We start from the raw sequence: 60948 nt of genomic DNA, 5'->3' as shown, positions 1-60948 counted from the left end.
TTCTTCTAAGAAATTATGATTAAACAGAATCTTCCTCACTAGTGATTTAAACTGCAATTTAAATAATTAAAATTGAGTCCTTCAGAGAAGCTATTTAAATCAAAGCAACCCTGCCTGAGAGTAAGCCTCATTGACCTCAGTAGGACTTCTGAGTAGACATATACAGTGCTTTGCATAAGTATTCACTCCCCTTTGACTTTTCCATATTTTGTTGTGTTGTAACCTGGATTTAATTAGAATTTCTTGTCACTGCTCTACATAAAATAGTCCATAATGTCAAAGTGGGGAAAAATCTACATATTTTACAAAATGATTTACAAATAAAAAACTGAAGAGTCTGGATTGCATAAGTATTCACCCCCTTTGCTGTGACACCCCTAAATAAGCTGTGGTGCAACCAACTGCCTTCAGAAGTCATATAATTCATTGAATGGAGTCCACCTGTGTGCAATTAAAGTGTCACATGATCTCAGATTAAATACACCTATTTCTGGAAGGCCCCAGAGTTTGTTGGAGAGCATATCTAAACAGACAGCATCATGAAGACCAAGGACCTATCAAAACAAGTCTGGGATAAAGTTCTGGAGATGCAGCAATCAGGGTTGGGTTATTAAAAAATATCTCAAACTATGAAATCCCCTGAAGCACTGTTAAATCCATTATTACAAAGTGGAAACAATATGGCACAACCGTGACTCTGCCTAGAGAAGGCCATCTGCCAAAACTCAGTGAGCTGGTAAGGAGTCAGAGAAGCAACAAAGAAGCCAATGGTAACTCTGAAGGAGCTGGAGAGATCCACAGCAGTGATGGGAGGAACTGTCCCTGGGACAACTATCTCCTGGATGCTCCACCAAGCTGGGCTTTATGGAAGCGAGGGAGAAGAAAGCCTTTGCTGGGAAAAACCCATATCAAATCCCGTTTGGATTTTGCCAAAAGGCATGTAGGAGACACAGCAAACACGTAGGGAAAGGTTCTCTGGGCTGATGGGACCAAAATTGAGCTTTTTGGCCTTACTGCAAAACCCTATGTGTGGCACAAAGCCAGCAGTGCTCATCGCCCTGAGAATACCATCCCCACAGTGAAGCATGGTGGTGGCAGCATCATGCTGTGGGGATGCTTTTCATGGGCAGGGCCTGGGAAACTGGTCAGGATTGAGGGCAAGATGGATGGAGCCAAAGACAGGACAATTCTAGAGGAAAACCTGCTTCAGACTGCAAGGGACCTGGGACTGGGGCAGAGATTCACCTTCCAGCAGGACAATTAGCTTAAACACACAGCCAAAGTTACACTGGAGTGGTTTAAAAATAAGAACCTGAATATCTTAGAATGGCTCAGTCAAAGCCCTGACCACAATCCAACTGAGATCTTTGGCAAGACTTGAACATGGCTGTTCACAAATGGTCCCCATCCAACCTGACAGAGCTTGAGCAATTTTGCCAAGAAGAATGGACAAAATTGCAGGATCCAGATGCGCAAAGCTGGTAGCGACTTACCCCCAAAGACTCACAGCTGTAATTACTGCCAAAGGTGCTTCTTCCAAGTATTGACTCAAGGGGGTGAATACTTATGCAACCAACAAATGGCAGTTTGTTTTTGTTTAATTAACTTTGATGCCACAATAAAAAATATTTTGCACCTTCAAAGTGTCGAGTATGTTGTGTAAATCAAATGGTAAAAATGGCAATTAAATCCATTTTAATTCCATGTAACACAAGAAAATGTGGAAAAGTCAAAGGGGGGTGAATACTTATGCAAGGCGCTGTATAGGATTGCATCCTTAGAGAGCAATCGTATGTTCCCTAGAAAGCACCTGAGGGAGATAGGATTTTTCAGTTTCCGAGGTACGAGCTTGTAGAGAGTGCTATGAGCCCATAGCTGGGAACCTGCGCACCCCACCTCCTCCCCCACCCCCTCATAGCAGGGGTGGAGAGAACCACACTGCCACCACCTCTGTGCTCATAACGGAGCACAGAGGGGTGAAAATGGGGCATTCCAGGGGATGGGAGGAGACCTCAGAGGCTGTTTTAGACAGCTTCCTGTGTGGTTTCCAGGCCTGTTGCTACCCCCTCCCCGAAGCTGCATTTAAGACGTGCAAAAACACATGTCTAAGGCAAAGTGCAGGGCAGCTGCAACACGGAGGGAATCCTCCATGCTGCTTCCACCCTGCATTGGGAGTGTTTCCATGACAACAGAAGGAGAAGCAAATGGAGGAGTACCAGAGTTTTTTAAAAAAGGAATCAGCTTTGCTGTGCTTTGGTCCATGCAGGGCTCCATGAGCGAGTGCTCTGCACCAGTAAAAATTGCATCACAGAACATACTTCCTGGTGGGGGCAGGGGCTGGATGAACGGCATCTGACTGACAGGGGCTGCTCAACCAATAAGAGGCTTCCCCCTCCCCCCTTTCCCCTGAAGCTCCAGATGCACCTGCATTTCAGGAGCAAGCTTCACTTAGCACAATGGGAGTTACTTCCAAGTAGACACACATGCTTGTGCTGGGAAAGGGGGGGGAACACAGGGATAGGCACCAGCGCCTTTTCTAACCCGATGCTGCACAGGATCTCTATATCAAAGGTGTGAAGTAGTTACTTCCTAAGGCAATAAACCAAATAATGGAGAATTGGAGCCTCAAGATCGCGTGTTAGAGCATTTAGGGAATTTCTGCTTTAAACTGTGCCATTTTAATTGAGGGGGATCTCTGTAAGGTCTGATGTGGGCATTCAGGGGACAAGCCTCATTGAGCACAATGGGAGTTACTTCTGAGAAGACACTCATTGGTTTGTGCTGGGAAACATGGGACAGGAAACACCCCTTGACTGAGGTCATGGTGAAAGGCACATGCCTGGGCAGGGCTAGCATACCCGAGGTAAAGGCGGGGGTTAGGGCACACAACAACTATACCACCAAGAACCCGACTTGAGGAAAAGAATCAGACTTTAAGCAGTCTCAGGAAATCCGGTTTCTCTCTGATAAGCTCCGGGGTGGCTGCGGGATGGGCACAACATCATGTATCCCTAACGACCTCAATACGCAGCCAGCTTGGAGTAAACAGCTGGTGGAGACATCCCCCTGGATACACAGTTGCCTCTGACTTCAGGGGAGTTTGGAGGTGCTTGTCTATCTCTATAGGATTGCACCCTTAGAAAACGTATTTATACAGACACTGGAGAGAAAATTGGATGAACAGTAATGAGACCTTTAACTATTCACACCATCAAGAATTTTAGATGATACTCAAAAAAGAAAAATAAGAACAAAAGAAGGACAATTGTTTACATTGAATTTTAATGCAATTAAGCAATATTAGCACACACACCAAGAAGATGAAGGGGGGAAAGTCAAGCAATACAGTCTCATACAATGAACTGGATAGAATACAGTTTTTCAAACAAAGTACTATGGCATGTACATGTTTCAAAGCACAGGTCTACAAGGAACATTTCTAATATAGTTGCTTGATCCTTGATTCAGTTTCTTGGTGATGATGGTGTCTGTAAACATGTGGATGCACTCTCCAAAAACAACTTGCAAAATGTCTTGTGTTTCTTGATCCACTGCTGGTCTTATGTTCAGTATTGGAGGAAAGGGACCATCAATGTCATCATGGAGGAAAGGGACCATCAATGTCATCATGGTAAGGACCGTCAAGAGTTTGACTGCTGAGCAGTACTTCTCCATTAGTTTGACAAATGTGTAGTACACCACATGCCACAACTGCGTCAGAGATAAGGTCCTCCTCAACACCTAGAACAGTTTTCAGACAGCTCCAGCTTGCCTTCAGCCTACCAAAGGCATGTTCTACTGTGATGTGGCAGTAGCTTAAATAATTAATACTCTCCCCTTTCTGTTCTTGCACCTGAAAATGCCGGTATCAACCATGGCTTCAAAAGGGAAGCCTGATCTGCTATGATCGTAAGTTTGATTTGCCATCCCTCAATTAAAACAGCCTTTCCAGATAAGAATGTACTTTTCTTTATGCACTTGTGTAGAAGAGATGTATCAGTATGCGTACATCATGGGCTCGCCCAGATATTCCTGCAAATATATCAAGAAACAGTCCTTTGCTGTCCACAAATACTTGACTTACGATTGAGTAGTAACCTTTTCTGCTGATGTAGCCTTCCCCAGATCTTGGCACAGCTAACATGTAAATATGGGTAAAGGCAAGAGACCCGATGGAGTTAGGTATGCCATGTTTCAAAAATCCCTCATTAACAGACTCTTCATCTCCAAGTCTAATGATGTCATCTATATACATTTCAACAATAGCCCTGACTATCTCATGCAATATCTCACTTGCAGTTAACTCTCTAGCCCCAAATAATTCACTCAGAGCTGCATACTTATGGTTGTGTGCTAGTTTCCACATAGCAATGGCAACTCTCTTTTTCCACAGGCACTGCCATTTATATGTGTTTCTTCTTTCAATAATTGGTTTCAGGTCATTTACTATTGAGAGGAAAGTTCTCTTGCTCAGTCTGAATCTGCTTCTCCTCTTCCACCTGTCCATAGTTTAATCATCACACTCTCCCACCACTTCCTTTTTCTCCCCATTGCCCAGACCAATCTGTCTTGCTACTCAAGTGATTCAGATAAATCATTGTTAACTGGGAGGTTTTGTTTTAGTAACCTGGATATGTTGGATATTGCTACCTGCTGTCTATAACATTTCTTAACATTTCTTGATGTTGACTAAGTAAATTTTGGTCACTGTTAAAAGATTAGGGTTGCAATCCTTACTTGGAGGTAAGCCCATTTGAACTCAATTGCACTTATATCAGAGTAGATATGTATAGCAGTGCACTTTTGAGCAATGTGTCTCAGAGAAAGCATTACATTATGTTGCATTGTGCGCCATTTAAAATCAGATATGCTGTGTAATCCAGTTCAATAACTGATTTTATTAGAAATGATTTTTATGAAACATTGTAACTTAGCTTAATAGCCATCCTCAAAAAGTAAAGTATGCCTGCACTTTATATAGCGCAAAGGCCTTTGAAAAAACTTTTGAAGTTCCTTCATTAGCATTAGGTTAAAGGCAGGAACCTATGACTCTCCAGATGCTGGACTACAAGTCCCATTATCCCCAGCCAGAACAGCCAATGGGTGGAGTAATGGGAATTGTAGTCCAACAACCTCTGGAAAGTCACAGGTTCCCCATCCCTGGGTTAGGGTATTGTGAAGACTATGACTTGCTATCAAGAATAGTGTGCATGTGTTTGTGTTTTAAAAGATGTGTTACCTATTCAGCATCTACCTAGATAATGAAAAAAAAACAGAAAAATATCTTTGAAATCAGTTTATTGTGTTTTATTTCTTTATAGTGGACATACTGAAAGTTTTTAGTTTAATATAAACAGAGAGCAAACAAATAAATTGCCTTAAGAATACTATTAATTATCAGAACAAGGTGAATGCAGTCAATAAAAGTCTGCCTATAGTAACAAACACAACAATAACAATAGGCAGTTATGAGAAAATCATTCTAGGTATTAGTAATTCAATATGCATGATAAGTTATTCAGTTAGTTTTTAAGAAGCTCATATAAATGAAAGAAATTTGTTCAGTTACATTTTAATTAGGGCTGTGCATGGACCCCCCGCTTCGCTTCCGACCAATTCAGACTCAATCCACTTTGCTTCGGATTCAGATCCAAAGCAAGATTCAGATATCCAAATCATTTGGATTTGATTTTTCCCATTGACTTGCACTGGAAAACAGAAATGGACAAGTTTTTAGTTTTCATGATAAATGCATGACATTTGGGGACCTGTCAGCCCCCGTGAGGTGATCCCACCTGCCAAATTTCAGACAGTTTGGCTCAGTAGTTCTTGTGGTAGGCACAGATAAGACGTGCTGTTCTCAGAAACTCAAACCAAAGGTCATAAAGGGATAATCAGAGAAGTTAAGTCTTTAAGCGGTGATTAAGAGGAGGTCACTATCCCTAATCTCTGCTGTAGGTTTCTTAAAAGTGCCCCTTTCCTACTCAGCTTCACAGTGGATGACCTCAGGCTCTGTTTGGCTGAATGGAATACAATACACATTACCTGGGAAAACAGGCTGGCAGGCTATGCTGTTTTCCACACAAACTCTCAAAGCAAAGAGCTATAACTTTTCATTGGTTGCACAGAAGTGCATGAAATCTTGGGCAGTGGGCAGCCCCAATGCCAAGACCCCGAAGATGCCACATATCAGGCTTGCTTTGCCATACAGTGCAGTATTATTTAAATAACAGATGTTATGTGTGTAGTGCTTTGTCCACTGTATTTTGAAATGTGTATGTGTGTAGTGCTTTGCTTGACCACAACACAAGCACACACAGGCAGACACACAAGAGCAAAGGAAAAGCTAGTACAGTACGTACAAGGAAAGAAAAGACTTTTTTTTCGGGAATAGAGAGTTCAAAAATGGGAAGAGAAGGAATACAGGAATTTTCCAGCTATAATCTAGCTGGAAAACGATGAAGAAAGAGTTGAATTGAGAGCGGCAGGGAGGGGGGAGGGGAAGCCAAAGAACAAGGCAAGGAAACTAAACTACTTTTAATTTTTTTCTTGTTTTTTAAAATAAAGAATCAGAAAGAACTAATAAGTATGGTTGAATAATTCAGAAGGGGGTGGAGCCAAAGAACAAGGCAGAAACTAAACTAAACAACATACTGTTTTGTTTCGGTTTTTAAATACAGAACCTAGAAAAGAAAGAAAGGGGATAGTTGAAATAAAAAGGGCTGGGTGGGGAAGAATAAGGAGAGGAAAGCTGCAATACAACCAACACCCACCCACCATAGATCTAGCCAACTAAATAATTCTTTCTAATAGCTGTCTCCAGTTACCACCACCTCTAACAGCTCTCTCACACAATGAAACAAATACAGGCTTTTCTCCAATATATAAAGCATCCCCCGCGCCCCGCCCCTCCTCCAGCACTGTCACTGATTGGAGACAGCTGGGTTAAGTTCGGCCTTAATTTGGCTACTAGAGTTCCCATTCACCAAAACTCACTCACTCCTCCTCTTCTCCCCCGTGCCCCCTCTCCCCTCCCTGATCTTCCATAAGTTGATACATTTTAAAAATGGGCTGTCTGGGCTTCAGAAGGCATCAGAATAGCTCCATATCTCCGAGGCAGGCCGAAGCACTTTGGTGGTGACCCACTTTGCTTCCGAGTGCCTTGGTGCTGTTCTGATCCGCAACGTGCCCCGATTCGCTTTAGTATTCTATATAAAGAAGTTATAAAAATGCATAGCCTACAATAGAAATATTCCAGGGAAACAAATATGTATTCATGTTTACCAATTTTTGTTTTTCAGTTGCTTCCTTCTGCCAGTATGTTCTGATTCTTTTTGGTTATTTTCAGGCTCAGTAATATGTAGATTTGTAGATGGAACACATGTATGAGCACTGCTGGTAAAAATGGCTTCCCATTTTGATCATTATTAGTATGCTGACCTGATAAGGAAGCAGAAGTTTGATCATACTAAACTGCAGGGGCATTAGAAGGCACTTTGAAGAATCCTTGAGTTGGAGGAGTATAAAATGGTGCAGTAGCATTATGGATCAATCTATTTCTAGAATGCTAGCCATTCTCTCCATAACCTTTGCATGTCTTTGCATACTGTCGCAAAAAATTTATCTGAGACTCTGGTGCAGCATAGCGGTCTTGTAATACGTTATTTATTTCATTTGATAGTTCAGTAGATACATGCCTGTCTCCTTCAAGCAGGGCATTCTCCCTCTCTTCCATTCTTCCCAGCCTGTTTTTAATCACCATGGCATTTTCCCTTGTAACTTCTACAAGTTTCCTTGATACTAGTATTCCATGATACCTCCTCTTATTTCTGTGTTGCTGCATTTTTGCAGCATTGAAAGAGGCTCCCTAGGTAGCATATTTGAAAAAGGATCATCTATCTCTGGAATGGGGAAAATAACTTTTAGTGCATTAAACAACCTTAATTAAAAAAAAAAAAACAGAACAAAGTAATAGGTGAATCCTGTGCATACTTGCCAGGAAATAAATCCAAATGAATTCAGTGGAACTTACTTCTGAGTGGACATGTGTTGGAATATGCTGATGTATAGAATTTAGCCAAACAAAAGGAATATAACTTTAGGGAGCAATCCTATGGCCATTAAACCCTGTCTAGAGGGCCATAGGATTGTTCATTTCCCAGAAACCGTGTTCCCCGCCCTTCCCCCTCCTCATTTCAGCTGGTGCGGTTCTCTCCGCATGGGCTATGTCTCTGCACTCGGAAACGGACAGCAAAAACTGGGGAAAGGGGATGGTCCTGGGGGCAGGGAGGGGAGGAGACTGCAGAAGCCACAGTTTCCAATTGGGTCTCCAGGCCCCTTCCCTCCCCTTCACCTAAGCCGCACCTAGACAGGCAAAATCGCCCATCTAGGTAAAAACGCATGGCAGCTAGAGCACAGAGGAGAGAATCCCCTCCGTGCTCCAGCCACACTGCATAGGATAGTCAGCACCCTCCAATTTCAAAGGCTGGCAACTATCCAGTTAGGGTTGCCCCCACAGTTAAAAAGCAATGCTTAATAACATTTACTGTGAAATTACAGTGTAATCCTATATGTGCTTAATGTGCTTATTCAGAAGTAACTCACACTATGTTTGCTTGGGCTGACTTAGAAGTATTTTAGCTTTAGAATGCTGCCTTATAACGGTTTCCCCCTAAAATAACAACGTAGTCCTATTTTATTTATATTTTATTTTGTTTATTACATTTCTATACTGCCCAATAACCAAAGCTATACATGTCTTATGCATATTTACTCAAAAATTGGTCTTACTAAGTTCAATTGAACTTATTTGTAGGCAAGTATGCACAGAATTGCAGCTTAGCTCCAATATACTTACCCATCATCTCTGCTTGAATGCATCATCAATGTTCTGTTAAATATGAGTATCCTGTGTGTGAGGCACAGGAGAGAGTGCAACTTCATCATTCAACGCAGAATCATCTATTCCATTGTATTAATTGTCAGCAGCCACAGAAGTGTCATGATTAGTTTCTGCTGAGTTAACAATAGCCTGTGGCATAATTTGAAAACTGACATTCATGATTTGTTGGTTTTGAGATTCAATATGTACATTTTGATCCTGAGGAAAAATTGTGTGCCTGAGTTGGAGAAGGAAGTAGCTGTATTTGATTTCCATGGTCAGAAACATCCAGAGGTCATTGAGTAAAAGGGAGCTGGTAGGTTTGTGTAGTACTCCCTACTAATGTACTCGTTTTCCTTTGGGACTTATTAGGTGGATTAATTCCTGTGCCCTGCACTTTACTTACAACCAAGTCCATAAAAAAGAATGAGTCCAATAAATCAAATGTGCATAAATAAGGAAGAGCCCAGTAAATCAGAATATAGCATAGGTCTTCTTGCTGCCCCAGAGGTAGCATCATTTGTTTTAGTGCTCTTGTAACCTCTTTTTAATTCTTTAGCCTAAGCCTTGCATTGTTAAGTAACCTGTTCATAACCTTGTTCATGCATTCTCTCAGAAAGCCATTTGAATGTGGCTTCATTTCAATAGTTCTTCCTTTCTACAGCTTCCTGAACTAAGTTTGAACCCCAAAGTTCAATCAATCAAAGTTCGATTTCAGCTATCTAGCCAGAGCGGGCCGGGCCGGGGGCAGGGGAGGCTGGACAGCACAGAGGAGGTGTCGTACTGGTGCTTCTGCTGTCCCCACCCCACCCCCAGGAATGCCCCCTTCCCCACCCTTTCCATGGTGCTCTTCCAAGCGTGGAGGGATGAACTCTGCCTCCTACAAGATGGTGGGGGAGGGGGCGGGGAGGCAGTTTTCTGGGAACTGACAAATCCCATGGCTGTCTAGCCACTGTCTAGTGGCCATAGGATCGCACCCTTTGTTTCAGAAACATCCTAGGGATGTCCAGTTTCACACCTGGGGTGTGTGATGTTAATTCTATGGTAAAAACTGAGGTAAAACTTCCAGATCTCTCTGGAAAAAAAAACCCTACATGCCTGGTAAAACTGTGCTTGACCATTTACCCGCTAAATTAACTTCCTTATTATATATGTCCCTGTACTTGCTTAGCAAAGAGCCAGAACTCCGTTTAGAGCAGGACACACACATGTCTAAGGCACAGCCAAGGTCAAAATCCAGGATATCAGTCAAGTATACGTAAATCCTATCTTGATAGTTGGCAGCCTCCGAGTATCCAATGCAGGGCAATTTTTCGCTAGACAGGTGATTTTGGAGGGGGGTGAGGCCACATGGCACATAGGAAGCTGCATAAAGTGGCTTCCACAGTCTCCTCCCCTCCCTGCCCCTGGGACCTCTCCCTCTTCCCCATCTCCGCGCTCTGCGCTCCACAACCTTGACAGAGGCCCTCCTTCTTAACCAGGGACTTCTTCCATGGGAACAGGGCAGCAGCAGGAGGTCTCTGCAGCAGAGGGTGTTTCGAGGATGTCTCCTTTAGTGTGTCGTCAGCTAAAGAGGGCAGAGCAGAGGTGTCCCGTGAGACACAACAACGGCCTAAGAACCCTGTTTCATTGCCAGGACTGAATGTCCGATATTGATCTTTAGTGGCCACTCCCCTGTATTTAAACCAGAGCAACCAGCAGTACACTTTGATAGAAGGAATGCTTTGATCACCTGGAAGCTTCCAGTTGTCACTAGAATTCTGGCTCAGCTTGGATTTATTCTGTGTGCTGTACCCAGGGCTGTTTTGGTTTTTGATGGCGACACTCAATTACTACTTCTGCTCAAGGACTTGTGTTGTGAATTGTTAACTGTGGATCTTAACTGGGACTGTAAAAGCTTATAGCTGATTACTGGAATTACTGCAACAATAAGCTTCTGTTGTGACTTGTGTCTCCCCTCCAGGAAGTCAGGTTCTGATCAACATGGTGCAACACAGAGCAAAGGCAGAAGAGCTTTGAAAGGTGGAACAGTTGGCCATCCCATGTGGCACAGCAATTTCCTACGGCATGCATAACATGTTGAGATTAAAAACAAAGGCAGAGGAGTTTGGAAAGGCAGAACAGTTGGCCAGGCCATGCAGTATATAGGAGTTGTTGTTTTTTTCTTTTCAGAATTAACAGAGTGCAACCCAGAAACAACAAAGGCTGAGGAGCATCCAGCAAAGGCCAGCTCTGCCTATGGGTGGGGATCTGTAATCACTTTAAATCTACCTAAATGAATTTATTCCATTGCCCTGGAATACATTCATTAAGAGAGATTTAAAGTGATTCCCCATTTTTTCCTTAAACCACAGACCCACCAGTGTATTTTAAAAGCACACAACTATTTTTCCTTGACCCAGAGACCCACCAATGAATTTTCCTAAGACACCAATTCTTTATCCTTGAATCACAGACAATGAATTTTAAAGTTGCAGCAATCCATCTATTTCCTCCCTTCCTGGAAATCCCAAACCACAATCAATTTTAAAAGCAACAGTCCATCCATTTTTCCTTTCTGCAATCACACTGGACCCCAATAAATTTTTAAAACAACAGGCCATCCATTTTTCCTGCATCTGCAGACCGACCAAAGCATGCACTCAACCCACCCCCCAAATTCTATTACCAACATTACATACCTGTAGGAATGGGCTGTGCTGTTGGGTCAACTCAAGATAATATTGCAATGCTCTCTCTCCCCGTCTTCCTCGTGCTAAAGGAAACTAAAATAATGCTGTGTGTATGACATGGGTAGGCAACCTTTTTAGTCCATGGGCACATTTGACAATATGAGAAACTGGCCTGGGCACCACCACAAAATGGCTGCCATAAGAGGTGTGGAAAGGACAAGTAACCTGCCCAATGTATGATATATATAAAATAAGAATTGCAAATGTTTGCCCAAATGTTCAGTTTGAGACTTCTGCTGCTGCTTGTACACATGGCTGTGCTAAATTGCATCTGGGCTGGCTGGAACTCTGAGTATCTCCTCTGTCAGCCATATGACACAGTTGCTACCTTCTCTTAGGGCCATGCGCCCGAAAGGATGCCTATAAGGAACATTACAATGGCTGGGGGTGGGCCCAGTTTCCACATTGGGTCTGAAAAGAAGACTGAGTGCGGTTATGATAGCCTTTTTCAAGAGCCTAAGGGGCTGTCACGCAGAAGGGGGCCCACAACCTGCTCTCTGTCATCCAAGACACAAAATAACGACCATGAAATAACAGGCTTAAGGGTGCAATCCTATGCATGTTTAAACAGAGAAAACTCCTACAATTCCCAGCGTGCCCCAGCCAGCCATGCTGGGTGGGGAATGCTGGGAGTTGTAGGACTTTTTTTTTCTGTCTAAACATGTGTAGGATTGCACCTTAAGTCACAGGAGGGCAAGTTGCAGTTGAGCATCAGGAAAAACTTTCTAATCACTAATGAATTTCCATGTGTATATTCTTTTTCTAAGCTACATGACATCAACTTCCCTCATTGGTGTAGTTGAGATCGTAAAGTTCCTCTGCCTGTAACATCAATAATATGAATATATGTTGCTGGAAATGTGGAGATTCTAATACACATTATTGCCTCTGGCTTCAAGCATTTGGGAACCAGGAGTCTGAATTATTACAGAGTTAGTTAAAAGAAGTGAAACAACAAAGAGCCTTGTGGCACCTTAAAATAACACATTTATTCTGACATAAGCTTTTGTGAACACTCCTCTCCATCAGATGCATGATGTGTTACCCTCAAATCGGCATATTTATATACCTTTTGCATTTAAATTACCTCTGACCACACGGTTTATGTTCCTCCTCTCCCCCAGCATGTGTATATAAATCCGCCAATTTGAGGTTAACAGTTTATGCATCTGATGAAGTGGACAGTATCCAGAAAGCTTATGCCAGAATAAATGTGTTTGTCTTTAAGGTGCTACAAGACGCTTTGTTGTTTTTGTTACAACAGACTAATATGGCTACCCCTCTGAAAATTCTTCGAAGAACTGGTGTTAGAGGCTGATTTTGAATTTGTACTTGTGCTACCAAAGCCTTAAGCTTCTGATTCCCATCCATAGCAATTAATCCGTACCAATGAGGGCTCTGCAGCAACAAGATGTTTGAATGCCTTTGATATGTTTGTTCTGCATTGAAATGCAGGAAGGAGGAAGAGGCCCCCAGGTGCTGACTGAGACTCCCATTCTGCTTGGTAATAATTAATTGTCCCACTGAGTGATGCAGGACAATGGCAGCACAAGAAGGGCAGCCAAAGCCCCTCAGAAGCAGTGCTGACCAGTTCAGGGTGGCAAGAGAGTGCGTTATTTGGGATCTGGTTTTTTGCACAGCACTGGAATGATGTTTCTTTGGGAAGGACATGGATCCTTTAGTATGAGGCTCATTCCCATCTTGAGGCTGGCATACAGAGTGCGGGTCTATCTCAATTCCTAAAGATTAAAGCCTTTCTTGTCTTGCTAGCATGAAGCAAATAGCTTTTTGGAATGTTCTGGAATACACTTGCCGGCTGCTGGGGATCTCTACTGGAGCAGGTAAAAAACACTGCTTACTGTAATTTTCTTCATTGCATTTTTGACATGTTCCCCTCCTGGCATGCTTCCAGATGCACTGTGCAACAATTCCATCTTTTTTCCTTTAACGGACATTCTGTGATAAGGGAAAACATGGTAGAAATGGTGGGAAAACATGGGAGGGTGTGAATGAGTCAGAGTGATGGTGCTATAAAAGCCTCATCTGGAAGCACCCCTGGTTTTATGAACCCATAAAGTGAGTTCATGGGGGAAAAAACCAGGAGTTTCCTGGAATATTGATTTCTTCTGTTTTTAATTTCTTTAACATTACAACCAGGGGTATTGCTAGGTACTTAAAAGATTTTGGGCACAGATCCATAAGCCAGCTGGAAGAGATAAATCTGCATAAAATTTACATATCTTAATTTATATGCATAGATGTGAATACAGAAATTAAACTATAATTTAGGGAACACTGTGACATTGACACTTAAAATATGTTCATTTGCACTTGTGTTTTTCCTCTGATTGCATTAACAAACAAATCATCCTGAAGCAAATCATTCCATTTTTAGATAGGATAGAAGTAAGTGATCAACACTAGCACTAGGCTAATTGGGCAGTAGAATGGACTGATGGTCTGTATTTAGGGGCTAAGTGTCAGAGGCAGTTACTACATGTATGATTATTTTTTAGCAGTAGCGATATTTATGGCCAGCTCACTTGTTTTCTACGTTACACTGGTTCTACACCAAGTAATTACTGCTATAACCATCAAATGGGTCAAAGCAGTAGGCTTAGATGTCCAAGGAACAAATCCCTTTGCTAAGAAAGCAGAAGAGGGGGCTACCCTATGTAGATAACATTGCTATAGTTATGTCATGAAGCTTTAAAAAAGTAATGCCAACAAATACTTTTAAAAGACTCTGGCTGCAATGCTATGCACACTTAGTGGGAGTAAACCCCACTGAATGTAGTGGGAGGGATTTCTTTCTGAGTAAACATGCATACGATTGTGCTGACAATGCCCATGGTAGCTATTCTGGAATTTAATGAAATGGCCAGAATGCCATTTAAAAGATCAAAAGATCAACTAAGGTTTAGATCAGGAATGGACAGAAAATAGATCTCCAGATGTGTCTACCCACCCCAGTTTGGATTGCAGTGCAATCTAAGACATATTACCTAGGAGTACTCAACAGTGAGGTTTACTTCTGATTAACATACATAGAAGGATTGCATTGTATGCCTCCTTTTCAACTTTTCTTGACCATTTATGTGAGATATGGGAACAACTGTAGTGGATTGAATCTCCTTTCCTATTTTCAGTACATTTACTGCCCTGCACTCTGAGGAGTATCAGTACTGTTTTGCGCAAGTGACTGGGTAGAGAAGCAGAGAAGGTGACATATTTTTTCCATATTAAAAAAAAAAAAAAATCCCAGTCAATCAATCAATCCCCAAAGGTTGAAGAGCATGTTTTTTGCAAATCATATTTTACAGTGCTGACTCTATGCATGTTTCATGCAAGCCAATCTTGCAGCCTTCAGTGAGGCTAACTGCCATTTACATATGCACAGGATTACAGCCAGACGATCCTCATGAATGGTCCATTAGGTGCGTGGTGGCACTGGCACAGGGTCCTAACTACCCAAGAGAAATTGGTGGGGAGGGGAAATATTTAGCATAATTTTCCCTTCCTATCTTGCAAAGGCAAGAGGACCTGTTGCATTTGCAGTTGTATTGAACTGTGTGGGGCCCTAATAGCAGTGAAGAGCTGGGAATGGCACACTAACAATTATTGGGATAGGAGTAGCAAGGAAGCTGCTTTATGGATGCGAAACAAGAGAGGAGAAAAGTAGACAAAGCTACTTCTCTCCCAGGATTCCAGAACCCTGAGCTGTGAGAGCAGGAGGAGGAAAGACCCAGGCGGCATGTGTGTGTGTGGAGAGATGGGCAGGAGTTGAAGCAGCGGTGGTGGAAGGGCACATTCAGCAGTGGCAACTGCCCGGAGCGGGAGGAGAGGGGGTAGGGAGAGGACTTGTGTTTACAATTGTATTGCACTTGGTAGAGGGCTGGCCAGGGGGTCCCACTCACAGCCCCTTTAAGAGATGGGGATGGGTTGGTTGTTGGGATGGGAGCAATGAAGAAATTGCTGGGGATGCAAAAAAGCAGACAGACCTCTGGAGTGCCTCCTTCACTTCCAGGGGCCATCTACATGGGAGGTTTTCTCTGATGCTTCTCTGTGGCTTAAAGTCATTAGGGACATATGGTGTCATGGCCACTCTGCAGCCACCCTGGACTTTACCTGAGCGGAAGCCACATTTTTGCAGAGTACTTTTACTCCTATGTTTTTCTTTAATTCAGCTCTCCTGTGGTTCAGCTGCTATGTGCCCATCCCTCTGGTTTAAATTCAGCAAGATTAGGGTGTTCCTGGGGGGGGGGTGTTCACCTGGCTGTGCCCTTAGTACCCTAGGTAACTAGAATAACAAGCGTGCATGTCCAACACATCAAAGCACTAGTTAGCACTCTTTGGAGCCTTCAGAATTGCGCTGTACTCCCTTTTCACCAATGGGAATAACTAGTCTCTGTGATTATGCACTTCTCTGATGTTTGCATTACTTAGCTTCTGTCATGTTGTGTGAAGTCACTTCTCTGATGTCTCATAACTTCACTTCTCTGTCATGGTTGCAGTAAGGGCTTAATCACCATAGTGATCTACCACGGTCTCTGGATCAAGGGAGCAGAGAAGCCTGTCATTGCAAGGAGGGAGAAGTGCCCAGGGAACAAGAAAGGGGTTTGGAAGCTATAACTCCGTGAGAGTTTGCAGGAATGGGGCGAAATTGGGGTGGGGTGGAGTGCTCTCATAGGGACCCTTCAGATGCTGCACTGGAGAATTGGGGATTTTGGCTTCTTCATGCAAAAGTGTGCACATTAGGGAAAGAGAGGGGAGGAATAACTCTGTGACAGTTTTCTGGAATGGAATTGTGAATTCGTTACTCTCCATTCATAATGTAGTGGCAGGGGGGAGCTGCTGGGAAACAAACCTTTCTCATTGGTCCCTGACAGACCAAAGCCAATTCCATGAAAATCCAGACAATATGCCAGCACGCTTCTTATCCTGTTATTGTAAAGATCCCCCCCACACACAGTCTTTACACTGGCATTTGTCTTGGTGCACAAAGCAATTGTTTCTGCTACATGATGTATGATGTGTTCCAAAATCTGATTTTGCTTTGACTTGCTGAATAATTTGATTGTGCTGGTAGCAGTCTCTCTCACTGACATACTCAGGCTGTCATTGCCAAGCCTACAGTCAGTGCTCCCTATGTCAATTTAGTCAAAATACTGTACAACTAACTGTAGAACAATTGTACAACTGAGAACAATCTTCCTTTAGGGATTAAACCTTGAAAGGAACAGGGAGCAGGATGGAATGTACCAGGCAACACAGTTCAAATCCTTTGGAAGGGCTAATGCCTTCCATCTGAAACAGGTCTTTCCAGGGCAAAGCTCATTACAGTGCCTAATCCCTGCCTTTCTCCTTTGTGCCTTCTTGGTATTTCAGTGTAGCATTACTGCTGTGGTTTGTATTATACATTAGCATGATTAGTACTCTCCTTCTCCTCTATCTGGAATGTTTTAACAGGTAACAAGGCTAGTGTGGGGCATGAACAATGATTAGAACACAATGTTGTAGTTGGCAAAAAAAAAAAGTTTGATAAAGGAGGATTAATTTTATGGATGAACCCTAACAGATCCTCTTACATAATCTACTACATGATTCTGGGTGTTCTCATTTTGCTCCATAGTAGAGCAGGGTAGTGGTATCATTTTGGTGTAGAGTTTTACATTTTGGCAAACTATGGACAAGGTGCTATCCTCATAGAATCAAAGAGTTGGAAGGTGCCTTGGAGGTAATCTAGTCCAACCCCTTGTTCAATGCAGGATCTGCAGTACAGGATGCAGCTACAGCATCCCTGTCAGATGGCTTTCCAGCCTCTGCTTAAATACCTCCAACAAAGGAGAACCCACCATTCCTCTGCTGAACAGCTCTTATCATTAGTCCAGCTCTCTGAGCGTGAGGAGCCCCAGTGACAAAGTGTCAGCAAAGAAGCAAGTTTAGCAACTGTGTGAGTTTAGCAACAGGGTGAGGAAGCCAGGACAGTGAACTCTCCCCTCCTTACTCAGTACTCACAGTCAGTAACTGTAAATAAATAACTATAAATAATTTCCCCACCTTATCATAGTAAACGACTAAGTTTTCCAGGGACCCCACCCCCCCAAGTTATGAAGGTAGAAAGCCAGCAGCAGGGAGGGGGCTATCCAGTGTATTGCATTGGGTGCCACATGTACAACTATCTACCTGCTGGATGGAAGTCGTGGGTGTGTGCTTGATGTAATGAGCTCCTGGCTCTCAGGGAACACGTTCGTTCCTTTGAGGCCAAGGCTGCTGACCTAGAGAAACTAAGAGAGGCAGAGAGGTTGGTAGATGAGACCTTCAGGGACTCATTATCTGTGTCCCCCTCCCAGGGTGACAGCTCCTCTGCTGTCATGGAGAATGCAGGTCTCAGGGAGGGAGGGCATCATTCTGAGGAAGAGGGAAATGGTCCCTTAGAAGGGACCCATTCCTCAGAAGATGAACAAATATCCTCTCGTGCTGAGGATGTGCCTCTTGGGGGAGGGGGGCTTGTATTAGTGGGAGATTCGACCATTAGACACATAGACAGCTGGGTTTGTGATGAGCGTGTAGACTGCATCATGAATTGCCTGCCTGGTGTGAAGGTTGCAGATATCACGTGCCATCTAGATAGCCTAGTAGATAGTGCTGGGGTGGAGTCAGTGGTTGTGGTCCATGTTGGTACCAACGATGTGGGGAAATGTAGTCATGAGGTCCTGAAAGCCAAATTTGGGTTGCTAGGTAGGAGGTTGAAATCCAGGACCACCAAGGTGGCTTTCTTGGAAATGCTACCTGTTCCACATGCAGGGCCAGCTAGACAGGTGAAGCTGAGGAATCTCAATGCATGGATGAGATGGTGGTGCCGGGAAGAGGGGTTCAGATCTGTTAGGCACTGGGGAACGTTTTGGGACAAGCCCGGCTTGTAGAAGAAGGACGGTCTCCACTTGAACCAAAATGGAACCAGACTGCTGGCGCTAAACATAAAAAGGATGGCAGAGCAGCTTTTAAACTAAATCCTGGGGGAAAGCTAACAGGAGCTGGGAAATATCTGGTTCGGGTTAAATCACCCAAAGGGATGAAGATGAAAAAGTTTTTGATTGCTCAAATGTAGAAGGGGAGGAAATAGGCCAGGAGCACATGGTAGAACATACTAGCCAATCAAAGGGGCCAATGTCCCATAGCAAATGATGCACATGCCAGAGGCATCTGGAGAAGGATACCATGTATAGCTGTTTCTATGCAAATGCTAGAAGCCTCTGCACCAAAATGGGAGAGTTGGAGTGCTTGATTTTAAAGGAAAACCTGGATATAGTGGGCAGTACAGAAACCTGGTGGAGCAGAGAGAACCAGTGGGATACAGTCATCTCTGAATATAAACTCTATAGGAAGGACAGGAAAGAGCGTGTTGCCCTGTATGTCAAAGTGTCGAGCGGACTAGAACACCTAAAAGGGGTAGACTCTTCCACAAAAGCTCTGTGGGAGATAATACCAGGCTCCAAAACTAATTTAGTGCTAGGAACACGCTATCGTCCCCCAGACCAGAATGCTCAGAGTGACCTTGAGATGGAAAACAAAATCAGGGAGGCCTCCAAACAAGGAAGTGTTGTAATAAAGGGCAACTTCAATTGCCCTACATTGATTGGATAAATGCATGTTCCAACCATGAGAAAGCAGTTATATTTCTAGATGCCCTAAATGATTGTGCCCTAGAACAATTGGTCATGGAACCGACCAGAGGGGAGACAACCTTGGATTTAATCCTAAATGGTGTTGCCCAGGACCTAGTACGAGATGTAAACGTTGTTGAACCAGTTGGAAACAGTGATCACAGTGCTATCAAATTTAATATATATAATTTAATATATATTTAAGTGGAAAATTGCCAAGGAAGTCCAACACAGTCACATTTGACTTCAAAAGGGGAAACGTTTCTAAAATGAGGAAACTGGTGAAACGGACGCTAAAAGGGGGAGCCAAAAGGATTCAATCCCTTCATAATGCTTGGGGATTACTCAAAACCACAAAATAGAAGCCCAGCTAAAATGTATACCACAGGTTAAGAAAGGTAGCACCAAGTCCAAGAGGTTGCTGGCATGGTTAACGAGCAGTGTTAAGGGAGCTATTAGAGAAAAGAGAGCTTCTTTCAGAAAATGGAAGTCTCACCCAAGTGAGGAAAACAAAAGGGATCACAAGCTTGCACAAAGATGATGCAAGCAGACAATAAGAGATGCAAAAAAGCATTTTGAAGAGCATATCGCTAACAACATCAAGGCCAACAATAAATATTTCTTTAAATACATCAGAAGCAGAAAACCAGCTAGGGAGACAGTTGAACCATTGGATGACAATGGAGTTAAAGGAGTACTGAAGGAGGACAAGGAGTTCGCAGAGAACCTAAATTAATTCTTTTTATCCATCTTCACTGCAGAAGATATAGGACAGATACCTGTGCCTGAACTGATGTTTTCAGGAAGGGAGTCTGAGAAACTGAGGCAAATAGTGGTGACAAAAGATGAAGGTCTCAACCTTATTGACAAATTGAAAGCAAATAAATCACCACGCCCAGATGGTATCCATCCTAGAGTACTCAAAGAACTCAAATATGAAATTGCTGATCTTCTAACCAAAATATGCAACATGTCCCTAAGACCAGCCTCTATACCAGAGGCCTGGAAGATGGCCAGTGTAACACCAGTATTCAAAAAGGGATCCAGGGGGGATCTGGGAAATTACAGGCCGGTTAGCTTAACATTTGTTCTGGGTAAACTGGTTGAAGGCATTATTAAAGGTAAAATTAGTAAGCATATAGAAGGCCAAGCGCTGCTGAAAAAGAATCAACATGGCTTCCGCAAAGGTAAGTCCTGTCTCACTAACCTTTTAGAGTTCTTTGACAGTGTCAGTAAACATGTAGACAGGGGTGATCCTGTAGACATTGTTTACTTGGGCTTCCAAAAGGCTTTTGACAAAGTCCCTCACCAAAGACTCCTGAGCAAACTTAGCAGTCATGGAATAAGAAGACAGAATGCAGAGAGTAGGAATATATGGGAAATTCTCCCAGTCAGTCACAAAAGTTTATGGGGCCTTTAGACATCATCATTATACTTCTTTGTTTCTCCCATTGTTTCCCACCACTTTCCTCAGTTTTTCTCTGAAGGGAGAAAATGTGATATTTTGAGGAATAGCAACACTTAACAGACACTGCCAACTGGTGTAGGTACAACATTGTGCTTTGTTTTGCTGTGTGCTGGGGGAGTGGTTATGATTTCATCAGTGATGATTGCAGGGGGAGTGTTCCAACACCACACCTCCTTAGTTCCTGTTTCACCACATTAGAGGATACCTTTGCCATTCTGTTTCTGGTACATGCTTGTAAGGGAGTCACATTTATGAACTGTGGTTTGTTGTTAATTTCCACAAGGAAGCCATTACATTACTGAACTCCCAAAGCCACTTCCCCACCCTATTGCACCAAGAGCTGGAACCACTGGTGCATGAGCACTGTGATAATGAGACAAGTGCAACTGCTGCTTGCTTTTAAAGGGACAGTACTGCCTAAATGCACGGCATGGTGGGAAGTGGACTTCTGAAGTTTCACAAGTACTTCAGATAGTTTGCACAGGCAGACCTACACAACATACCTGCAGGGGACCCTACATGATCACAAACACATTTGAGCACACACAGCCTCTCACCCCCATTTCTAACATACATCCCTCCTGAATGTATACACAAATGACAAAAGTGCCCCTGCTTGCTTTTAGAGGAAAAATACTGCCTAAACGCCTGGGCAGTGGGGAGAAGCAGACCTTGTACTTGTCAAAGAACTTGTCAATTTCATACTCCACTTCCACTATTCCCAAGAGGGGTGCGGGGTAGAGTGGACAAGTACTTTAACAAGTACAGAATATGGCTCTGCTGGGCTAAATGAAGTAGTGTGTGGAGAGGACAAAACTGACAAGGATATTTACAAGAGGGGAATATGCCTCTGCGGGGCTACATAGCAGACAAGCAGACTTGCAGTCATGCGCACTTGTGCAAGATTGCCAATAAACAAATATTAAAACCAAAACACGACACCGTTTGCACAAATTCCAAGATCCCCCCCCCAATTCCACCCCTCCCCGCAAATTGCCGCCATTTTTTAAAAAAGGAATCCATGTATTGGCTTGACTCCCTACAGAATGAGTCGATGCCAGCAGAGGGGAACAAAATCTGCAGGGCGAACAGGAAAAATCTATTGTGTTTTCACCCTGCAAACAGAATTCTCATACATTCTTACAGACCAGAAAAGGGATCTTGGAGTCATGGTGAATAGCTTGATGAACTGCCTAGTGTGCGGCAGTTGTGAAAAAGGTGGATTCCATGTTGGGGATCATTAGGAAAGGGATTGAAAATAAAATTGCCAATATCGTAATGCCTTTATACAAATCTATGGTGTGACCACACTTGGAATACTGTGTACAGTTCTGGTTGCCACATCTCGAAAAGATTATGGTACTGAAAAAGGAGGAGAAAGGGGCAACCAAAATGATTATGGGGCTGGAGCAGCTCTCCTATGAGGACAGCTTACAATGTTTTGGAGCTTTTTAGCTCAGAAGAAAGGTGAGTAAGTGGGGACATAACAGAGGTGTGTAAAATTATGCATGGTCTGGAAAAAGTAGATAGGCATTTTCTCCCTCTTTCATACTAGAACCCAGGATCATCCAATCAAGCTGAATGGTGGAAGATTCAAGACAGTCTAAAGGAAGTAATTATTCACACATTCCCACTTAGATGGCTTTAAATGGGGATAAATAAATAAATTCATGGAGAATAAGACTATCGATGGCTATTGGCTACTAGTCATGATGACTCTATGCCAGGGGTGGGCAACTTTGGGAAGTCTTGGGGCCATTTTTCCCTGCTGGGCCCCCTGCAGGCTGCATCCCCCATGGGTGCCAAAAACAGGGGGGGATCCAACCCCCCCCATGGCTTCCAGAGTTGCTACGGAACACCAAAAGGGTCAAAATTTGCTTGCAAACAAGCTAATTTGAACATTTCGGTGCTCTGTAGTAGCTCCCAATGCCATTTTGTTTGTTAAAAAATATTTGATTTTAGATTGTGTTTGTGAGTCCCCCCAAATTTTGGGGGGTGACAGGGCCAGACTAGGGAGGTGTGGGGGCCACATGTTGCCCATCCTTGCTCTGTGCTACTTCCAGAATCAGAGGCACCATGCCCCTGAATATCCATTGTTGGGGAACATGAGTGGGAAGGTGCTATTGCCTTCATATCTTTCTTGTGGGCACCTGGTTGGTCACTGGGGGGAACAGATACTGCACTAGATAGACCTTTGGTCTGATCCAGCAGGGCTCTTATGTTCTTATCTAATCCTGCTGCCTATTTTCTGATCCAACATCGTTTCTTTCTTTATTACGTTTATATCCTCTCTGTCCTCTAAGGAGCTCAAAGCAATTGGTTCTCTCCCCCACCCCTGCTTTTTAATCATCACAACAACCCTGTGAGGTTGGTAAGGCTGAGAGATAGTGACTAGCTCAATGTTACCAAGAAGTATATATGGCTGGGTGGTGATTTGAACCCGTATCTTGCCAGTCCTAGTCCAGCACTGTAACTACTACACCACATTGGCTCTCTGTTATTGTTGTTAGCAGGACCCTCAAGTAGTAATCTTGCCTCATGGAGGTCATATTTCCATCCCCCAGAGTAGAACTGAAGTGTACCAATTTCCTTGCTCTTCATACTGAGTTACTAGCTAGGCCATACCGCTAGTTTCTGTGAGCTTGCTGCTGTAATATGTATTCTTACTGTCCACGTGGCTCCATTCCCTTACAAAATTCTTGTTCCCCTTGCACAAACACCAAATCAAATGTGTTGTGTGTAGCTTTCCCAACATTGTGTGGAATCATTGTTCCTGCAGTGGGTCTCAAGCCCTGTACTGTGTGTGAGTGTGGGTGTGTGTACTCTATTCCTAACCTACTGGGCTACGGAGCTGGTTGGCTGTTCTGATTGTAACAGCAATCCTTCCTTTGAAATAGCTCTGGCTATTTGGCAGCCAAAAGGGCAGTGGTTTGAAAGCTGCTTCTGGCTATGTTTAGGCTCCCCAGAGAACTGAACCCCTGTTTGAGAAGAACCTTGTAGCTGATGCTGCAAGGGTCCTAGGGCCTGTCTTCATGGCTGATGTGCTGCGGATTGGGACCACTTGGAGGTCCTTTGCGGCACATGACATTGTGGCCAGTCTGAAACCACCCCGGAGTTTACCTGTGGGGAAGCTGTATTTTTGCAGAGTACTTTTCGTCCATTGTTTTTCTTTAATTCGGCTCCCCTGTGGTTCAGCTGCTGTGTGCCCATCCTTCTGCTTTAAATTCATTATGATTGGGTGATCCTAGGGGTATGTCTGTCACCTGGCCATGACCAAAGTAACCTAGGTAACTAGAGTAACTAGCCTGCCTTTCCAACTCATCCAAGTGCTAGAGTGTTCTTCTGTGCTTCAGAATTGCGCTGTATTTCCTTTTCACCAATGGGAGTAACTAGCCTCTATTTTTCAGGCTGTCCTAGGGATGTCAGAGAAATCCACTGCTGATTCAAATGAGGAATCCACAGTGGATTGGGACCACTTACCTGCGCTCCAGGAGGACTGGAGGCGGAACAGCACTCGGCTGCTTCTTGCCAGCCAGAGCCGTTCGCCTCCTCCCTGTCCCTGCCGATTGCCATGTCGGGAGGATGTGCCCATAGACTTATACGCAAATAGAGTCATGAATCTTGCGTGTATGTCTTTGTGTCCATAGGCTTATATGCAAGATTCATGGCTCTATTTTGCGTATACGTCTATGGGCACATGCGATCAGCAGGGCCCATAGACTTATACGCAAAGAGAGCCATGAAACTTGCATATAAGCCTATGGACACATAGATGATGGGTCCCGGTGAATGCCAAAGGCTTGGCAAGCATGTGGGGGCAGGGGCTTGGTAGGCACAGTTCAGGGGCATGGGCGGGGGGGTGTCTCCACTGGACTCCCGGACCAAATTGGGCGCCCATGCCATCCCTAATTGCGTTGCTCTCCAATCCTGAGCCTATCTTCCTGCTGCTACCTGCCAGTTGGAGTCCCTTATCACAACACACCCCAGTTATCACTGCTGCCCCCTGCAGGTGCAAGACATTGCAATGCTCTCAAATCCTGTGCCTAGAGGATCCTTATTCATTGGCCGCCTGGACTAACTGAGTAAGAACAAAGGACACAGACTTCCACTGGCATATCTAGACCTTGGGAGAAAGTGGGATGTGTTGGACTAAAATATATTTTTGGTTTATGTGGCTGATCTCTTGTTGATTGACTGTTGACTTGAATAAATACCATTACTTGTTCATATCTCCAGAGCGTGTGTTGGGGGAAGGTTGCTTATCCAAATTGGAGTCCCAGGTTTCCTGGGTGGGGGCTTGAGCCAGAACTAAAAATAAGGGAAGAATAACCTCTAGAAACTGAATCCGGCCCTGGGTGCAGACCGAAGGGTTACAAAGGAATTGTTTCAGCACTCCTGTGCTGTTGCAACTCCGAGGCTGGATGCAGAAAGGTGCTGCTGGATCCTCTTTACCCAGGCAGGGCCTCGGGCCATTGCAACTTTTTTTTCCTCTTCCCCTTTCAGATTCCAGCAGCCCTCCTCTCTCTCTCACTCACACGCAGAAGCTCAGTAGGAGAGAGGGCCCCAATCTGCTGTTCCTCCTCCGATCCCCCTCCCAAGAGACACTTCACTCTACTATGTGAAAGGTTGGCAAAACAGCATTCAGGAGAGGAGGGAGGCAGCAGCGGTGGCCCTGATCCACCACTCCTTGCAGGGCACGCTGCCTGATGCAGGAGCCTCAATTTGCATAATAGACGGTCCGGCCTCCAGAATAGGGAGTGCTTTTGGTGCAGAGTGTCATGATTTGTGGATGGCTGCATTGTTTCCAGGGTTGATATGGAAGTGGGAGTCTGATTGCTGCATCGTTTCACTGTGTTTCGTTTTCTCCTCTGCTGCTTGGATGTGCATGGGCATTATACGGGCAACAGGACCAAAGGATCAGCATCTCTCATTCTTTACTTCCTGATTTACTCAGTTAAAGTCTACCCTTTCCTGTTTTCTTTTGAGGGATGTCTGTAGCTGCCCATTCCACAGTCTTAAAAAGTGGGACATACAATTTGCATAGAATATCAATACTCATATTTACATAAATTACTTTCACCTGTGGCAATGGAATAAACTACCTAGGACACAATCCAGCATTCCCTAGCCAGCATGACTTTTTTCTGCATAGGATTGTACCCTTGGAGAGGTAAGTGGAAGTTTCCACTCTGGAGGTTTTAAAGAAAGGTTGGACAAGCACTTGTATTTCATATTGTCGTCGGGGGGGGGGGGGGCTTGACTATTGTGTCTATTTGGAGTCCTCCAGATCTATTGTTTTCACCATTTCCACTTCAGAGGTCGCTGTTGTTTAAACAGCTACATAATGAGAAGAAATCATACAGATGTCTCTTCCTTCACAGTGGAAATGCACTGATCAGAAGATGGCCCTGTTGAATTTTTGACCATCATGCACTGTGAAGAGCCTCTCTCAGGGAAAAAGGTGGCTTCCCTAAACACTATCATCAGCCCAGTTTGCACATTATGCTAACTCATGGTTTATTCAACACATAGTTGGTTTCCCTACCCAGGGTTTGTCTGGCAGATGATTGAACAAACCAACCATGAGTTGTTTTCTCAATCCCTGGGTTGTTTCCCTCCTCCTTCACCCAAAGGTCTCTGCGGCACTGTAGTACTGGTATGCAGTGTGGCTGGGTTTTCTTACCACTCTTGCCCACCACTTCTGTAGCCTGGAAAAACAACCCATGAACAAGCCATGGCTCTGGGTTCATGCATAACACAACCAACAACAAACCATGGGTTCTCTTTCTGGGTTGTTAATTGTTAACATGTTCACACATCACAACAATCCAGAATTCAACAACCCATACCATGCATTAGCATTATGTGAGAACTACACCATCTGTGTTATGTGGCAAGTCTATTCAAGAGCAGAATGGAAGGCTTGGTTGGAACAGATTTCTCTTTCTTCTTCATGAGAACTGGTGTAGTGAAGTGGCTTGGGATGTGACCAGGGATGTCCTGGTTCCCATCTCATGACAGCCACAAACATGCTAGGGATCTTTGATAATCATCTGATCTTTCAGCCTTTCTCCACAGACCCCACCCACCCCACCTGTGATATGGTGAATACTGATCTACCTTCAGGGGTCCATAAATTAGAGCTGGCTTTGGCAGCCAAGCAAAAATGTATTGTTACCAGAGCCCTGCCCCTCCCCTTCAATACAAGGCTACGCATGATTGCTCAGAAGTAAGGTGCACTGTGTTCATTGGGGCTTATTCACAGGTAAGGGAGCAATCCTATGCTCCCAGACAGCATGGGGGGGGGCACATACGATAGTTCGGTTTCCTGGCTCTGACCAGGAAACGGCACTCCCTGCCCATTCCCCCTTGTAGCCAGTGTGGGGAGAGACACGCCAGCTACCTCTCCATGCTCAGAAAACAGAGCATGGAGACAGGGAAAAGGAAGTATTCCTGGGGGCAGGGAGGGGAGGAGATTCGGGCAGCTGTGTTAGGCTGTTTCTTTGGCCTCTCCAGTCTCCTTCCTTCCCCCTCTGAGGCAAAACTGCCCATCTAGCAGAAATGCAGGGCAGCTGGAACACGGAGGAACTGCTCCTGCTCTGCAGCTGGAACTGCTCCTGCTCTGCATAGGATTCCCATCAGACTCCGAGTTTGGAGGCAGATGGGAGTCAAGATAGGATTGTGCCGTAAGTGTACATAGAATTGCAGAGGGCTGGACTGTTGGTATCTGACCTCACATTCTGCCTCAGTGCAAGATCAGGTATAATCCCCTTCTCCCAGCTCCAGGTTTGGCTAGGGGTGGCTAGGGCCCGCACAGTTGCATTGGATTTTGCAGGTCCTTGAAAACCCAGTGCAACCATGGATATTATTAGGGCTGTGCACGGACCTCCCAACCCACTTCAGAGGCCAATTTCGACCTTTGGATTTGGCCCTGATCCATTTCAGACCCATTAGAAACTAATCTGACCGAATGCAAATTATTCAGATTTTACATTTTCCCATTGACTTGCATTGGAAAACCAAAACAGCCACAACCTTTTTCATTTTTATGATAAATACATGACATTTGGAGACCTGGAAGTCCCTCAGTGCTTCCACATAAATGCATGAAAATTGGAGAGCTGGCAGCCCCTATGGAGGTGATTGAACCTGCCAAATTTCAGACAGTTGGGTCCACTGGCTTTTGTGCTAGCCATGCATAAAGTTTCCTTTTCTCAAACGCTAAAAGAAAAGTTAAAACAAACACCTTGCCAAGCCACACAGGGGATCAGGGATCCTAATCAGAAGGTGTTTAAGGTGATAATTAGGAGATTACTATCCCTAATCTCTGGTGTAGGTTTTTTTGAAGTGCAAAATAAACCCTCTCCCCTAGTACTTTCCTTTTGTCTGTCCTGAATCTGCCACTATTCAGCTTCACTGAATGACCTGAGGCTCTTCTCATTAAGGGAAGAAAAAAGTTAAACTTCTCTTGGGCTGCCGTACAGATTACCTGGGGGTAAGTCACACTGGACTCAGTGGAGGTTATTTATTGCACTGCTCCACTATCTCTATGTGATATGATTTTATAAACCTCCCCTCTTATTTGCCTTTTTTCTAAATTAAATAGCCTGAACGCTGAAGCCTTTCCTTATAGAGGAGTTGTTCCCCTGATCATTTTGGCAGCCCTTTTCCCCATATGTAAAAGGAAGGGTAAGATGAAGTAAACATTTTTTTTAAATGCATATCGCCTAGCCTGATCATATTCTTCTTATGGTCATTTGGTGTACACAAGAGAAAACAGGTGACAGGCAAAGTGTCTTGGGGAAAAAGTGAGTAGGCGTAACTTCTTTGCTTTTTAATATAAGGACATGAACCTTGGGGACACGGTGGTAGCCCCTTCAGAGGTAGTTGACGACCCTGCCAAGTTTCACAAGTAGGTCCAGTGGCTTTTACCACAGGTAAAAGTTTCCCAGTGTTTCTTTTTTTAAAAACTAAGGGCCATCTTACAGGGAGCTAAGTCACAGCCACCAGCAGTACCAGGTAGCCACCACTCAGGTGGGCACATTCAAGGCTGGAACAGTCCCCCTGGCAGTGGAGGAACTGTGCAGTGCAGCATGGGTGGAAGAAGCTGGTGGAGGAGGTGGGCAGCAGCAAGGAGGGCACCACGCAGGCATTGGGCACAGGGCAGGCAGCCTGTCTGGCCAGCAGGCTGGCAGAGAGGTGGAGAGGCAGACTGAGAGAGAGAGAGAGAGAGAGAGAGAGAGATGTTCAAGGCTGGCACAGTTCCCCTGGTGGCAAAGGAACCATGCAGGACAGGGGGAAAAGAGCGTCTCACCCATTCAGAGTTGGTTACTGTGCCAAGGGTGGCGTGGTGGGCTGGCATGGGTGGCATGCTCCTCCCCCTCCCCCACACCCCTGAGGATCTCCTCCTCTTGACCCTCCGCCACGCTGAGGACATCCAACACCGCTGATGTGACATCCATCAGCTGGTTCCCCTCTCCCACTACAGGAGGAGCAGAAGTTCCTCCTGCCAGGCTGCTGCCAGCACCTGCCTCCTCGAACAGTGACCTCCGGGCATGGCTCTGACTGGGCTCCGGCTGCTGCTGCCCGAGAACAGGACACACTATCTGGACTGGGAGAGAACCAGCCTGGCTACTGGTACTGCTGGTCCCACCAGCACCTTGCCCATGCCCACCTCTGCCCCTGCGGTGCTGGTACCCCTAAGATGCTTCATGTGTGTATTGTGTAAAGCTTTGCCCCACAGCATATATTGGACTGCATATTAGTGTACTGCTTTGGCCACACACTGTTTGCTTGTGCACAATAATGTGTGCTGCACTCTCTCTCTCTCTCTCTCTCTCTCTCACACACACACACACACACACAAGACCAAAAGAAAAGCGGATACAGAAAGAAAAAACTTCCTACACAAGCCTTGGGGGTGGGGGGAGGAAATAACACTAGCACTTTCTGAAGCCTAACAGAAAAGGTTTTTTTTAAAAAATTAGAATATAGATGAAAAGTTGAAAAATGGGAAGGGAAGGAATTGTAACTAAGAATGGAGACCAAAGAACAAGCAGTAAACAAAGCAAAGAAACAAACTGAAGCCTGACAATTAGAAGAGAAAGGTTTTTTTAAAACAAAATTCATTTTTTTTAGAAAAGAATCTGGAAGAAGGATTTAAGGGACAGGGAACACTAAGAAATGGAATTGAGAAGGGCTGGGCAGGTACTGGGACCTGCTTCACTAGCGCAATCCAATAGTCAATAACTCTCCCCCTTCTAACACCTCTCTCTCACACTGGGAAACGCAAGCGGAATCTCCGGTTATATACAACCCCTCCTCCGCCACTGTGATTGGAGACTGCTGGGTTAAAAGTTTAGCCTTATTGGCACCTAGGGATGTCACTTGCCAAGGCCCTCCCAACTCCTCTTCTCCCCCTCCCTATTCTTAAGTAAATTGCTACATTTCCCAGACAGGCCGTCTGGCCGTCAGAGAGCTCTGGATTGGTCTGAAGCGATCTGCATCAATCCAACCCACTGTGGATCTGGACTGATTTGGTCTGAATCACCCCACTTTGGTTCAGACTCTGATCCAGAACTGAAGCAGCGCACAGCCCTAGATATTATCCCTCCTCCATCTCCTCAAGATGGGGTTTGTTTGGTGCTGGGTAGCCAAGGGACTCAGTGCATCTGCCACTGAGAATCAAAACAGCCACCCCACCCCCCCCCCAGGCTTTCCTGCTGGATGGAAAAGCTCAAGTTTGTTTTGGCACTAGGCAGCTGAAATGCCTCTAAGCACCTCAACTGGCAAGTACCAAGAGCTTCTCCACACAAGTATTTATTACGTGCTTGTGATGGGTCACTCACAGAAGTTAGCAGGTCCTTTACACAACGTTGCCAACCTCCAGGATGTCTCCCACACTTTTCCCTGTTTATTCTGTTTTCAGAAAGATAGGAGATAACATGAAAAAGGATGTTATTCCAGTCTATTGGCTGTGTGAAATGCCAGTGTAGAGCTATAATGTGCTATAATGACAGCACCATCTAGTGGCTGTAAACTGAAACACACAGAAACATATAGAACTTGCTGAGGAAGGCCTTTCCTCAGTTCAAACCATGTGCCTGCTGTGTAACAGAGCCCATCGTGACCCCGCAAAGAAACTGAAAACAGAAAGCCCCAGTCAGGATGCGGGTTTTTTGCTTGATGTAGAGAAGCTCCAAAGCAGGAAGCCCCAGCTTTTCTCACCAACTTAGTGCTGGAGAAGAGAACGGGGATCTTTCCCGTAGCTGTGTTGATGATTGAGACTGAGGCTCCTCTCATCACCCTTGACATGAGAAGGGTGGCTTGCTGAATTGCAAACTGCTGCCTGTCTTAAAGGGCTGTTCTAAAGATGATTGAGATAATATATTCAAATCAGTTTGTACACTCTAGAGTGCTTCACAAGTGCTTATTACATGTTCTGATTTTTTTCTTGTTTCAGTGCTCATTGGTGTGGGCACAGACATGCTGTTGCAAGGACCGTTTAAGAGCCTGGCTGTCTACCTGCTGTGAGTATTGCTGTCAGATTTGGGGAAAGAAGAATGGGTTGGGAGATGCTCTCTTGAACGTCACACACACAAAGGCACTTAATGAATCCTTTGCTGGTTCATGTAAAGACCTCATCCATGCCTATTTTACAAGTTTGGGATTGAATTTATGAAAACACTGAGAGCCTTTCTACACAAGGCATTTATTGTGCACTCATGATTCTTCACTCATGGTAGTCTGTGGGTGCTTTACACAATGTCCTCCTCCTCCAGGGCCTCTCCCATTCTTTGAAAGCATCATAACAGGAGTTTTCTAACAAGGAAAGTCTGGTAATTCCATGAATGGCAGCCTGAAACCCTGGTATATTTGTGCAATTCTGCTATACCACAGCACCACCTAGTGGTTGTGTAATGAACATATAGAAAGGCAGAGAAAGAAAAAACCCAGGAAAAAAAAAACACGTATAAAGGAGCTGAACTGTGGTGGAAGTGGTTTGAAAATAGAATCATTGCATTCTGAGGCATCTGGGCAGAGAACAAGAATATAAGAAGAGCCTTACTGGATTAGACCAAGAATCTAGTCCAGCTGTCTGTTTCCATTAGTGCCTGAACAGATGCTTCTGGAAAGCCCACAGAAGGGCATGAAAACTACAGCCCACCCCTAAACTTCTTCTATTCAGAAGAATACTGCCTCTGAACATGGTGGGTCACTTTAGCTATCATGGCTAATACCCACTAATAGACCTGTCCATAAATATGTCTACTGCCTTTTTAAAATCACCTAAGCTGCAGGCCACCATCACATCATGTGATGACAAATTCTATTAATTAAAATGTGTTATGTAAGTTCCTTTGGGGAGGGGGGATGTCTGCTCCCAGCCAATTTCAATGGATGACTCTGAATTCTACTATTATGAGCGGAGAGAAATTTCTCTCTCTTTATACCATGCAGAACTTTGAAAATCTCTACCATATTCCCCTTTAATTGTATTTTTTCTACACAGTCCCCAAATACTTTAGCCAATGGGCAGGGAACATGTGACCCTCCATATGTTGGTTGACTGCAACTCCCATTAGCCCTAAGCAGTATAGCCAATGGTGGGGGATGATAGGAGTTGCAGTCCAACAACATCTGATGAGCCACACATTCCCCATCTCTGCTTTAGCCTTTTTTTCTAGGGAAGATGCCCCATTTGGGTTGCTTCCAGCTCTATGATGTCCTTCTTGAGATGGGTCAGCCAGAAATGTACATAGCATTCAAGATGTGGGTGAACCTTGGATTCATATAGAGGTATTATGAGATTGGCAGTTTTATTTTCAGTTCCTTTCCTAAAAATTCCTACCATGGAATTTGCCTTCTTCATTGCTGCAGCACTTTGGGACAACATTTTAGCGACATTGTGTATTTCTGTGAAAAGATAAAACATTTCACATTTTAGCTTTCAAATAACTCTCAGATGTATACCACCTGTACCTAGTGACTTGTCAATTTTTAATTTGTCTATTTGCCTATCTGATTTAATTCTTCCAGCACCCTTTTGGGGCAGGGGGGAATAATTCAAGGATGGTTATCTGTTCAATATATTCTGCTGTGCATACTGGTGCAAAACAATGTATTCAAGTCTCTGATAATTTCTGTATCCTGCTTCTGGTACAGTTACAGAGCAAACCTGGGGGGGGGGGGGGCGTGTAGTCAGGAGGAGATTCCATGATGGAGGAACCACCACTTCCCAAGTCTCACAGGCAAACTGTAGCCAGGAAAGGAGGTGGGGGAGCAGCGCTTACCCTCTTTTGTTCTGTGTGGTGGTTTTTCTATTCCCCTTCCCATTCATACCAATGGGAGGGAAAATAACTATGCCAGGTCTGGGCTGGCATAGTTTGTGGGGACAATCCATTGGTGTGTTGGGAAAAGAGGTTAGTGTTAGATTCTGCAGATCAAGGCTGCCCCTGACACGCCCATAGAATACCTGTTTGGGGTCTTACTTACCAGCGGAATCACCAGTGGTTATACAACTGCACCTGAAGAGTTTTCCAGGGGCTTACTAGGGGATCTCCAGGGCAAAAGTGCCATCCTGTCAGTGGAACAACTCTCCACCAATGGAACAGCACTTCTGACACACCCAACGGTCCCTCAGCTGGCATTTGGCCAGCTTTAGGATTGTTCTGCCGAAGGTTTTTTTTATTGCTTATTTTACTGTTCCTAGCAATATACTTCTCAAGTCATTGTTGCTGCTAGCCTTTTTATTGGCTTTCATTTGTTTTGCCAGAACTCTTGCTCTTTCACGTTTTCTTCATTTAGCAAGACTTCTGTTTTTTAATTACTTTATTATTTATTTATTTATTTATTTATTTCATTTCTATACCGCCCAATAGCCGAAGCTCTCTGGGCGGTTCACAAAAATTAAAACCAAACAACACACAATAAAACAATTTAAAATATATAGAACATTAAAACCACAATATAACAATACAACCACAATAAAGGATTTTAAAGGAATCCTCCTTGCCTTTCATAGCTTCCTTGAATCTGCCCATTAACCATACTGCCATCCTCTTGGAATGTTTTGTATCCTTCCTAATCTGAGGTATTTGAGCTTCCAGTATAATGGTATTATTCAACCTTCAGTTATCCTGAAGAAATTTGACCCTTTTCTTCCATGTCTTCATAACTAATCCGCTCATCTTCGAGAAGTTCCTTCTTTTGAAAAGTGGCATTGTTGGAGCTTCTGCGCAACGTATTGTTCATATATGTATATGTATGTAGAATTTAACAACACTATGGCCACTATTCTTTCAATAACATGTCACACATCAGATCCTGGCACTGCTCTTGATTGAGTCAAGGGTCATCTTCCCTCTGATTGGCTCCATGACTAACACGTCTATGGAACAGTCATTTATCACATCTAGCTTTTGTCTCTTAGTCACATTTTGAACATATATTTACTCAGTCAATGTGAGGATAGTTGAAATCACCCAGGATTACATTTTCTAGTTAGCTATGTTCCCGATTTCCTTCTCCATCGCCAGGTCTAGTTACTTTTCCCATAGTTTTAAAAGGGTTGGAGACCAGTTTTTATATTAAGCTCCAACAGGCTGGTTCCATTGTGGCCCAAGCAAAGCCTTCCTTTTGTACAATTTCAGCTTGTCTCAAAATGTTCCCCAGGGCCTAAAATACCTAAACCCTTTCTCATGACACCACTATCTCATATCCAGGGTTGGCAGTGCTGTGCCCACAGGCACAACAGTGCCCCTGGACACCCCCTTGGCGCTCAGCAAGGCCTCCTGCCCCTCCCAATTTTTATGATTTTTTTGAAATGTTGAACATTTTTTAATGGTGAAAGAATGTTTAATTGGGCAGCTGGAAAGCAGCAGGTCCCTGCCCTCCAGCTGCCCCACCCTCATCCTTTCCTTTGCCCAGAACATTATTTGGTTGAAAGGAAGAGGACAGGGCAGCTTCAGTCCAGAACTCTGCTGCTTTCCTCCCTCACGCTGCCTACCAGCTTATTTATATGGTGGTTGATGTCCACCACCTTTGCATCAGACAGGCAAGTTACTATGTCAACACATCTACTACAAACCATTCTATTTATGTTTCTAATGATAGATTCGCCCATTCTTAGGAGTCCTCTGCTTCTGAAGACATAGGTTCCACATGAGTGGATAACTATCCATCACTCTAGTGATGAGTTCCTTCTAAGGAATCACTTCTCTCTTCCTCATTTCAGTGCTCTCCTGCCCCAAGACCTTCATTCTCAATGACAACAGAGAAGCTGTTGCATGGGAGAGGACCTCTCTACCATGCCCCTGAAGGTCTTGTCTTTCTACCTCTCTCAGCCAACTTGGCCTTCAGGCAATGAATTTGTTCCCTGAGAGCCAGGAGCTTATTACACTGAACACACACACACCCATGACCTGTCCAATAGGCAGATAGCCATACATGTGGCACTTGGTGAAAAATACTGAAAAGCACCCACTTTCCCTGTTGGATTTGCTTTGGGTCATTTTACAAATAAAACTATAAGCTTTTTATATTACAAGAGTTGTGAGGTTTGCTTTTAAGTTGCTGTAAAATCATATAATGCCTGTCAGGGTTCCCTTTTTGCCCCTGCTGAACTTCAAATAGCCAAATCAAAACACAGACAAGAGCCTTCTATCCACGGCTCTTTAATCCTTTTACTTCAATGTGTCATACAGATGCAAATTGTCAGTAACTCACAGTCTACAAAGGAAATGCCTTCAGGGAGTTCAGAGGGAAGCTACGAAGGTTGAAAGTTGCCCACCGTTTGAGAAAAGGCGGGCATGCTCTCCTAACTTAAGAGGTGGGGTGGATCTCCCTCTCTCTCGTGAGGTCTCTACGTGTAGCTGTTCCTGCCGGGCCAATCAGGCAGATCGCCTAAGCTTTGCCCCTGCCATCTCTCTCTCGGCTCTGCGTCTGTGCCTGGTGTCTAAGAATTCAGGCTGTCCAAGCCCCACCAATCCCTGTTCGCTATCTCTCACAGGGGTGTGTGAAGAGAGGCCCTCTCTGTCCAGCTGGACTATTGAAACCTGAGGAGTCTGTCTCTCCCTGTCTGGAAGAGTCTGGGGAAGTTTCTCCCCCATGTTTTGCAGTTCCTCTTCGGAATCTGAGCTACTCTGCTACTGCCTCTGCTCAGAGGCACCCCTGACATCACCCCCCTTTTTGGGTGAAAGGGTTCCTGAGGTTTGAATGGAAAAAGGTTACCAAATGAAATGTGCAAAGTTACCAGAAGGAACAGATGTGCAAAGCTGACCCAGGAACATGAACAACAAGATGCAGTTAACCAGTGGAGTTTGGAAGATGAAAACAATGGACAAAGAAACTTCCAAGATAAGCCTGGAGCCTGAGGCAAAGGCCATATGATTGCCAGCAGGTAAAGTGGCGGTCAAGATCTCTAAAGGAAAGGTGATGTCCTTTAGCATCAAGAAGAGGAATTTCCAAAAGAGATCAGATGAGGCCAGTTAAGCATCCACATGGGGCTTTTACTCCGGTTCTACTGTGCCCACCAAATAATCATGGCAGATGACGCATACCCTTCTCTGTACCTAGCATGGCTTTTCTTGCCCTAAATTCATTTTTTTCAAACTTATTTTGTGATGGATTTTCCTGTCACAGTGGCTTCAGTGCTGTTCAGGAGTCTGCGTGACCTCAGCTGGTTTTGGCACGGGCTGGTGGAAATGGCACTGATTAGTGGAAGGGAAAGTTGCATGGGACAGGGGTGTGGGGAGAGCAGAGGGTTACCAGGAAGGAACTCATTGCCTTCCATTGAACTTTGCGGAGTACAGAAGCAGAAGAGTCAGGAGAATTCCTTTGCCTGTTGTTTGAGCGCGGGAGTGGGGAGGGGAGCCAGCCCTGTTGCTTTGAAACTGTGCTGTTGTGAACGTGTGCTGGATAAACATGCTTACTTGGAAGTAACTCTCTCCAATTGCACTTCACTGATGGGCGGGGGGAGTGGTGAAGAGCAAGCCTCAAGCTTGCCATTGTAAGACTACACTTGTTACGGTAGTGCAAAGGTGTGCCCTTGTGGAGGTGCGTAGGTATGCAGAGCCTTACTGATTTTAGCAACTGGTGCCGCGAAATGACCCCTAGTCACGCAGAGGAGGGCTGGACAGGGAGGAGAGCTGTCTGCTAAACATGCCTACTTGGATGTTTAGCAACTCATCCGCCATTGTAGCTCACTGAGCGCAGGGGGAGGGGTGGGTGGGGAGCAGGCCTCTGCTCATTTGTTTCCCCGCACCCACGCTGTTGATGACGTTCAGCTCTACATGTGGGACTCTGTCCACCCAGCCTCAAATGAATACGGTTTCAGGTGCCATTTGCAAGCGGTTTTTTTTTTTTTTTAAAGGTATACACTGCATTACTGGCTATCATTTGCCCTGGGAGGAGCTAACCCAATTTCATGAAAATCTGTATTTAAACGGAATCATAGAATAGTAGTATGGTTAGAAGGGGCCTACAAGACCATCGAGTCCAATTTGAATCACTTCAAATCACTCTGTGTAGATTTGGCCCTAGTCAACAGATGTGTTTTTCCACATTGTACAAAAACTTGGGCTAAAGACTTTATAAGATACACCGAAATCAGCCAACCTTTGAGGAACATGAACACCAAAGACGCAGCTGCACGCAGCACCCCTCCTGCTTCTGAGTGTGTGACCTGGCTGCCACCGGGCTCTGTGGCTCCAGCACGGGTAACTATTTGAATGGGGCAAGTGCGAATGGGTTAAAACTGACTGCATTTTCTCTAAATAAAAAATGTTCTAAAATTGCATTCAGGTTTTTGAGTCTCAGTCTGTATCTCAGCTGTGATCCCTGTGTGTGTGCGTGTGTAACACAGAAGGAGGTCTTTACTGCCCTGACCTGTTGTTAACTGTATAGATGCTTAACTTGCCTGGCTGATTTTCATTTTCCTTGATGCTGGGCTTGTGATGCTGGGCTTGCACACAATCTACCCGAAATGTGTGCCTTCACCAATTTCTGTTGGACAATGTGTTCAACTACACTTAGGATGTAAGTGAGGCCATAAGCCTCTGAACTTGGATGCTTAACGGGCATCCAATGCAGAGCAGGAGGAGGAGTGGAGATGATCTTCGCTTCTGTGCTCTTCCTGCTCTACATTTTGCCTAGACAGGCTTTTGCACTGGTCTGGGTGGGGCTCTATGGAGTGGGAGGGAGCGAAGGAGGCTGGGGAGGCTTGGGGATATGGCGTAAGCTGGTTTCCCCAGTCCCCTCCCTTCCCTGCTCACCAGCATGGCCCTTTCCCTCCTCTCCAAGGTCGCCTTTGTGACCCCTGAGAGGCAGCCAGCACGGTTCTCTCCATGCCATCTGCGAGGGGGCAGGGGGGCTTGGATTCCTCAGATTCCTAGCTCTGACCTCATATCCAGGAATCCAAACTACCCTATTCCCCCCCCCATTTTGTCTAGGGACCATAGGATTGCTCCCTGTCCCTTGAACTTGGTTCACCATCACTCAGTTTACTATGTACCCAGTCCTGAGCATGGGCTTCAGGGGTAGCATCTCCCTCAGGTAGAAGGGAAAGAGATTATCTGCTCCTAGCAATGTAGAACTCACTCAGTGACGTTATTCACTTTAAAAAAGAACAAAGGGCCTTGTGGCACCTTAGTGACTAACAAATTCATTAGGGCATAAGCTTTCGTGGACTACAATCCAGGTAGTCCAGTAAAGCTTATGGCATAATAAATGTGTTAGTCTAAGGTGCCACAAGGCCCTTAGTTGCTTTTGCTGAAACAGACTTAAGAGAACTACTTCTCGGGAAACTTTTAAAAAGTGTGCTTATGCTGGCTGCTTTTATTTTATTAGAAAAAGCAGCTGCAGGATGCTGATCTAGAATGAGCTCCTGGGCTGGATTGGACTCCTGTACCAGTTGCCCAACAAAAAATCACTCCACAGTTGTTTGTCCCAGAAGGTGCTGTTTACTGCAAATGGCACCTTTGGGGGTAAATGGCAGCCATAGAACGCATGTGATTTTTTGTGGGAAACTGGGGCAGGAGCCCAGTCTGGAATGGAAATACATTTTGGATTAGGGCCACATAGCTGCATTTTATTCAAAATAAAAGTGGCCAGCTTAAGAATACTGTTTAAAAAGTATGAATAATATCTATTACAGTTTGGCCTTCATTCTCTTTCTAGCATGGGTCTTTTCTAAAAGCAGCACTGGATAGGTTCCAGTTACTATTTTGACACAGCAGCTAACAGGCTTATGGCTGTCTTGAAGTGATGTTCTTGGTATACTGACGAACCATGAAATCGGTGCTAACTCTTGGTTTTGGAGGGCCCTTTGACAAGATGCCTTGAATGGCCCAGTGAGTCTAGGTGTCAGAAATGGATCATCCTTTCCCCTTCACAATCAACACCACAAGGAGACAAAGCTTCAGGCAAATACTACTTATTGCGAATACTAGCCTCTTTACAAATGTGGATTCCAGGAAACTTTCAGACTAAAGCCCCTAAACAACTAATCTGTGATCCCTAGTTAGAGGAGATGAACTAGAAGGTAGTGAAGTGTTGTTTTTTAATTAATCTTTTATTTTGAATGTTTACAAAACATTGTAATGAAAACTTTACAAAACCTAAAAAAAGGAATGAAATAAAAATAAAAATACAACACCATATTCAAAATCCTCAGTTTCTAACATTACAATATTCAAGAGAGAAAAGAAAAAAAAGGGAAGAAAAAAAAAGGTTAGACATAAACTTCAGTAAAAGCAGACTAAATATCTGCATATAAGTCCATTTGCAAGTTACGCCTATATACCAATCTTTCAAATGTTGCTAGTGTTGTTAAGGCTTCAGTCCATTGCATTATAGGCGGTGAGCTTTTATCTTTCCAGTATCGTAGTATCAGTCTTTTAGCAACCAAAAGGGTGAGAAAAATCCATTTACGCTGACCATGTGTTACATTCCAAGAAGCAGGTAAGTAATTTAAGAGAACATTTACATCAGTAAATATTAAAGAGCTTTCCAATACAAAATTTATCCGTACAATAACTTCCTCCCTAAAGGAGGCGGCCATTGTCATTGGGCATTTCCAAAACATATGAATAAAAGAAGCATTGACTGCATTACATACCCAACAATTAGCCGAATTTGACAAGCCTTTACTAAAAAGACGTCGTGGTGTCCAAGGCCCACTGTACATTGTTTCTGCTAGGGACTCGGCAGACTGCCGAGTTAAATGCCATCGCATTAAAACGTGATTATTCACACTCACTGTTTCCCTGTTCCAGTACTTCATCGAATGTGCAAGCACGGTTCACACTTGAGCGCTGTGCACTTTTCCTGCTCTTAAAGAAAGCGGCTCTCATTGGAGGAGCAGTAACTTTTCCTGTCTCTGCTGATTCCCCACCCACCATCCCTCTCTTCTTCTATCCCTGTGTGTGTGTAGGGATGGCGTGAGCATCCTGTTGGGGCTTGAAGCCCGGCTAGAAGTTGCCACTCCGCTCCCCCCTCCCGGACACCAGTTCCCTCAGCAAGAAGAGAGGAAGAAGGCAGCGCCTCTCGTCCTTCCCCCATCCTTGCTACAGCGGCAGTGGCGTGGGAGAGGCTGGTCATTTTCCGTAAATTTTCCTGGCCTTACAGAAAACAACCAGCTTGTCCCTTGCCACTGCCGCCGTTGCAGGTGGGGGTGGAGGGAAGAAGGAGGCACCTATCCCCCCCCCCCACCTGCTGGAGGCCAGGGCGGGAGGCTGGGGGGTGGCTGCTGAGGCTCTTTTCCCTGCGCCAGCCCTTGACAGCCGGGGCGAGGTAGAGGGGCGGCTGTGGCAGCACCCCAGTGCTCGGGCTTGGGGGGTCTGTTTGCATCTTCAAAGCTTCGAAGACTGCTCTGTTTTTGTCTGCTGTGGAGGGAAATCCCACTGAAAGCAAATTGCCTTCTTATTTGGAAGTGACAGACACTGCTTTCCCACCCAAGCAGTAGTGCCTAAAGCAACTGCTTAAAAAAAATATCTTAAAAGATGCCAAGCTCTGCCCGATGAATTGCAGTGAAATCCTAACTTTGAAGGCTTTCTCCTGCTTGGCTGAAAAAGAAGACTCCCCCATCCACCCAGGGAGCCAATGTGTTGGGAGGTACTGGGTAAAACAAGGATACATAAAATCAAAAAAGGGATCCCCATAATTTCATATGATTTTTAAAGGGGAGACCCACAAAACCAGTTTCCAATCACAGAGTACTTCTGCCTCCACAGACTGAAGTTGAAAAAGTTGGATCTTCCACCAGCCTAAAATCTTGCATTTAAAGTGGGGTTTTCTGCTTCCATTTTAAATGAAGGATCACAACTGACCGCCTTTACACACGCTCCCTTCCGCCCTCCCCTTCCCCCCTTCTCCCAGTAGCTTAACTTCTGCTGTACTGTTTTCTCAAGGCCCCAATCCTGGGCACTTCCTTACTTGAGAGTAAGCCACATTGAACTCAGTGGGACTTACTTCTGAGTAGACATAAGATCACCCTGTAAGACTGCAACCCTCAAGTAATCCCCATTGAACTTATTAGGGTGCTCTGAAACAACAGAGGACGTGGCTTCTGACCTTGGTGGGAGGGGGATCAGATGTGTCTCTCTTCATCGCAGGGAGGCATTTTACCCTCTTCTCCCTCTGACTGAGAAATGCAGAGGCAGGAGATGCTCAGGTTGGGGGGGGGGGCTGCTTGCGTCTTTGAAGCTTTGAAGCCTGCCCTGTTTTTGTCCGCCACTCATGAGATGACGTTAAAATTGTCTACGGACATTTTTATGGATGTTAGTCCGTGAATAGTGATGACCGTCTGCCTGGATGTGTGTGTCTTTCTGTTTGGGACAGCGAGCTGCGAGCATGGAGGGGACTGTGAAAAAATTTACGCTTGCCCGGGCTTGCCCGGGCAAGTGTGCAGAGAAATTGGGCTGGAGAAGCTATGATTCTTTGAAGATTCAAAGATAATTCCTTAATAATAATAATAATAAAAAAGCCAAAGCAGGGGATAGAAGGAGGTAAAAGTTAGTGTCATTTGAAGGGATAGAACAACCCCCTGCTCAGTGCAGGAAGCCTGATTCCCAGGTGGTCTCCCATCCAAGTACTGACCAGGGCTGACCCTGCTGAGCTTCCGAGATCAGACAAGCGCAGGCACATCCAGCCCTTTGCTTGTTGGTGATAAAACTTCGAGTACTGTGGAAGCTATGCTATCAGTAGCCAGAAGACTGCATGGAGGCGTTGAGAGCTGTGATTGGGCAGGAAGGAAATACAAACACCGCCATATATGGACAGGTGTGGGAGGAGGATTCCACGCCCATGTACGGTAACAACAGTGGAAAAGCAGAGCACATGAATGAAATCCACTTGGAATCACGGAATATCAGGGTAATGAAAGCGGTAACAGGGCAGCGGGAAATTGTGGTTCCAAAACGAAACAGCGAGAGCATCATGTGTAAAGAGGGGAATGAAGACTCCTCAGAAGTGTAAAAACCATGAGTGTAAATTGGGCCCAATAGACCCCAAACAAGAGCTTTTGCTGAATAAGGCGTAACGCAAAGGAGACTCCGAGGCAGTAAAAGCAGCAGGACCGAATCTAGATGCCAACAAATCTTTAAATTGCAAATACTGCCATTCCGCTGAAGCCAGCAGATCAAATTGACGTCGCAAAATTGAAAATACCAAAAACTCATCATCAGCCCCCACTAATTGATCTAAAGTAAAGTTCATCTTATCTGTCCAGGTCCATCATAAAAACATTTTCTTGCCAGTTCTTAAATCTGGATTTCCCCATAAAGTCAATTTAGAATGGGAAAATGGATCAAACTGTAATTGATGTGACAATTTTAACTTGGTAAGAACTCTTTTCTGTTTGTTTACATTTCGCAGCCCCTTGACACTCCATGAAGTCACATTAAACGCTGAAAAAACAAAAGCAAATTGTTTGCCCCTCCACCCAAACACATCTTTCTAGATTTACAAACAATTACTAAATTTATATACCATAACTGGTATAACAAATACATCCTTAATTTACCTTTAAGACTAACCATTTCGGATTTCATCAAAATAATTCTTGTTATGTAGAAACTGAGAATTTTTTTTAAATTATTCCAAAATATGAACAAAAAATGAAAATTAAAAAAAACAAACTAAAAATAAAGCTCAAATAATCCCATTTGTGTCCACCTACCATAAAAACATGCCAAAAAACACCCCTAACAAAGCAAAACAAGCAAGAAAAAACCTTAACAAAAACAAAAACTAAACATTTTTGCCTTCTGTTTGGACCGATGGGTAACCACAGTGCTCAGCTTAGACCCCCTGCATATTAAATACATACACAGAAAAAAGTTACAAACATTACAGATTTAACCAACAAGAAATAGTAGTAGTAGTAGTAGTAGTAGTAGTAATAATAATACTTTAAAAATATATTAAAAAGCCAATTGGATATTTTAACTAATATTATATCTGGAGATGTATTCATATGTGTACATACTTATACACACACATACATCTTTAAAACCAAGAATATAGAGGTTAGCTTTCCGAGCAAAGGCCTCCAGTTGAGAAATTCGAGCAGACAGAACATTATGAGAGGCATCCATAGCAGTTTCATGAGCAGTAACCCAGTCTTCAAGTGCATTAACTTTCAACTCCATCTTTTGACGCCAAATATTCATCGAATCCACAGACACTTGAAGGGTAGTGATGGAATCCTGAATTGTTTGAAGCTTCTTTGACTGCACTGATAACTGTGAAGACATCATTTTTATCAAAGCAAGCAACTCCTCTCCCTCTCCCGTGTCTTTAGAAACCTTTGCTGGCGGGGCAGTTGCGGGGGTAGGCGGCGTTCCCAAGCCTTTCTTCCCCCTCAGTGTTGCCATCCTCCTCTCACTTCCGAAAGCACAAAAAGCAAATATGAATGCGGAAACAGAAAACAAAAGCTTAAACGAGTTTAATTGCAAATACCCGGACAACACAACAGCCTCGAAGAGGGGATTTTAAAGCTGAAACTCGGGAGAGACACAGTGAAGAGACGATCACGGTGCCATCTCCAACCGGAAGTGTCTTCCTGGAAGGTAGTGAACTTGCCAACAGTTTGGGCATGAACCTCATGGCCAGACTTGGTTCGCAGTGATGCCCCTCCCTTAGGGTGGCTCCCTTCTACGTCGGGTTCCCAGAGTGGCTATCCTGGCTGAACGTCTGAACCTTGCCCCCAACTTTTCCCACTTTGCTTTGCAATGTGCCCTAGTGCTTCTCAAGTCACGCCCATGTTCCTCCTCCTCAGAAACTTAAGTTCCTATAGTGGAGGGAGGGGGCTGGGCCATAGCCTGGGCCATCTGTTTGTCAAGGTCTTCAGAGGAATCTCTCCCAGCGTCTTGGGTCACTAGGGAGGGGCCCTCCCCTAGCCTCTGAACTAGCTGCTCCAACTCTGATTCAGAATCGGAGCTGCCAGACTTCTCAAGGCACTTGGGCTCATCCCTGACACTACCTTCTCACTGCCATTCTCACCAGCTGCTATTGCTCTTCATCCTCTCTCTCACTGCTATGACTTGCTTGACAGGCCAAGAGCCAGGAAGCAAGTACGCAGTGGCATCCACCACCAATGTCAGGGCCAGAGCGAGAGGCAGGTAAATAAGCCAGATGATGAAGAGGAGGAGCAAGTCCAGGGGACTCTAGTCAGTGGCCCCTGCTGGAACGTGGGCCCTCAGCAGGTGCCCCAACATGCCTACTCTTGATGCCAGCCCTGCATGCTCTATCTTATCTCAGATGCTGAGGTTACAGCTCATCCCATCATGGCTTGAAAAGAAGTATTAAATCCTGGGTTAAATCGGAACATGTAAGCTATGATGTCTTCTCAGATTTTGACACATTTGTGATGTGCCAAAACATATACATGGCAAGCATCATGCAATTTTAAAAAACTCACTTTATGGTAATGTTAGTATTACCACATTGGTGACCAACTCAAAATGGCTTTGTGAATCCACTTAGCTTCTAGATTTAATGTGGGAGTGACATTTTCTCCTTGTGATTTTTAAAATCACCCATCGCTTAAAAGCAATGTTAATTTCCCTGGATGACTGGGAAGTAGTAAGGATGTGTCTCTACTAATGCCTCCTGAGAAGGCCAGGAACTGCTGAGATCCTGGAGGGTAATCTGGGAACAGGGATAGGACCTGATCCCACACCACCACCCCCTGATATAAGCTGATGCACTCTTTTGGTTTCCTGCTCCTCCTTATGATTCTTTGCCTCCTGACATACCTTTGATATATTTCTCCTGTCCTCCATCCATCCACCCACCCATCTATCTCCTTCCCCACTTCTTTAGCAAGGTCTTGCCATTATCACCTGTGCTTTTGGCCTTGCCTTGCCATTATCACCCTATCCATTCTTGACCCGACAGCCCTTGTCTTCTACCACCCTGCACAGCTCTATCTTGTCAGACCAGTGGACGTTGCAAAACTTCTGGACAGGGACTTTGTCATATCGTGTCTATATTCTGCCTCTGCAGAGCTGAGCATGCTGTTTGTACTGAATAAATAATTAAATGATGATGGCAGTAGCAGTAGCACATGCTGTGCAGAAACTGATGCTCTCTTTGCAGTTCAGCTTATTAGTGCTTTCAGGGCTGCTTTTTGCTACCCATTCTTGGTCTCTTAATGACTTCTCATTCTTCAGTATTTCAGGGATAGCTGTTTTTCTGTGTGAAGCAGCATACTTCGCCAGCCTGGTCTTGGCTTCCTGCTCTATGTGAGTTCCATTCCCCTCCCCTCCTCTGCCTAGATGGATAAGCCCAAGAGAGCATTTCTGGGCTGAGTGTAATACTAAATTCTTTTTGAGAGTTCACTCTGGGGCTGGCTGGCACCAGGCAATTTTCCCTAGCCACTCCCAAACTCAACCTACCACTTTCGCTGCAGGCCCAAGATTGGATCTGTGATACGTACTTGCGGGAAGCAAGTCAGACGTCGTGGGGCCTTCCAAAAGTTTCTGGCATATGTGCTGCTCTCGGTAGCCTGCTTCATGCACCCTGTGCTAGTATGGCACGTCACCATCCCAGGTAAGAGGGAGAGAGGGCTACTGGGAATAATGGGGTTGGGGGTGGGATTGGGGGTGGGGTTGCAGAGATCGAAAATGGCAGCTGTAATCAAAAGATCTTGAGTTTAAAGGAAGGACTTACAAATTCACTCATGCACCAAGAAGCATGGAAATGCTAAGTTGGTAAATCAAAGCATCTGCCTTAACTTCCATGACATATATGCAGTGAACATATTCTACAGCAGAGGTGGGGAACGTGTTTGGGGTAGGGGACAGATTATACACACACCCTAGCCCTCTGTGGGCCAAGTGACACAAGGGGATGTGGCCTCACCCCTGGCTGGCTGGAGCTCCTCCAGCTGAGGACCTGCTTTGCTGCCTGGGACCCAGCTGGGGATTCTCCATCTCTGTTCTATACCCTTGCATATTGTGCTCACTTACAACTTTGCCTCCTGGTAGCCACATTTTCCTGAGACAACTGGGGTGGGGAGAAGAGACAGAGAAGGGGGAAAAGAGAGAAAAATGGGATACAGAAAGAGAAGAGAATTGAACAGATGGGGAGTGTAAAAGGGTGTGTGAATATGGGGTGGCTTTAGCCCTGACCCTTTTTGATACTGGCTCTGGCCCCCTCTGGTATGCAGCCTTTAGAAGGTTTCTCATGAGGGAATGCAGCCCTCCGGCGGAAAACTGTTCTCCACTACTGCTATTGGCTTTAATTCAGGTTAGATGGATGTCATAATTAGTAGTCATGGGCTGTTGTACTGGGGATACAAAGTTGATACACGGAGCATGTAGAGACACTGCTCAACAGTATCTTGAGGCAACACACAAGTCAGCAAGGGACAAGAGGTGAATTTCATAGTTATTAAATAAAAATGCTGTTAAAAATGCAAACATGGACAGTAGCAATGGCCATATGCTGATTAAAATCGAACTTAAAAACGTCATAAAATTAGGAATACAGAATGGATTTTCACCAAGCCAGCAAAAGAAAGACCCCTGAAATATCCTTGAAGTTTTAGTCCTTGAAGCCACAAACTAAGCTGCTAAAAGATGAAATCTAAGATATGGTTTGGGTGAGCCCTAAAATGGTAGGAAATATGGAGTACCTGAAAGTATAATATCTAAACTACTATAACCCAGGCATTCTTCATCAGAATGTTTTGATATTTGGCTAAATTATTCCTCTCAAGAAACAAGATCTGTTTCCTGCTGTGCTCTAAGAAGCCTGGAAAAATTAAAAATTAAAGAAAACACGTGTATTCTTCTCACAATAAAATCCTATGTCCTGTAATAAAATCTGATGCTACAGTTCTATGCACACTTGCATGCACCATTAAACAAAGTGGGACTTCTTTCTGAGTGAAATGCATAGGATTGCAAAAATGCATAGGAATTCAAAAAGTCCTATGATGGAAGCTCCAAAACAGCCCAGTGGGGAATGAGGGTGCTCTGTGCCTGAGAAATGTAATGATGGCTGACTGTTGGAGGAGGAAAGGATAGCAGGCCAAAATTGGGGAGAGGGGATGAAATGTTTTGTCTTTGAAAAGTGCCTGGCTTACAGGAACAACAACCTAAACTCTGCACACTGCAACTGTTTGTAACAAAACAGGATCCGCTTATCCAAGCTAAAAGAGAGAGGAAAAAAGGCTTAAGCAGAAACCCATTTCACATAGAGGCAGTCTGAGGTCAGTAGGCAAGTCATGTGACAGAGATTGTGATTGCAAGGGAGAGTTTGGGCCTGATCCCCACAAAACAGTCATGCGGTGCTTTGAGCCCACCTCTCTCTGCTCCGCAGCAGGAACCCACGTCAAAGGAGCAACTGAGGACAGTTAACTTTAAAGTAATGGCTAAAAAGCAGTGTGTGTGTGTGTGTGTGTGTGTGTGTCTGTGACCCGGGGTGGCAGGGAGTAAATCCCCACAGTAACATACAGAATCTGGAGTGGCCAGCAAGCTATACAATAGAAGGCAAAATCGGGACACATGCCCTCCTATATCATGCCTAATGATGATGATAATAACAACAACAATTTCCTCAGAGAAACGCAGAACCATTCTCAATCCACAACAGCAGGCAGCAAGCCATACCACAGAAATGGGAAACTGGGGCACATGAACTATAAGATCATGCCTGCCAAGCAGAGCAACCACGCACACAAAGAGGGTAAGGGGGGATCCAAAATCAGAATTGGCCACAAGCAATCAGAAACAAAATTTTTAAAAGGAAAAAAAATAGCAATACCACACAAAGCACCTAGAAACAGTAAAAAAAACCACACAAAAACACTAGTGCTAGAGCCCAAGCACCCAGTACCCACAAGCAGTTTTTCAAATGAAACTGCAAACATACTATAAAAAAGAAAGGAAAAACACCCTTGCCCAAGCAATCTTAAAACAGAGCAACCAAAAAAGAAAGGGGAAAAACAGAAAGGAGATTACAATAGCCTTTAAAAGCTGCCCAATAATTCACCCCCAAAATAGGAAGTGAGTGCACCTACCTTTTAGGCCTGGATTTATTTGATGAGCTCGCTGGGGACTAGTCGCTTTTTTCTCTTTTTTGAAATACACACATTCACACTGCGTGCGTCTCCTCTGGACTGGACTAAAAAAGTCAAACCTAAATTGGTTTTGTTTGTTGGGAACACGTGCTGCTGCTGTGTTGCTCATCGCTCACAAAACGTGCTCTGTGGCAGAGGGAACGGGTGTCTACTTTCCCGCCTGCTTTGTCCTCTGCTCGCTGCAGTCTGGTGCTGGGGCGTGGGGCTGATTTATGGCCATGTATGGCACCCAAGCAGCTGGGCCCTGGCAAACGTCCTGCCTGCCTGCTTGCCGTCAGTTGCCGCTTCATACCTCCGCTGAACCTGCCCTAGTGCCACCCAGCAGCAGCTGCAGAGAAGAGAGGGCGGCGCTGGCCAGAATGCCTTCTCAGTCGTTTCTAATCCCTACGATTTCTCCCTGACCAGGGTATGCGCAACAAATCTCCTCTCCTTGCACAAGCTCTCCTCTGTACATGTGCTGGTCAGGGAGAGCTATTGCAATCGAAAATGACTGACCCTCTGGCCAATGCAACAAGTGAAAGAAAGCGGAGGAGTATTTTTTCCCATTTCAATGGGAGTTGGAGCAGGCAGACGACACAAGCGAAGCAAGAACAAGAGGTACACCTGCACCTGCTGCATACCTGTCTGTCACGTTGCTTAGAAAGATGCAGGAATCTGGCTAGAGCACATAGATCGATAATCCCACTGAGAAACAGCCAGCAGTGCTCTTGCCGCGGCTGCTAGTGATGTGGTAGGTGTCCCTTGTCTGTGTGTGGAGTAGGTCTTGTCCGCTTCACCGCTGGAAGGTTGCTTGTGGAGAGCCAGAGAGAGCCACGAGCCATGATCAGCAGCTGGAGCACATGGCCCTTGGACCTGGATGCACAAGAGGTGCTTGAGAGAAGAATGAGCCGTGCCACTTGAGTGCTCTGATGCTGGTGGTATTCTGTATGTACACTGATTATTCTGCTTCCTGTGTCCAGGCTGTGATCCTACAAGACAAAAATTATTGTGAATCTTGGACCAGTTTTTCCAGTGGTTGGAGTGGAATGCCTGGCAGTTGCAAACAGAGAGCTTACCTGCATGTGGCAGTGAATGTATACCCTTACCTCTCCTGTGTGGGAGACACTGCTCCCCGCCATTGGGCCTGGGGGATACAGAAGGGTTGCTTCACCAATGTAGTTTAGGCAAGACACTGTTCACATACATAGACTTACCTGTGTGGGGTGCTTTGACCTTTCATCCCAGCTGTAGGAGTGGAATGGGGGTTGCTGTTGTGTCTGTGTCTTGAGTCCTGAGGTGGAGTATCAGTGAGAGTTCTGGCAAGAGGAGCATTAGCAGCGTACTCTGTGTGTGTTCTGAGAACAGGCATCGGGCAAATTCCTCTCTCTTTTGTGCAAAGTGCCTGGTTTCCAGAGTTCCCATTACCAAAGTTGCCCCTTGTGTGCTCTAAGTTTGCAAGATCTGAGGCTAGAGTGATTATAGCCTTGTGCTGCATGCCCTATCATTTGAGTTATCGTTTCCCTGTGTGGGGTTCATATACTAGTGTTAATGAGCTTTTCTACATGAGGCATATATTGTGTATTTGTCATTCCCTACTCACAGTTGCTTATGGATTCCATAGATGATGGCATGACCCTCCAGTTTCACTTCTATTTTTAAACAGCACTTTCAGCAAGTTTTTTTTAGAGTAAATAAAATGCAGTATTATTTGAAGAAAGTATTTGAAGAAAGAAAACGCTGTTTCCATGTGTGTAATTGTGCTATTCCCCTATACCACAGTGCTACCTAGAGGTTATGTAGTGGGAAAGCAGGAAAGGAAATGGTCTTTGTATAGGGTTTGGATCTCAATTCTGCGATGATACTGAAAGTAAATACAGTGGATTAACAGCCTCGTGTAGAAAATCTCAATGTGCTGTGATTCGTGCAGAGTTACTCCACATCCTATGCTCTGTTATGGTGACATATGCAGGGTACTTTTTAAATGTTTCCCCCTCTCTGCTGAGTTCATTGCATGACAATTAAAGTTGCAACTGTTCTGTCATCAGTGTGAAGTTACACAGCCATCAGGAGCAGGCCCGGCTAGCGTCTGCAGAGTTGTGGGATTTTGTGCATGTCCACTCCTCACCTGTCTCCCCCGCACATCTCTGCACTGTTTCTGGCCTTGTGCTGGTGGAGCAGATACACTGGTGTAGAGATGCAGTCGTGTATCCATGCAGTCGCACCAATGTAAGTCACGTTTGGCTGGCATAGCAGGACTGCCATCATATCCTATAATCCCTGAACCAGTGTAGCTTGAATATAACCCACAAAAAGATGACCAAATCCAAGTATTCTTAATACAGAAGGGCTAAAGCAGACATGGATTTCAATATGTCTTTGCATTTAACGCACACATTAAAAAAAATTGCTAGCACCTGCGAGGGGTCTGATAATTATTGGCATGCAGCAGGTGTGGAGAGGGAATTTAACCCTTTCTTTTCTTGCTGTGGTTCTGATGAAAAGTGCTCCTTTGAAGTTGCTATTTGCATTAGGTGGAAATTTCCTCTTAGCAGCAATTGGGGTTGGGGGTTCCTTCCAATGCAAATAGCATCAGAGAAGGCATTACAACAGAACCACAGGAGAGGAGGAGTGGGTTAAATCCCCCCTCCACACCACTGTGATCCCAGTAATTTTCAACCCCCAAGCAGTTGCTATTTGCATTTTTTAAAAATGTTAAATGCAAAGACAAATTTAATGTCATGTCTAGTTAGCACTAACTTACAATATATGCTCTTTAACCAGATATTAATGCTCATATTATAATCTCATTTTATTAAATGTGATAATGATTAGTAAAGACTTGTTAGATGCAAGGCCATTGAAAGAAAAATAATACAAATATTGTGACCATTTTAGCTCATTTTTTTCAGAGTCAAGGCAGTTTACAATAATTGATGCAAATAAAATATTTCTGCTATAAATAAAGACTGGTGTTGCTACCAGCTTCATTTGCTGCTGTTTGAGTGCTTTCAGAAAGGTTCCTGTGGGCAGCTGTGATTAGAGCTACCTGTTAGTTAAGATCCTTCTACCCCCTCTGCTAGCACATGAGGAGAAATAGGAATCCTGATAAAACTCTGATAAAAACTCTGACAAACTCTGATACCCCCCCCCCCCCGGAAATATAAGAATGAAAAGTTTAGGAGGGAATCTGGGATGAAGGTGCTAGTCTGGAAAAGCCAAAAGGTTGAACAAGTGTGGGACAAGTTTGTCACACAACTGTAGTTTGAACTGCAGCCCTTGGATATCTAACTGGAGTTTCTCTCTCTCTCTCTCTCTCCCTGCCCCACCTTTCTAGGCACAATGCTGGTGCTCACGGGTTTGGCCTATTTTCTGCTCAGTAAGCAACAGAAAGAAACTACAGCAAATGGACAAGAAGGCCAGTACAGTGATCCCTGTGGTAGAGCTGTAGCTGTGATGGACGTAGATGACACTGGGCAAACATACACTTTCCTCAGGGCAGCATGCCGAGGGCAACATGACTCCCTCACTGGGTACCTGAGGAGCATTTGCAAAGGCTGCAAGAATCAGGATGCTGTCACAAGCACAAGGAGGCAGGTGCACTTTGAGGAGAAGGTAGTGAATACAATCCTCTCTGTCAAGGAAAACCCAGAAGAGCTAGAGAGCCTGGCTGAGGAAATCACGTCTGATTCAGCCCTCATTCTTGCCCCCCAGCTGTGAAACCCCCCAGCAGAGACAGCAACAGCAATTATGGGCCCTTTCTGCTGCCTGTAGAGATGTGTGTAGCTGTGAATTCAGTGTTTCGCCTCAGACACACCTGGATGCTACTTTTAGAATAAACCTCTCAGATTTGGGCTACTGGAGGCAGCCCAAACTCCCCCTAGCTGGAGGTGAACAGGGATACATTTCCCAGAGCACCTCACCTGCTCCCTGGAGATAACTGAACTATCTCTGTTGAAGGAAAGATCTGTCTGCCCCTCCACTTTTTGTGACAGTTAGTACCATAGCAATTAACAGTCTTGACAGGAATTGTAGAAGACACTATGCCCAATCTGAGGAATGGAGGTAGGATTGTGTGTTGCAGAAAAGACTGTCACTTGAACAGAGGGATAGAAGCCAGGCAGCAATTCATTTTTTGTCTATGTAACTCCTTGAAATATCTAGAGTCTGATATAAAATTTGTGTTACTGAGAATTGTAACTTTCCAGGCCAAATAAGGCAAACAAAAGTAACCTTTGCTAACATTTCTTTTGTGGCTTCTTTTTTATAATTATTTTTATTGTACATTTTCAACAATACAAAACAAAAACAAAAAAAGGAGGAAAAGAAAAAATGTGAATATATCCATTTTAAGACATGCATATGAAATGTATGTATGTTGTATATATGAAAATGCAGCTTTCTGACATAAACCTCAACAAAAGCAGACCAAAATCCAAATAAGTATCCATATGCAGGCAGTGTCTACACACCAGCCGTTCAAATGTTGAAAGTGTTGTACAGTCCTCATTCCATTGCATTATAGGAGGTGAGCGTTTATCCTTCCAGTGTTGTAAAATCAGTCTTTTAGCTGTCAAAAGGGTGTGGAGAATCCATTTGTGCTGACTGTGCGTTAACTTCAGGGAAGCTGGTAGATAATTTAAAAGGACATATACATTAGTAAATATTAAAGAGTGTTCTAAATCAAAGTTTATCCCTATAATAACTTCCTCTCAGAAAGAGGCAGCTATTGGGCATTGCCAAAACATATGATTAAAAGAAGCAATAGCTGTATTCCTGATGTTCAGCCGGAATCTGGCTTCCTGTAGCTTGAGCCCATTATTCCGTGTCCTGCACTCTGGCATGATCAAGAAGTCCAGCATTCTATTCACACAGTGGCTGACCAGCTGTCAACGGGAAACCCATAAGCAGGACATGTGTGCAACAGCACCCTTCTGCCCATGTTCCCCAGCAACTGGTGTACATAGGCTTACTGCCTCTGATACTAGAAGTAGCATAGAGCCATCAGGACTAGTAGCCATCTCTTTGTTCGTATTTATTCACTGATAATAAATATTTATAAACATGGATTGTGGGTCGATATATCTGCTTGGCCTCAATAAGTGCTTCCAATAGCAAAGGAGACTCTGAAGCTGTAAAAGTGGCAGGACCAAACCTAGATTCTAACAAGTGCTGCAATTTCAAGTATTGCCATTCAACTGTTGCAGGCGAATCATATTTAACACGCAAAGCCGAGAATGGCAAAAATTCATCAACAGCACCCAGTAGTTGATCCAAGGTAAAAATAATTTTATTCATCCAGGTTCACTCCCAAAACATGTTCTTACCAATTTTTAAATCAGGGTTTCCCTATAAAGTCAATTTAGCAGGAGAAAATGGATCAAAATGTAATTGATGTGACATTATGCACCACACGTCTCTAACAGCCATAATTGTGGGAGGAATCCTGTCTGTTTTAATGTGCCAGGAATCTAGTGTGATCCATTGAAAGAGAGGATCTAGATAAGAAGATTCCAAAACTGACCAAGGTGGAAAATCTGATCTGAGTGGAAAAGACCAAAATTTAGTAAAAACAAATAGGCCCAATGATATAAAGCAAGATCTGAAAAGCCAAACCCACCTTCTTTAACTGGAAGTTGCATCCTTTTCAAGGATATCTGAGGTAGGGAGGAACTTCAAAAAAAATTATGAAACAACCCATTGAGTTTTTGAAAATATTTGCCAGCCATAGATAAAGGAATCTCACGTATAACATAAACAATCCAAGGTAAAATATTAATCTTGAATGCATTAACCTTGCCCCCAAACTCAACTTTAAAGATGCCCATCTATCTAACTCCTGTGAAATCTCATTAATCAACTTAGTCAAATTTAGCTTGGTCATTTGAGATACATCTCTGGGAATAAGTATTCCCAAATAAATAATATCTGCACACCAATGAAACTGGCAATTAGCTAATACACAGCGAGGTATAGTGTCTCCAATCAGCATCGATTCTGACTTTGACCAGTTAATTGAATAGCTGTACAAATTACAAAATACGTTAATCAATTGCATCAAAGCCAGAAAAGATGAATGGAGTTTCAAGATAAACAATAGAAGATAATCAGCATAAATAATAATTTTAAATTCTAAACTATCATGCACAAAACCGTGAATACTACTATTTTTTCTATTAGCACAAGCCAGAGATTCCAAACATATGTCAAATATCAGAGGTGAAAGTGGACGTCCCTGTCTAGTACCTCCCCCTGGTGAAAAGAAAGCCGAAAAGGGTCCATTAGTCATAACTCTAGCTGTTGGGATTGAATATAAAATTCTAACCCATTTCAGAAATTCTGTGGGAAAGCCAAAATTAATGTGACAAAAATAAATTTCCAATGAATTTTGTCAAAGGCCTTTTCCGCATCCAAATAAACAATAGCTGCCTGGTCTGTTCTATCAGTGTTTAAGGGAGCAACCCTATGGCCACTAGTCAGCGGCTCAATGGCCATCAGATATGTCAGTTTCTGGGAACCGACCTGTCAGTTCCCAGAGAACTGACCTTCCCCCCTTCTTGTGCTGCCTCACAGGCAGCTTGGAGCAGCCCCACGCTCCACGCTCAGACGAGGAGCGTGGAACGGTGAAAACAGGGCGTTCTGAGGGGCTTTCCAGGACGGGGAAGGCAGAAATACCGGTACAACACAACCTACCTGTCATCTGGCAGCCTCCTCCCCTGCTCCGCCTTCCCGTAGCTAGACAGCTGAAATCGGTGGCTGAAGTGTGGAGGGATCATCCCTTCCACACTTCTCCTGCCCTGCATTGGATAGCGGTCACCTCTGAGTTCGGAGGCAGCTGCCTATCCCCATAGGATTGTACCCTAAAGCTATCAAATCCACTGCTAATCTAAGATTATCACACACACACACACACACATTTAATAAATTCCACCTGATCTGCTTGCACCAACATTGTAATTACTTCTTGCAATCTATCAGCCAGAACTGCATCCAATATTTTAATATCTGTGTTAATTAATAAAATAGGCCAATAGTTATAGTAGTAGGTATGAACTTTGCCAGGATTAGGAATACAGGCATCGTTTAATGATGAAGAAAGGGAGAGGCCCTCCTGAGGTCATAGGGAGGAGCCATGATTAAGTCTCAAGCTGCATAGATGTATGTTTAAGATAAGAAACTAGAACTATTGCTAGGTAGAATGTTATAAATAGTATGATTTTGGTTTGGTTAAGCAGAGATCCTAGTACAATGAGAAGCCTACCAGACATGATTACCTAAGTTCTGCCAACCATGCCTGCTGGATAGGTAGCTATAAGATCTCAGTGATGACTGCTTTGTTGGTTGAGAGGAACAGAACTTTAATTTTAATAAGGAATATTAAATTATATATTAAACTATTTCTATTAATTCTAATTGTCCTAATGGTATTGTATATGGTGATGTGGCTTGCTTATTTATCATTGCAAAGTTTTGTTATTCTCCAGCACTGTTTGAGCAATAAATATATATTTTGTGATTACTTTGGGCTAATCTACACTGAAGTGTCTTCCAACACTGATGCAATTTAATAATGCAATTTCTTAATTTCGCATTCAGTTCTCCCATGGCACATGTTGGCAATTATTGTGGTGTAGATGTGGTATCAATCCCGCTTTTGTGAGGCAAACATCAAGTCCACATCAAGCAGCACCAATTGTAATGATAATATAGAAAAACAACTCAGGTGTGTCCTTCATGCCTCATTGATCATATAACAGTAGGGACTATGGTGCAGCCCTGTTTTAACAGAAGTGTACATGAAAGATCTGTGGTTTTATTGCTGATATATAACCCCTGTTGTGCTGAAGACTCATTAATGTACCCCACCATGCGCTACTCCCATACTTTAAATATTAATCTCTCCAGAGGGTGCATGTGAGATTACATGCTGAGGTGAATAGTCATTAAATACACATCGTGCTCATGGAAAGAGTAACCAAGCTGATGTTTACCTGTACATCCAATGTCTGAACAGTGCTGTTACTATACCCAATACTGTTCCGGAGGTAATAATTAATAGTCCAGCCATGCACATATCTCTAAATCTGTTCTAAATTCAATTAATTTCTAAACCCAGGTAGATTTAGGTTTTCTAATGGATGTTGTACTGTACAGCCATGCTAGTAACACTGGCACCACCTTTCCCCGCACTGCTAGATCTTCTCTAGCACTTAGGAACCAGGTGTCCCAGGATGCACAGGGGGAGCTAGAGACAGACCTGTCACAGGAGGACAACAGAGGTGAGCAATCAACACCTCTAGCATCACCCACACCTGAAACTCAATGTTATAGTGTATGTAGTGTACATAACCACTGAAATTTGTACTGTCTGTATTGCAATTATGCGCGATGTCATTGATGTAACATCTAGCAATATGCATTTTTCCTGGCATGATACTCTCCTTTTCATTAACAATGGGATTATTGGGAGCAGTGCCTCATGCAAATTCAGCTATTCAGATTTTGGCAATGCTCTACTTGGAACTGTGATGCCATATGTGTTGTACATAACCATTACTTTGTATACATAGAAATTCTGGGGGGGTCTCTTTCACCCCTCTGCTGGAACCCTTATAGCACCACTACCAACAGCTCAGTCACCTGAGGAGGCGGACATCCCAGATGAGGAGCAGGTGGTGGTGGAGGTGGATGTAGGTGAGTTTCTTTCCACAATGACCCAGTGTGGGAATACATCAGGTATTGCATGATTGACTGCAGTCCAGCATAGCGTTTAATTCAATGGGACATATAACACTACAAGGAGGTCAGAATAAAAAAAAATATTCTTCAATTATGAAACCTTTCCTGCACCAATCATGTCTGTTACTTTGTATCCTTAGCAACACTGCAGTGATCCTGGCCTGGCAGTGCAATTACAGAAAAAGTGTGAAACAAATATTAGAAGAACAAAGAGTTAATAACAGTTTGTAATGTACGCCAACAAAATGTTCTCGGTTTCTCAAATGAACAAAGATCACACTGCAACAGGCAAGAAATGAACCACACGGATCCATGTACCTGGCAGTGTACTAATGACTGTAATATAGGTGTCCAAATTCTCCATTTCATCCTACAGAGCCTCAGTTGATCAATGAGCCTCCACAGCAACAGCAGGATCAGGCATAGCAACCACCGGTCATAACAGATAACAAGTGTGCTGCCTTCCCCTCCCAGAGAGACTCTGATAGCAGATCATGTACATTCTGTATTGTACGGAATTTTTCTGTACTTGTAGTGCAGTCTACATCTCAGCATTAAGTATACCCTGAAGCCAACCATTACTTCCATTTCACCACAGTATGGAGACTGGAGGAACACGTGGCACACGTAAGGGCGCCATGTGTTCTGGGTGGGAGAGGCAAACAAGGCAGAAGAGGGCTGCTGGACAGCGCTGAAAGGGGGCAATGAGTTTGTAAGGAATGTTTTTAAATAACTCTATACAATTAATACATATAAAAACATTAATGCTTACTGTTAGTGAACATATACTTTTTCCTGAACTGACAATACGTGCATTTTCATTTATTTTTCTATTATGGTTGAGCCCTTAAGCAGTGTTATGTAACAAAAAGTAGTTGGTAATCTTGGTGATAGCATGGAGTAGGGCTACATCAGGGTGACCTCTGGATCATGATGGAGAGTATTTCTTAGTTCTTTTTCAGAGGACGAGGTTCTCTTTTACACGTCATGAAACATCTCTTGGGAGCTGAAGTGAGAAGCAGCAAACTTTCAGGCCGAGGACGCCCTCCTTGAAGGGGGTGAGTGCTGTACAGTGGACTTACTGGGCAAGTTAGGGTTATCAGCAACTACTCTGCTAGTGCTGACTGCAGCACTGACAGTGGTAGATGTCTGTGGTCTCTCCCTGCTCTCTCCAAGTTTGCCTAGAATTCCCTGCAACAAGAAGCACTGTTTATCTAGAGATGGTATCAAGGCTTTTCTATCTTTCCTTACTTCATCCTCCTCCTCAATAACGTGGTGCATGTAAGTGTTAAAGGATTCCGCATCCCAATCCATTCTTTCCAGGAAGTGGTTATTCTCTGCAGTAGCATGGCACAGAATGTGATCAGTTGCCTCATTCGAACCCTTTGCAGTCTTCCTGTTCCTCAACAAGGCTGTTCTTGTTGCTGGAGACTTTCCTGGAAGATGGACTGCTGGCAAGGGACAGGTTGCACCTCACAATGGCTGGCAAGAATGTGTTTGGCCACAGCATGAAGAACTTCATCAGGAGGGCTTGAAACTGAATCCTACGGGGAGGGAGACGTAAAGCTGGGTGTAACAATGGATGAAGGTTCATGAACTGCAACAGAGAGAACAGCTCTGATAGCGCCCAATAATAGTCTTCAAAAAGATGTAGGAAGAAAGCCAGACTATAAAGCACATGGTCTTTGATGTCTATATATTAATGCCCATTGTATGGGAAACAAACAAAACAAACATGAAGTCTTAATACAGAAGGGAAAATATGACTTGACAGGTGTAGCTGAAATTTGGTGGGATGACTCTCATGACTGGAATACAGCAATTGAAGGATATAACTTGTTCAAAAAGAACAGAAGGAACAGAAAGGGAGGTGGAGTTGCAATGAATGTTAAAAATACATATCTCTGCACAGAAATACAGGAAGATGAGCTTGGTAGCCCCATCGAGAGCATCTGGGTTAAAAGAAATGGAGCAAAGAATAAAAGGAACATGGTGGTCGGAGTCTACTACTGGCCACCCAATCAAGGAGAAGACAACGATGAAACTTTTGAAAAGCAAATTGCCAATGTTTCAAGGAAGCATGATGTAGTAGTAATGGGGGACTTCAATTTCACTGATATTTTTTGGGAGACAAATTCTGCAAAACATGGCCCCTCCAAGAGATTCTTGACTTCTGTTGCTCATAATTTCCTCCTACAGAAAGTAGAGGAAGGAACTAGAGGATTGGCTATCCTTGACTTGATCCTAACCCACAGAGATGATTTAGTGGATGAAGTAGCAGTTACAGGAACTCTAGGGGAAAGTGACCATGTTATACTTGAGTTCTTGGTTCTAAAGGAAGCAAAAGCCAAGCGTAGCCAAACGCATACCCTGGATTTTAGGAAAGCCAATTTTAATAAACTCAGAACAGTGATAAGTCAGGTCCCATAGCAAGCAAGATGCTATGAGAACAGGAGTCCAAGATGGGTGGGAGTTTTAAAAAAAGGACATTCTCAAGGCACAATTACAAACAATTCCAACAAGAAAAAAAGGCAGAAGACAACAGAAGTCAATATGGCGTCACAAAAAGCTTAGAGATGACCTGAAAACAAAAAAAATGACACATACAGGAAGTGAAAGGAAGGCCAAGCTACAAAGGAAGAGAACAGACAGGTAGCACAGAATTGCAGGGATGGCATCAGGAAGGCTAAAGCTGAGAATGAGCTGAAGTTAGCAAAGGCAACAAAAAGGCTTTCTTCAGCTACATGCATAGTAAAAGACAAAGGAAAGAAATGGTGGTTCAGCTATTAAATAAGGATGGCAAAATGATAACAGATGACAAAGAAAAGGCAGAAGTGCTCAATTCCTACTTCGGCTCAGCCTGCTCCCAAAAGAAGGTCTATGACCCCCCTGGCAAAGGCGAAGTACAGGCTGAAGGGGCAGCTTGAGATCAATAGGCGTATGGTCAAGGAATACCAAATTACTTTGAATGAGTTCAAATCTCCAGGGCCAGATGAACTGCACCCTAGAGTAATAAAGGAACTGGCAGAAGAACTCTCAGAACCAATGTCTATTCTCTTTGAGCAATCATGGAGGACAGGTGAAGTGCCAGATGACTGGAGGAGGGCTACTGTTGTCCCTATCTTCAAAAAGGGCAAAAAGGAGGAACCTGGGAACTACAGACCAGTCAGTCTGATATCAATCCGTGGCAAAATTCTGGAGCAGATGATAAAGTAATCCATCTGTAAGCACTTTGAAAACAATGCAGTGATTACTCGAACCCAACATGGATTTGTCAAGAACAAGTCCTGCCAGACAAATCTGATCTCATTTTTTGATCAGGTAACCTCCCTTGTGGACTGTGGGAATGCTGTGGACATAATATACCTTGACTTCAGCAAAGCTTTCGACAAAGTGCCGCATGATATCCTGATAAGCAAACTAGCTCAAAGTGGGCTAGATGGAACAACTCTCAGGTGGATCCACAGTTGGCGACAGGATCAGACTCAAAGAGTGCTTATCAATGGGAACTTCTCAAACTGGGGAGAGGTAATGAGCGGAGTACCGCAGGGCTCAGTCCTGGGCCCAGTGCTCTTCAATATTTTTATTAATGACTTGGAGGAGGAGGTGCAGGGAATGCTGATCAAATTTGTAGATGACACAAAATTGGGCAGGATACCTAATACTTTGGAAGACAGAAACAAAATTCAAAGTGATCTGGATAGACTGGAGTGCTGGGCAGAAAACAACAGAATGAAATTGAATAGGGATAAATGCCAAATTCTGCACCTCGGAAAAAGAAACCAAATGCACAGTTACAAGAAGGGGGATACGTGGCTCAACAACACTGCAAGCGAGAAGAATCTTGGAATTGTTGTCGATCACAAGCTGAATAGGACCCAACAATGTGATGTGGC

At 44.2% G+C, this 60948-nt stretch overlaps 1 protein-coding gene and 1 long non-coding RNA gene across 2 annotated transcripts; one reads left to right on the top strand and one right to left on the bottom strand.

Annotated features, from left to right (window-relative positions):
• Nucleotides 1-5288: 5288 nt before the first annotated feature.
• Nucleotides 5289-24338, bottom strand: LOC146350493 (uncharacterized). Its single transcript, XR_014788859.1, has 4 exons — nt 24229-24338; nt 11563-11646; nt 7285-7440; nt 5289-5708 (listed from the first exon to the last, which is right to left on the bottom strand). It is a non-coding gene; the product is annotated as an uncharacterized LOC146350493 (long non-coding RNA).
• Nucleotides 13385-52033, top strand: TMEM72 (transmembrane protein 72). Its single transcript, XM_084841855.1, has 5 exons — nt 13385-13454; nt 31211-31277; nt 45423-45494; nt 45662-45801; nt 51651-52033. Exons 1-5 carry the CDS (start codon nt 13385-13387, stop codon nt 52031-52033), a joined length of 732 nt encoding a protein of 243 aa, XP_084697981.1.
• The last annotated feature ends 8915 nt before the right edge of the window (nt 52034-60948 follow it).

Source organism: Heloderma suspectum, chromosome 3 (genome assembly GCF_057233095.1).
Source record: "Heloderma suspectum isolate Gila_16-S chromosome 3, 16-S_ref, whole genome shotgun sequence".
NCBI classification, from domain to species: Eukaryota; Metazoa; Chordata; class Lepidosauria; order Squamata; family Helodermatidae; genus Heloderma; species Heloderma suspectum.
Note: the sequence above shows the minus strand (reverse complement) of the source record. Positions and strands in the feature narration are given on the sequence as shown.

Excerpts from the sequence above, each read along its gene's own strand:
- TMEM72 (XM_084841855.1), top strand. The coding sequence starts at position 13,385 with ATGAAGCAAATAGCTTTTTGGAATGTTCTGGAATACACTTGCCGGCTG. Across the intron at positions 13,455-31,210 it reads GGGGATCTCTACTGGAGCAG|TGCTCATTGGTGTGGGCACA; the intron begins GTAAAAAACACT and ends TTCTTGTTTCAG. Across the intron at positions 31,278-45,422 it reads AGCCTGGCTGTCTACCTGCT|TATTTCAGGGATAGCTGTTT; the intron begins GTGAGTATTGCT and ends CTCATTCTTCAG.